The sequence below is a fragment of the Homo sapiens genome, chromosome 16 (genome assembly GCF_000001405.40).
Source record: "Homo sapiens chromosome 16, GRCh38.p14 Primary Assembly".
Taxonomy (NCBI): Eukaryota; Metazoa; Chordata; class Mammalia; order Primates; family Hominidae; genus Homo; species Homo sapiens.
The window spans coordinates 33,783,931-33,856,019 of record NC_000016.10 but is presented as its reverse complement, the minus strand read 5'-3'; the positions used below and the strand labels follow the sequence as shown (position 1 = coordinate 33,856,019).

The window sequence follows — 72,089 nt, the reverse complement described above, 5'->3', positions numbered from 1 at the left end:
TTTAAGGCAGAATATTTGCAGAATGTGAGATGGAGTCTGTTGACAGGATTCAGGATGATTCAGTAATAAATAGTAATGGCACAGAAAAATAGGGAGTTAGAGACATGCAGAGAAAGAAAGAGATAGAGAGAATATGAATCTTGTAAGAGGAAAATCTGCTGGATATCAGTGTTGGGTTTTCATTCACAGAGACATCAGTGTGAGTGAGAAACCAAGAAGTCAAGTGAGGAGTGGAGAACATGTTCAGTCTGAAAATCAGCATATACTCAGAGGCACCCATTGCCCCATGACACAGGTGGAGAATTTTGGAAACCAGTGAAGTGTGAGTTCACAATAAGTGATGAAGTTATCATTTTTCCAAACTTTCATTAATATGCAAAGTATTTCTATAGATCACTCATGCATATACACACAAAATGTGTTTTTGCATTTATGGATGTCTAGAGAAAAATAAGTGAGAAAATTTTTCCAGGTTGCAGAGATCTGTTTAAGTTGCAGATTCCATAGGAGAGTGTCTTTGAACGAATACTGGTCTATTGATTAAATAGTTCAAAATTCTCTCTGTTGGAGCAGCCTTCCAATTATGTAGATTTCTTTATTGCTTCTTGAGTTGTGAAACATAAACCCAAGGATTGACTTACTGTAATTCAACTGGTGTGTTCATAAAATTTCTGATAAGTTTTCTCCCAATGATTTGAGAATAGCTTTCCTGTTTTTTTACTCAAGGAAATGAATTTTCACAAGGTTTCAGGACATCACATTTCAGGTGTTTTACTTAAAGAGACTCTGCCTGGGTGCAGTCAGCTTTCTTCTAACCATGAACTCACTTCTTCAGCAAACCATTCAGTTTGTGCCTCTATTAAGAATGATGAAGCTTTTAAACTTCAATGCACTGAAAATCATGCCCCTTGAATTAAATGTGGATTGGCACTGACATGAATTGGCCACTCTTGGATATGTATCCTAAATTATGGGCTCAACATATTAGCGGACTGAGAATCCTCCATTAGCTGCCTCTGACTGTGGCACTGACCAGATTGAGAATCCTCAGAGTCATCCATGGAAAAGAGAATCCTTAGGTTCATGGGGTTTTTGGAGACATTCAGGTGAGTGGAGGGGAGAAAGAGGACAGGGGGTGGCCAGCCATTTCAACAATACTGGGAATGATTAACATCTAAGTATAAAGGTCTGCATCACTCAAAACACCCTGCATGACAGGCTGACAGAAAGAAATCCAACCCCACAGTGGCTCCATAGCAACTCTTTAGTATACTTGGTAGTGAAGCTCTTTCAGGGAAGAAACATCCACTCAAGGGACTCAGTGATGCTTCTCTGAGCTATAATAAACAGTGTATTGGACCCAGGTTTCTCTGAGTTCAATGTGATGATTACACTCAGCTGCTGCTCCGATGAGTTTAAATGAGCATGTGGCAATTTAGATGGGCCTGGCTGTGTGGTATGTTATATGTAAATCTGAACTATGTAAACATAAAGGGCATGTCTGAACTAGTGTGAGGGTGAGAGATCTTAGAGGGCCCACACCTCACACTCTTGTGCTTATTTGCTCCAGGAACCTCCAGGTTCTTCGAGTGAAAATCGACATAGATCCTTTCCTGGATAAATCATCCAAAGACCTAATCTCTGAGAAATACACACGTACATTTCTCCAGATAGACCATCCAGGGGAAAGACATATCTAGAACCTTATCTGTATTGGGTAAGGTAGTCCATCTCCATTACAGACCCTCCCAGCAGCCTTCCTTTATCATGAAAGTGGATAAAATTAGCCGATACTGAAATAATCCTATAATATTATAGCCAGAAAAGGGAAAGCATCAGTTTCATTTCTGGAGACTCTGCATATAGGTCACAGCCCAGAGAAAAAAAGGATGATTGAATTATTAAGAATCAATTGTAAGAACATATAATACTTCCAGGATGCACACTTTGTTTTCTCACCAGTATAATCTGGGTTAAAGATGAAAGTGTGGCAGTGCACAGACTCTATCTGAGGAGGAGAACATAGGGAAACTGAAAGACAATGGCAGAGAAAAAGACAAGGACAGTAGGAAAATCTGAAGCCTCTGACATAAATTTTTTGAAGACAAGGTCTTGGCAAATCCATTGACCTCAGATTCTTTTATCATGGGGCATTTTCAGGGTTCCTAGCTGAGAAAAAATATTCATGCACTTCCCAAGTCTCCACTTGTATTCTGTTTGCCTTAGATCGCTAAGAGAAAAAAGCCATAAACCTAGGCCTAGTGTCTGTGTAGGAGGCGCTTTTATAGGCTAGAAAATAGTAAGAAAGGAGAATATGTGTTATTGGAATAGCATATACAAAGGTGTCTTTATTCTGAATGTATCTGTACCTGCAGATATTCTCAGATGCAACATTCAACTGCAGGAGCCCAACGAAGAAACTAGGCATTCCCCAAATCCTACAAGTTTTTGTATTCATTATGTGTCCACTGATTCAGGAAATGTGAAGCTTCAGAAAAGGGACTCCCTTCTGAGTCATAGAATCTTTTCTGTGGGTATCCCTCAGTAGGTTTAGTGAGGCTAATCAATTGTTAAAAGACATGGTGTCGGCAGCATATGGTGTCACTGGCAGAGAATTCTAAATCAGGACACAGCCACTTCATGCTGGGCTAGAGACTCTGAAGGAAAATATCTGTGAGCCCCGACAGAAACCTCATTGCAAGGCAAGAGCCTGGGTGAAAGGGGGCACTTGGGAGCCACCAAGCACAGGTTCCAGCCCTGGAGCAGGTGCACAGCTGGGGTGGAAGTTTCCTCTCAGGGCCTGGGTTTTCCTTTGTCAGGAAAAAACATCTAAAATAACTGTTCAAAAAGTCGCTGACGTGCTTTAAATATTCTATCACATCAAAACCATTCATATAACTTAAGGCACTGAGAACTATTTTTTGAAGTGGGTTTCTAGAACTATAATATCTTAGTAGTGAGAATATGAAGGATGGGCATGTTTTTACTAATTCTATGGGTACAGATTAGTTGAAGAAACTTCATTCCTATGAATAAGAAATTCAGATTTCAGTGTTAAGTAATGTTGCTTACATTGTATGAGTGACAGGGCAGTAGTGGATCTGAGAGTGTGGCAGGTGCACAGACCAAGTGAGTCAGAAATCAATATGGAAAGGTGAGGGTCTGTGGATATGAACTGAAAGTATGTAAATACTTGACAAAATACTAATAAGTGGAGTTCAAAAATAACCCAAAATTGTTCTAAACACAAATTCCTTGACAATTACTTTGGGAGTAGAGAGTTCATAATGGACTCCAAACTCCTGCTTTATCTTCTTCTGATTCCCATTGTCTGTGAGATGAGAAAATCAGCTCTAATTATGCATCACAGGGCAAATCTGTAAACCAACAGTGTTCAATAGAATTGAAGATCCTGGGGGATCAGGACATGAGTCAGGTGCTGGAGACAGTGTCTCAGGAGCACCCAGTAGATCTCAGAGGTCCCTCCTGGACACTCATGTGGGACATAAGCGTCACTTTCTCAGAGTCACCAATGAGCTGTGCTGGTGCCTGATGGGTCCAGGAAAAGACCAAGGCACCTGCTCAGTGTGATGGAGAGTGATGGTTCCAAAAATGATCTAGGTGGTCTCTATGCTAATCAAATATAGGCTTACAGTGAGGAGCCTGTTCTATACGGGCTTATTCTTCAGTGAAAGGATGTCTGTCCACAAATGTTTGTAAATGGAGCAGGGCATGCATTTCCTCAAGCAGGATTAGGACTTCGACCATCTTCATCTCACTCTTGTAAGGCTGATGTGTCATTTATCTTCCCTTTCTTATCACGGATTGGGCTTTGAGTTAAGAAAGGCTTTGTCTTATGAATATGCAAATATACTGATATCCACTGAGGTAAATATGTTCTGTGCCCTGAGAGAATCACCTGAGAGAATCCCCTGAGAGTACATCTCACCATTGGCTGGACCTGCAAGATCCTCTTCTTGGTGGCAGCAGCCACAGGTAAGGGGTTCCCAGGTCCCAGTAATGAGGAGGGGATTGAGTCCAGTCAAGGGGGCTTTCATCCATCCTGTGTCCTCCCCACAGGTGCCCACTTCCTGGTGCAGCTGGTGCAGTCTGGGGCTGAGGTGAAGAAGCCTGGGGCCTCAGTGTTCTCCTGCCAGGCTTCTGGATACACCTTCACCTACTGCTACTTGCACTGGGTGCGATGGGCCCCTGGACAAGGGCTTGAGTGGACAGGATTTTAGTTATTTGAGATATTTTTCATACAACATTTATTCTGCAAGCAAATTTCAGGGATTGTAGAATGAATCACATTAACAAATCTGATACAGAACTTCCTCTGAATCAATCTTTGTAAACATCAATTTCTGAATCAACGTTGTAAATACTTCGGAACACAAGCACAAGTTCACATTTTAACTCTACTTTTATCTCTATTTAAATAATGCCAAAAAATCTCATTTTGTGCATGTAACGTTTTGAATCCCCACCATCAATGCATGACATTTCTTGTTTTTCCACATTCATGTTACCATTTATCATCATGAGTATTGTGAGTTTTAGCCATGCTGATAGGTGAGTAATGGCATCTAATATTTATTTAAATGCACATGTCCCAAATAAAAAAATTTATATTAAACAATTTTTATATAATTTTTGCTGAGATGCCTTTCCTGATATTTGGTTCATTTTTATCTCCATTGTTTTCTTTTCATTAGTTGTAAGTTTACTTGCATATTGATTATAAAAGTCATTTAACAAATTGAAAGAATTGATTTAACAAATATATGACTTGGAAGTATTTTCTCCCAGTCTGTGGTTGCCTTTTTCTCTCTTATCAGTGGGTATTTCAAAAAATATGTGTGTGTGTGTGTGTGTGTGTGTGTGTGTGCACAAATTTAGACAAAAAACATAAAAAATTATTCATTCATAGATCATGTATTTGGCATTATATCTGAAGTCTCATTATAAAATACACTAATAGTGATTATTTATTCCATGTCTCTAATCTCAGGACACAATCAACTCATGAATGTTTAGCCTTCACCTATTGATTGGAGGAATATCTGCCTGAGATATTTGGAATACTTCTACAAGAAGACGTGTTCTTCTTCCCATCGTTTCTTTGTTTAATCATCTATTAACATCCATATTGGTTTATGGATGTCTGTTTCATACTCTGAAGAAGATCCATGCTACATTATTCATTTTCTTGTTCAAATCTCCACAGCTTTATTAGGTGCTGGGAGCTCATTTAGTTTGGATCCTGCATCCTTACAGCAAAGCTGATCCTTTTGTTTTTGAACACTTCCCTGTTTCCTGATATTAAAATGGATTCTAAGCTTGTCTCTTTATCACCTTTTTCATACATAGAATTAGCCATGTATATAAAGATTGCTTGTTTCTGATTTTAAAGAATAGTGTTAAAATAAAATATTGTGATAATGGGTATGTGTGTTGCTAATGTGGTATAAGTACTTCTGGGACCTCTCAACCTTCTGTTCTAGTAAATGAGCATGTTTATATGAATCATGTTTATGGACCCATTGAAACTATGTACCTAATCTTCTGTAACTTGATTACATTAAAAATGAGCACACACTGGTCTCTCCACCCAACTATGCTGCCACATGGACCTTTATAACCTTCCTTTCTTGACTGTCCATAACCATCCACTACAAAGTGAGGAATCCCATCTAACCACATGCCATTTGATTACTTAGTTGCACGATTTCAGGACACATACATAGCGGTTTCAGAAATGAGAAGCTGTACCCTTGTAGGAAACATGTTTATCTACTAGATAGAGTACTTATGTGTGATTTCTTTACAATTTAAACTTAGAGAACCACCTCATTTTCAAAGTTGCTTACTTCAGGAACCTCATTTTCCACTTTCTTCAGTGAAGTCATTTCAATTGCACTGTATAGTTTCATTTATTTGAAATTCTGTAAAAGTCAAAACTATACTCAGGTAAACAGAGAGGATATTCCAGGAATTTAGAGAGTGGGTGTGAAATAAGTAAAACAGGCCTTGTTTAAGAAGAGTTAAGACTATTTTAGTGATATGCAATGGTTGAGACAAGACACAATTAATTTGTCCCAGCTCATAATTTTGTGATGGACAATATAAACCTAAATATACACAATTAAAAATATATTTAGGAATTCATTAACCCCTGGATAAAATGCAGACTGTACAAAATTATCTAATAACATATTTGGGAGTGTGGGGATATTATGAGATGCATGCAACAAAGAAGGAAGTAATTTTCCTCATTTACATATAAGATGTTTCCATTTACTAAAGATATTTTTTTGAAAAAAATCAATTTTCTACTTGACCCAGGTTTTCTCTTCCTGACAAGCAAGTAACCCAGAGGATTCCTTTTCTTTCCTAGATTGAGAAAGATTTTTCCCAAACGTCAGCTGAGTTCAGGCATACCCTGTCCCTGAATGCTCATTTACCCTCAAATGGGTACACACACCTGTCAACATGTGGGCTCTTCTGTCAGACAAACACACCTTTACTCATGTGGATTCTTCCATCAGACAAACACACATGTCCCCACATGGACTCTTTCCTCAGACTACCACATATGTCCTTACATTTACTCTTTCCTCAGAAAACAGACATTTCCTCACGTTTACTCTTGTCTCAGACAAGCAAACACGTCCCCATGTGAACTCTTCACTCAGATAAGTACACATATGTCCACATTGACTGTTTCCTGACACAAGTCCATATATCTGATGTTGAAATATGTTGTGAAAAGTGATCTCCAGATAATGATAATTATAAACCCCCTCCCTAACAAGGTGTAGATCTGCATTATTTTCATTGTAACTCAACTTTGCCACATGGTCAGGAACAGTGGTTTCCAGCTCTAAGTGTACTGATTACAGAGAGATGTCTGTTTTCTCTGGAAATGTATTTTTATGTTCTTACTGGATGTATTTGATGATAATGTTTTCTACTATGAAGATACCTGAATAGTGTCCACACTGGAGAATAAGAAAGAGTAATTGGCAGATTAACCCTGTGCCTCCAGACCCGGGAATCCTTTGACCCTGCCCTCCCTGAAATGGAGACACAGAGGACAGATGAGCAATGCCGGGCGGTGCACCCAGGACCACAAAAAGAAAGACATGGAAATATGTCCCCTCCCCTCCTCATGAAAGGCAGCTCATCCCCTGTTCCTTCAGGCCCCGGTGAGGAGCCATCCCATGTGTGTGCCCTTCCTCAGTGTCCACACCGTGGGATCTGCACTGATCTGGGCTTCCCTTCTCATCACCCTCAGTATTAGTGGCCCTTGTGAATCAGGTCCAGCTGGGGCTGCTCCACATGCGGCTGTTCTCAGTCCATTCTCTCTGTGTTTGCAGAAGTCCTATGTGAAGTTCACTGGTGGAGTCTGAGGGGGAAAAATTGTACAGCCCAGCGGTTCACTGAGCCCCTCCTGCAAAGACTCTGGATTCACCTTCACAGATTGCAGCATCAGCTTGGGCCAGCAGACTCCAGGCCTGGGGTTGGTGTGGGTGGCAACAGGGAGAAATTCAAGAGGAAGTTTTTACATGCACCCTTACGTGCACGGTCTCACTGACATCTTTACTTCTTTTATCATGTTTGTTTTGTAAATCACAAAGAATGGTGCATTCTTCATCTATTCTATACTTGTTAAGTATTTTTGGCATCTTTTAAAAAACTGGTAACTTTATCCTATGTAATATCCCTGTTAAGTCCTAAAAGTCTTTTTTGATGTCTATTTTTTCTTAACTTTACACAGCTACTATAGATTTATTTTGGTTAACATTTTCATAATCCATGTTTTCTCATCTTTAGTTTTTACATTTGTGAATATGTACTGTAATTTTCTAATACATAGCTTCTAGTTGGGGCTTGTTTTTTTAAATCAACTATAGTAAGTTCTATTTTTAAACTAATATTATTTTTCTGTTATCTTGTTTAAATTAGCACTTCACAATGACGTTTATTTCTCTATTAACATATAATCTAATTCACTTTTATAAATATTATATTGTTTACCATAAGGTTTACAATAAGAATTGTATATAATTAGATTGTATAAGAAGTGTATACAATTAGATTCTATAAGAATTGTATATAATTAGATTCTAATGCAGATACTGTGATGGCCTTGATATGAAGAACAGAGACAGTGTAACTGTGTGCTTTGAATTCCTCCTTCTCACCACTCTTTCTTGTTTATTCCCAGTTTGCACTTACATATGCTATAAAATATAATATGTAATTTTTTATTCCTTTTACAGTTATATAATATAGCAATTACAAAGATAAAAACTGTACTTCATCTTGATTTTCTCATTTTGTACAGTCTTAATTTCTTCGTATAGATTTATGTTTTGAATGTATATCACATGGCTACTAGCAGAGAAAGTTTGTTAAAATGTGCACTGAAGCATGAATGTGCTGACAATAAATTGTCTCAAGATCTTTTTTTAATGACAGAATTTTATTTGCCTTTCACTTTTAATGAAAATATAATGCATGTAGAATTCCAGTTTGCATTTCACTTGTAACTTATTTTCTTGTGTTTATTATTTTATTCATGGAGACGATCACACATTACATTCTGCTGGGCCTTTATTAACCACATTTCTATGAATCTAGTCAGGGTTGGATTTCAAGTGTATGGTTGCCACGGCTATCAGAGTTGAAGTCAGCTTCTCCTGTTCACAAAAAGTTCAGGTTCCTCCAGTGATACCCACTTTTGTGTCCCGGTTTGGCTCTTCCCATTTCTCTCCCCAGAGAGAGCCTGTCTCTTTCATCTGTGGCAGGTGCATCCTGCTGACACTTTTACTTGGTGATTGTTTGTGGGGTGAAGGGGCTTGGACACAGGGGGATGTTCTCCAACCTTCTGACCGAGCCTCCTTCTTAGCTATGGGTGGTGAGAGTGGCTCTGAAGCATGGTCTTCCAAGTGTTCCTGTTCCTTCCCTTCTCCAAGTCAGAGTGTCTCTTCCCAGCCACAGTGGTTTTTCATCAGTGTCCTCAGCTTCTGACCCACTGTCCTTACCCCACAGACTCAGGACTTCATTCCTCAGGAAAGAGATGGGAGGTGATTCTGGGTAGAGTTTCCTTGGTGTCCTCTGTTTCCTTGTGTTCTAGTTGATTCTACCAGTGCCTGAAGGACACAAGATTTAATAAATGTCTCCCACATATCATGAAGGGGGATTCAGCATTGAACACAGCTGCTATTCTTCCTCCCCAGTCAACACCACAGTACAGCAGGTGGGTGACTTGTCTGGGTATTTCCCCAATTCTGTAGGAAAAGCCTGCAAGTGCCGGGAGTTTCACACTCTCACACCCTTAGCACACACATCCTCAACAACTCATGAAACATTTCCAGGTTAGCTTTTTCCTATCTTCAATACTATACAACGAGTGGCACCTGCTCCAGGTACTCTAATAAATGGACCCTAGTTCTCTCTGCAGGCCCTTATTTCTCAGATTTCAGGGTTTTTTTCTCTGTGACATCAACTCAGATATGTTGAAGCGTTCATTTTTCGTAGTTGTTCAAGTTTCTTATTAATGAGGTCAGAAGAAGATCATTTTCTCATTTTTTTTACATTCCCATGCTTAGTATTTGCTTTCTAAATAAAATTCAGAAACGAAGACAAAATATCAAATATCCACTATTTGGTGCATTGTTAAACAATTTGAGAAATATTCATATACTGAAATACAATGAACAATTGAAATCAAGGCATGCCTCAGTCACATAAGAATGTGAGGACATTATCAAATAATTGTGCTGAGTGTAGGAAGCTAAAGAATTCACAGTAAATCTCCTGTGATTTCATTTGTATAAATTGTAGAAAATGCAACTATTCTAAATTAACATGGAGAAGATCTGAATTTTTCTGAGAAAAGTGTGGTGAGAGTAACAAGATGGTGAAATAAAATTACAGAGAAGTGAGAGAAAAAATTAGAGGTTAATTTAATTGCTAATAGCATGATTGAAGTGCTGATTCAAAGGCTGTACACATATACCAACATTTTCCAAATTGTACACTATAAATTTGAATTCACTATGGATTGAATTTTTGAATAAAGCAGTAACAAAAAATGAGTATATTGGCTGAGGAAGAGGAAGAAAGAGATGAATATTGACACTTGAATAATCACGGACTCCTGAAAATACACACATGTGAACACTGATTGCATATTTCAGGTAAACACTAGAAAAAGCAAAGTCACATAAAGTTGTTATGACAGGTGGGACATCCTGAAAACCTCACTAGGCATGTCCCACATCGCCCTGGAGCTGTCTCAGGGGAGCAGTCTCCTCCAGTGTTTAGAGGCACAGACACAGGTAATAGGGCTAACTCTGGCCAGATGTGTGATATTGGACACATTGCACAACTGCTCTGTTATGTATGTAATTCATCTTCTCTACAAATGTAACATTGACACTTGCACTGAATATATTCTGCAAATGTGTAAACATTAAATAAGATGATGACTGCTAATTGATCATCAAGGCACAATCACATAATCTGAAGTTATATTTTCCTGAGAGATAGGATTACCTCCAATGTTTTCTGGGATGCTCTCATCTTCTCTGGGCACTGCCCTCTCCTCAGCTGTCCCACCACAGAGCTTGCTATATAGTAGGAGACATGCAAATAGGGCCCTCCGTCTGCTGATAAAAACCAGCCCAGCCCTGACCCTGCAACTCTGGGAGAAGAGCCCCAGCCCCAGAATTCCCAGGAATTTCCATCTGGTGATCAGCACTGAACACAGAGGACTCACCATGGAGTTTGGGCTGAACTGGGTTTTCCTTGTTGCTATTATAAAAGGTGATTTATGGCGAACTAGAGACACTGAGAGGACGTGAGTGAGATAAGCAGTGAATATATGTGGCAGTTTCTGACCAGGTTGTCTCTGTGTTTGCAGGTGCCCAGTGTGAGGTGCAGCTGGTGGAGTCTGGGGGAGGCTTGGTACAGCCTGGGGGGTCCCTGAGACTGTCCTGTCCAGACTCTGGATTCACCTTCAGTAACCACTACATGAGCTGGGTCCGCCAGGCTCCAGGGAAGGGACTGGAGTGGATTTCATACATTAGTGGTGATAGTGGTTACACAAACTACGCAGACTCTGTGAAGGGCCGATTCACCATCTCCAGGGACAACGCCAATAACTCACCGTATCTGCAAATGAACAGCTTGAGAGCTGAGGACACGGCTGTGTATTACTGTGTGAAACACACAGCGAGGGGAAGTCAGTGAGAGCCCAGGCACAAACCTCCCTGAAAGGGTCCCAGAGACCACCAGGGGGCGCCAGGACACTGTGCACGGGGCTGTCTCCAGGGCAGGTGCAGGTGCTGCTGAGGGCTGGCTTTCTGTCATGGCCTGGGGCAGCCTCATCGTCAAATTTCCCCAGGGAACTTCTCCAGATTTACAATTCTATATTAACATTTGATGTCTCTAAATGTAAAACGTTTTTTTTTGTTCCTTTGTTTTTGTAACAAGAGGAAACACCCTCACCTCCACAGAAGCCAGGGTGTCACTTTGGGGGCAGAAATAATCCTTTCATGGTCAGGATGAGAGTCCTGAGGAATCTCAGGGAAACCTGGAGAGTGTTTTCCAATTAGACTCAGAGCAGAGACCTCCATGGGAATCTCTGATTAGAACAGGCCTTGAGCTCTGATGGGAGCCAAGAGAGAGGCTCACCCAGGGTCAGGGTCCTTAAAACCTGATGGTTTTCACAGCTGTCCCCTCTCAACTTGTAAAACTGTGCCCATCTGACTCAGACTGATTCAGCTGACCCTCTTTCTGCTGATCCATTTTCCATCTCTGTAGACTTGATTCTCACAGTTCCCTTTCTTCTTCTCTTCCCTGAAAACAGAAGATGTGTTTTCTGTAGTCAAAATTCCAGGGCTTGGGTCTGCAGGACCTGGGTAGGCTGAGGGGACTTTCTCACTCACCATTGTCTGGACACTCCTGTTGTCTTCTGTGCATGGAGGCATTTGGAAAATGTAGTGGACATTAGCCATGAAGAGAATAATACTAGTTTTCTCCAATGGGATATTGATGTAGAGCTGATCTTGTGCTTCTCACACTATCTGAGTTTGGACTCTCACCTGTGACTTTGAGAAGAGCTGAGGATGGGCACTCCATTGTGCTGTGAGCTCTGGGTAACAATAATTGTAGAATCTGGCTAGGCAGTTTAAGGTCAATACTACTGGCCTTCGGGAAAGACAGGCTGGAATTCCTGGGAAGATCTGCATCTGCCGTCCACCACGGAGCCCCATCGTCTTCTGTTATGCTGTCTTTGAATCAGTCCCAACTAGATTATCTAGAACACTCTTCGTGACTTAGGAAAAAATAATGGCAGGCTCCACTAACACCTGTATTATGCCATGGGAGCAACACCTAGGCTACTGTGTGATTGAATAGATGAGACTACGGTCTAGTCAAGGTGACAGGTAAAATTGATTGTTGCCATTATGATATTTTATTTTATATTTGGCAATATAATCATGCTCATATTATAAATATTTTTTGAGACGGAGTCTTGCTCTGTCGCCAGGCTGGAGAGTGCAGTGGCACGATCTCAGCTCACTGCAACGTCTTCCACCTCCCAGGTTCAAGCAATTCTCCTGCCTCAGCCTCCCGAGAAGCTGGGATTACAGGTGCGCGTCATCATGCCTGGCTAATTTTTGTATTTTTAGTATCGACGAGGTTTCACCATGTTGGCCAGTGTGGTCTCGATTTCCTGACTTCGTGATCTGCACACCTCGGCCTCCCAAAGTGCTGGGATTACAGGCATGAGCCACCACGCCCGGCCTAGTTTTATTAATGTCTGTCCATACCAGCAACTACATACCTATGGGGACATTAATTTACATCTGCAGACATATGTGTAAATACACAAGCCTATACATACATGTGTAGTCATTTATATTTAACATTATAACAAAATAATTCTAAAATATTTTCTAAAGAATTAAACTTAATGATGAGCTAAATATAAATTAGAGTAATCTATAATTGATTTCAACAGTTCTCTATAGTTTACATAAATGGATGTCTATTTCTAAGCTTTAACATAGTGTATTCGTCATTTTAAAATAGTCAAGAAAAAATTACAAATGTTCTTGTCACATAAAAGATAAGGATTTGACGATTTGAGGTAATATATATGTGAATTAACTCGATTCAATTATTCCATATTGCATTCACAAACCATAACATAGCTTTGTGCCCCATAAATATATACAACCAAACTTTCTCCATTTTCAATGAAATTTTAATTATATATTTTTAAATCTGATGCCTCTCCTTGGATTAAGCCACCTCCTCAGGGTTACAGGGCTCTTCCATTTTCTCAACATGCTGTTATACCAGATGAGCACAAAAACATTAATTTCATTATGCTTAGCTTTAATTTTTCAAAACAACATAAAGGTGATAATTTTAACAATAGACGTATTACAACCTACTATACATGAGACCCTTTCCGTGCTTCAAGGTTTCTTCTCAGGACTTTACATGTATTGCAAATTTTCATTTTTCTCTGATATGGAATGCTGATTTCTCTTTATTACAGATTATCAGTTTATTTTTTAAATTTATCTCTTAAAATTAATTTTTTGAAAGTCCCACTCAAACCAGGGTATTATTAGAACTTTGAAGTGTAATAGTTGGACCAACTTTGAGAATACATTCAATTTAGTTCACGTGCTCTCAAGCATCTTTTTTTTCTTTAAAAGTTGTTATCAGTTGTAATATCACACAAAATATTAGTAATTTATACTAATGACACAGGTTAAAATATTGTATAAATAATTTAATTACATTTGATTGGAAAAAAGGAATATATGTTCCTCATGTCTTGACTTTTTTTCTTCTCTATGAAATGCATGCATATTAATTATTAAGTTTAAGATGTTACCTTTGTCTTTTTGATTTCTGGGATTTAATTTTAGTACATATACTTGAATGCATTTTATTAATTCATATAATAATGTTCATATTTTGGATAGGGTTTTAATATTAATTTTATTATTTACTGAATTTTAAACTATTCTACAGTTTTTTATTTTTTGTTTTTATGAGATAAAATTTACATATAATAAAATATGCATAGATCTGAAATGTATCACTAGAGAGTTTCTGGCAAATGTGAATACCCTTGTTCTCAATACCTAAGGTAGCTGAAGAACAAGTCCATCCCCACATCGCGGGTTTTCCCTGTTCTTGCGGTCAACTCCTGCAAGGGGAAATGTTTTGATTTCTGACACTACAGATCCATTTTTTTTCTGTTTTGAACTTTATATAAATGGAATCAAACATTATAGACCTTTTTTTTGAAAGGGGCTTTGATATTTTTGAGATTAATTCATACTATTTAATGTATAAAATTAGATCAACATATTGTCATTTATTCAATTCGTAGACTGACTCTGATATGAAACCTCAAAGTTTTCACGTACGTATGGAGAGAGAGAGAGGAAGGAGAAAGATTTTATATCTGAGTCAGTCCATTAAGTAAATAAATGAGAATATTTTGATTTATTTTCCTGTTGATGTACTTTAAATTTGTTTCCATTTTATGAATATTATAGGCAAAGCTGTTTCAAATATATTAGTGTAGGTTTTCCTATATTGTTTCATTTTTGTTAAGAAAATATGAAGTATGTATTTCTTTTTTTATTTTTGATTACTATTTATTTCTATTTTAAATTTTACTTTAAGTTCTGGGATACATGTGCTGAACATGTAGGTTTCTTACATAAGTATACATGTGCCATAGTGGTTTGCTGCACCTATCAATCTGTCATCTAAGTTTGATGTACCTCGTGCATTAGTTATTTGTCCTAATGCTCTCCCTCCCCTTTCCTAATGCTTTTTCTCCCCGACATATCCCAGTGTGTCATGTTCCCCTCCTTGTGTCTATGTGTTCTCATTGTTCAACTCCCACCTATGAGTGAGAACATGTGGTGTTTGGTTTTCTGTTTCTGTGTTAGTTTGCTGAGGATGATGGCTTCCAGCTTCATCCATGTCCCTGCAAAGGACCTGAAATCATTCTTTTTTATGGCTGAATAGTAGTTCATGGTGTACATATGCCATATTTTTTCATCCAGTCTATCACTGATGGACATTTGAGTTGGTTCCACATCTTTGCTATTGTAAATAGTGCTGCAATAAACATACATGTGCATGTGTCTTTATAGTAGAATGATTTATAACCCTTTGGGTATATACCCGGTAATAGGACTGCTGGGTCAAATGGTATTTCTCGTTCTAGATCCTTGAGGAATTTCCACACTGTCTTCCACAATGGTTGAACTGATTTACACTCCCCCCAACAGTGTAAAAGTGTTCCTATTTCTCCACATTCTCACCAGCATCTGTTGTTTCCAGACTTTTTAATGATCAACATTCTAACTGGCATGAGATGGTGTCTCATTGTGATTTTGATTTGCATTTCCCTAATGACCAGTGATAATGAGCTTTTTTTTTCATATGTTTGTTAGCTGCATAAATGTCTTTTTCTGAGAAGTGTCTGTTCATGTCCTTCACCCACTTTTTGATGGGGTTGTTTGGTTTTATTTCTTGTAAATTTGTTCAAGTTCCTTGTAGATTCTGGATATTAGAACTTTGTCGATGGATAGATTGCAAAAATTTTCTCCCATTCTGTAGGTTGCCTGTTCATTCTGATGATAGTTTCTTTTGCTGTGCAGAAGCTCTTTAGTTTAATTAGATCCTGCTTGTCAATTTTGGCTTTTGTTGTAATTGCTTTTGGTGTTTTAGTCATGAAGCCTTTGCCCATGCCTATGTCCTGAATGATACTGCCTATGTTTTCTTCTAGGGTTTTTGTGGTTTTAGGTTTTACATTTAAGTCTTTAATGCATCTAGAGTTAATTTTTGTATAAGGTGTAAGGAAAGGATCCAGTTTCAGTTTTCTCCATATGGCTACCCAGTTTTCCCAGCACCATTTATTAAATAGGGATCATTTCCCCATCGCTTGTTTTTGTCAGGTTTGTTGAAGATCAGATGGTTGTAGATGTGTGGTGTTATTTCTGAGGCCTCTGTTCTGTTCCATTGGTCTATATAACTGTTTTGGTACCAGTACCATGCTGTTTTTGTTACTGTAGCCTTATAGTATAATTTGAAGTCAGGTAGCATAATGCCTTCAGCTTTGTTCTTTTTGCTTAGGACTGTCTTGGCTATACGGGCTGTTTTTAGTTTCACATGAAGTTTAAGGTAGTTTTTTCTAGCTCTGTGAAGAAAGTCAATGGTAGCTTGATGGGAATAGCATTGACTGTATAAATTGCTTTGGGCAGTATGGCCATTTTAACAATATTGATTCTTCCTATCCATGAGCATGGTATTTATTTATTATAAAAGTAACTTTAATTTTTTCAGTTTTACTGAGGTACAACTGAAATATTTTTAAATGTATATGTTTAAGGTGCACCACTTCATGTTTTGATATTGTGTTAGTCCAGTCTCACACTGCTATAAAGAAATGCCTGAGACTGAGTAATTTGAAACAAAAAAATAGATGCTTAATTGGCTCATTTTTCTGCAGACTGTACAGGAAGTGTAGTGGCTTCTCCTTCTGGTGATACTCAGGAAAGTTAGAACCATAGCAGAAGACAAATAGTAGTAGACACGTCACATGGCCAGAGCAGGGGCCACAGGAAGAGAGGGAGGTCTACACAGTTAGACAAACAGATCTTATGATAACTCACACAATATTATGAGAACAGCACCAAGAGTCGGTGCTAAACCATTCATGAAAGACCCACCCCCTGACCCAAGCCTCTCCCACTGGGTCCCAGCTTCAGGATTGAGGATTATAATACAACACGAGATTCAGGCCAGGACAAGTTGCAAACCATATCAGATACACATTGTAAAATGCTCATCATGATCAAGGTAATTTGTGTATCTATCATCTCACATACATTTTTTTTTAAATGGAGTGTGTGTGTGTGTGAGATGAGAATATCTAAGATCTACCCTTTCAGCAAAAATCACTTTTATAACACAGTATTAAATACAGGAACATTGCTGTACATTAGATCTCCAGAACTCATTCAACCTGCACACCTGAAATTCTGTACACTTTAAACATCACCCAATTTCCCTCTCCTCCCGCATCCTGGGACCCATTATTTTACTCTCTGCTTTCAAGAGCTTGGGTATTTTAGATCCCACATGTAAATGAGATCATGCAGCATTTGTCTTTCTGCATCTGGCTTATCCCACTTAGCATCATGTCCTCCAGGCCCATCCATGTTGTTGCAAATGTCAGAATTTCCTTCTTTTCAAAGCTGAATAAAATTCAGTTTTATGTATACACATTTTCTTTATACATTCATCAATCTATGGTCATTAAATTCTTTTACAAATCTACACTATTATAAATAATCTTACAATCAGCATGTGTTTAACATAGTAATTTTACTTCTTTGAATAAATAACAAGAAGTGGGATCACCAGATGATATGATAGCTTTATTTTTCAATTTATTGAGTAACCAATCCTACCACACCCTAAAAGGATTCCCTTTTCAGCACATTCTTGCCAATATGTGTTATATGTCTTGCTGATAACAGCCATTTTAAGTGGTGGGAGGTGATATCTCATCATGATTTTGATTTGAATTCCTCTGATAATTAGTAATGTTGAGAACCCTTTTAGGCTCTGTTTTCCATGTGTGTGTTTTCTGAAGAAAAACCTATCCAGTTTTTGCCCTTTTTATCAGATCATTTGTTATTTGCTATTGAGTTGCATGAGTTATTTATACTTTTGGATAGAACTTATGTCAGATATATAATTGCACATAGTTTTTTTCCTGTGCTTTTTTCTATTAAATTCAAAGAAATCATTTCTGAATCAATGACAGGAAGTTTTTTTCCATGTGGTCTATGAGTTTGTGGCTTCAGGTTATGTTCATTTTTAGTTTATTTTTGAATATGGTGTTAGAGAAGGTCTAATTTTATTTCTTTTGCATATGGATGTCCAGTTTTTACATCATATATTGAGGAGACTGTCCATCCTTCACTGTGTGTTCTTGGGATACAAAATCAGGAAGATGCATAATTAAAAAAGAAAACATCAGATGAATATTCCTGGTGAATATGGACCTAAAAGTTCTCAACAAAATACTAGCAAATAGAATCCAGAAGCACTTTAAAATATAATACATCATGATCAAGTAGGCTTTACCCCTGGAAGGCGAGGTTCATTCAACATCGACAATTCAGTAACTGTGATTCACCATGTAAGCAGAATAATAGCAAAAACTGTATGATTATCTCAATAGATGCTGAGAAAGCTTTTGATAGGATCCAACATCCACTCATAATAAAAACCCTTAACAGACTAGGCATCAAAAAAATATACCTCGAAATAATAAGAGCCATCTATGACCAACCCACAGTCAACATTATACTGAGTGAGCAAAAGCTCAAAACCCTTTAGAAGTGAAAGAAGACCAAGATGCCCTCTCACCACTGCTATTGAACATAGTACTAGAAATCCTAGTCAGAGCAACCGAGCAATATCAAAATAAAAGGCAGCTGATATGGTTTGAATTTGTGTCCCCACTCAAATTAAATGTCAAATTGTAATTCCCAGTGTTGAGGGTGGGGCCTGGTGAAAGGCGATTAGATCATGGGGATGAGTCTCTCTCTCTCTTGTGCTGATCCCATGATAGAGTCCTCAGGAGATCTGGTTTCAAAGTATGTGGCACCTCCCTTGTCTCTCTTCCTCCTGCTCCAGCCATGTAGGACATGATGCTTCCCTTTCTGTACTGATTGTCAGGATCCTGAGGCCTCCCCAGCCATGCTTCCTGTACAGCCTGAAGAACCATGAAACAATTAAAAATCTTTATAAATTACACAGTCTCAGGTGTTTCTTTATAGTGTGTGAATGGACTAATACAGAATCCAAATAGGAAAAGAAGAAGTCAATGTATCTCTCCAAACTGATGATATAATTCTATACCTACAAAATTCTAAAGACCCTGCCAAAATAATTATAGAATAGATAAACAACTTTGGTAAAGTGTTGGGATACAAAATCAATGTACAAAAATCTAGCATTTCTATACCCCAACTACGTCCAAGCTGAGACTGAAATCAAGAACACAATCCTATCCCACTTACAATATTCACACACACAAAATATGAAATGCCTGGAAATACAGGTAACAAACAAGGTGAAAGATCTCTACAAGGAGAACTACAAAACACAGCAGAAAGAAATCACAAATGACACAAACAAATGGGAAAATATTTCATGCTCATTGTTGGAAGAATCAGTATTGTAAAAATTGTCATACTGCCCAAAGCAATTTACAGATTCAATACAATTTACATAAAACTATCACCATCATTCTTCACAGAATTAGAAAAATTTTATATATTCTAAATTTGTATGGAACCAAAAACAGCCTGAATAGCCAAAGCAATCCTAAGCAGAAAGAGCAATGCCAGAGGCATCATGATACCCGACTTTAAACTACACCATAAAGTCACAGTAACAAAAACAGCTTGGTACTGGTACATGAGAAGACATGCAGGAAAAATGGGACAAAATAGAAAACAGAAATAAAGAAATAAAGCTGCACATATACAACCATCTTATATTTGATAAGGCTGACAAAAACAAGCAATGAGGAAAAATCTCTGTATTCAGTAAATGGTGTTGGGACAACTGGATTATGGCAGATATACAGAATGGAAGAGTGAAGGAGGCTGGGCAGCTTCTACTTAGATATCAGAAGATGTATATAGAGAACTATGTGCCCAGGAAGAAGCCTGATGCAGGAGTGGAGCCACCACGGACAGCCTCTACTAAGGCAGTGCCAAAGATGTGGAGAATCACTTGAACACAGGAGGCAGAGGTTGCAGTGAGCCGAGATCGTGCCATTACTCTGCAGGCTGGACAATGACAGAAAAATCCTATCTAAAAAAAAATTAATGTAAGAGAATAGAGAGCCCAGAAATAAAGCCAAATATCTACAACCAACTTTTCTTTGACAACACTGACAAAAATATTCACTGGAGAAACAACCCTCTATTCAATAAGTGGTGCTGGGAGAATTAGACAGCCTTACGTAGAAGAATAAAACCAGACTTCTATCTCACCAGAGGCAAACATTAACTGAATATAGATTCAATATTTATAAGTATAAACTGAAACTATAAAAATACTTGAAGAAAATGTAAGGAAAATTCTCGGGGCATTGCCCTAGGCAAATAAAATATGACTAAGACTGCAAAAGCAAATGCAATGAAAACAAAAATAGACAAATGGGATTTAGCTGAACTAAAGATCTTCTGCACAGAAAAAAGAAATAATCAACATGGTTCACAAACAGCCTACAGAATGGTAGAAGGTACCATCTCACCTCAGTTAAGATGACTTTTATCAAAAAATAAAAAAAAAAAAGGCCGGGTGCAGTGGCTCACACCTGTAATCCCAGCACTTTGGGAGGCCGAGCTGGGTGGATTGCTTGAGGTTAGGACTTCGAGACGGGCTTGGCCAACATGACGAAACCCTGTCTCTACTAAAAATACAAAAATTAGCCGGGCATGATGGCAGGTGGCTGTATTCCCAGCTACTCGCAAAGCTGAGGCAGGAGAATCACTTGAACCCAGGAGGTGGAGGTTGCAGTGAGCTGAGATTGTGCCTCTGCACTCCAGCCTGGGTGACAAGACTGAAACTCTGTCAAAAAAGAAAGAAGGAAAGAAGGAAGGAAGGAAGGAAAGAAGGAAGGAAGGAAGTAAAGAAGGAGGGAAGGAAGGAAGGAAAGAAGGAAGAAAGGAAAGAAGGAAGGAAGGAAAGAACGACATGGAAACTGAACAACCTGCTCCTGAATGACTGACTACTGGGTACATAATGAAATGAAGCCAGAAATAAAGATGTTCTTTGAAACCAATGAGGACAAAGACACAACATACCAGAATCTCTGGGACACATTTAAGCAGTGTGTAGAGGGAAATTTATAGCACTAAATGCCCACAAGAGAAAGCAGGAAAGATCTAAAATTGACACCCTAACATCACAATTAAAAGAACTAGAGAAGCAAGAGCAAACATATTCAAAAGCTAGCAGAAGGCAAGAAATAACTAAGATCAGAGCAGAACTGAAAGAGACAGAGACACAAAAAACCCTTCAAAAAATCAATGAATCCAGGAGCTGGTTTTTTGAAAAGATCTACAAAATTGATAGACCACTAGCAAGACTAATAAAGAAGAAAAGAGAGAAAAATCAAATAGATGCAATAAAAAATGGTAAAGGGGATATCACCACCGATCCCACAGAAATACAAACTACCCTCAGAGAATACTATAAACACCTCTATGCAAATAAACTAGAAAATCTAGAAGGAATGGATAAATTCCTGGACGCATACACCCTCCCAAGACTAAACCAGGAAGAAGTTGAATCCCTGAATAGACCAATAACAGGCCCTGAAATTGAGGCAATAATTAATAGACTCCAACCAAAAAAAGTCCAGGACCAGACAGATTCACAGCGGAATTCTACCAGAGGTATAAGGAGGAGCTGGTACCATTCCTTTTGAAACTATTCCAATCCATAGAAAAAGAGGGAATCCTCCCTAACTCATTTTATGAGGCCAGCATCATCCTGATACCAAAGCCTGACAGAGACAGAACAAAAAAAGAGAATTTTAGACCAATATCTCTGATGAACATAGATGCAACAATCCTCAATAAAATACTGGTAAACCGAATCCAGCAGCACATCAAAAAGCTTATCCACCATGATCAAGTGGGCTTCATCCCTGGGATGCAAGGCTGATTCAACATACACAAATCAATAAACGTAATCCAGCATATAAACAGAACCAAAGACAAAAACCACATGATTATCTCAACAGATGCAGAAAAGGCCATTGACAAAATTCAACAACCTTTCATGCTAAAAACTCTCAATAAATTAGGTATAGATGGTATGTATCTCAAAATGATAAAAGCTATTTAGGACAAACCCACAGCCAATATCATACTGAATGGGCAAAAACTGGAAGCATTCCCTTTGAAAACTGGCACAAGACAGGGATGACTTCTCTCACCACTCCTATTCAACATAGTGTCGGATGTTCTGGCCAGGGCAATCAGGCAGAAGAAAGAAATAAAGTGTATTCAATTAGGAAAAGAGGAAGTCAAATTGTCCCTCTTTGCAGATGACATGATTGTATATTTAGAAATCCCCATCATCTCAGCCCAAAATCTCCTTAAGCTAATAAGCAACTTCAGCAAAGTCTCAGGATACAAAATCAGTGTGCAAAAATCACAAGCATTCTTATACACCAATAACAGACAAACAGAGAGCCAAATCATGAGTGAACTCCCATTCACAATTGCTTCAAAGAGAATAAAATACCTAGGAATCCAACTTACAAGGGATGTGAAGGATCTCTTCAAGGATAACTGCAAACCACTGCTCAACGAAATAAAAGAGGATACAAACAAATGGAAGAACATTCCATGCTCATGAATAGGAAGAATCAATATCGTGAAAATGGCCATACTGCCCAAGGTAATTTACAGATTCAATGCCATCCCCATCAAGCTACCAATGACTTTCTTCACAGAATTGGAAAAAACTACTTTAAAGTTCATATGGAACCAAAAAAGGGCCCACATTGCCAAGTCAATCCTAAGCCAAAAGTACAAAGATGGAGGCATCACAATACCTGACTTCAAACTATACTACAAGCCTATAGTAACCAAAACAGGATGGTACTGGCACCAAAACAGAGGTATAGGCCAATGGAACAGAACAGAGCCCTCAGAAAATACCACACATCTACTACCATCTGATCTTTGACAAACCTGAGAAAAACAAGAAATGGGGAAAGGATTACCTATTTATAAATGGTACTGGGAAGACTGGCTAGCCATTTGTGGAAAGCTGAAACTGGAGCCCTTCCTTACACCTTACACAAAACTTAATTCAAGATGGATTAAAGACTTAAATGTTAGACCTAAAACCGTAAAAACCCTAGAAGAAAACCTAGGCAATACCATTCAGAACATAGGCATGGGCAGGGACTTCATGTCTAAAACACCAAAAGCAATGGCAACAAAAGCCAAAATTGACCAATGGGATCTAATTAAACTACAGAGCTTCTGCACAGCAAAAGAAACTACCATCAGCGTGAACAGGCAACCAACAGAATGGGAGAAAATTTTTGCAATCTACTCATCTGACAAAGGGCTAATACCCAGAATCTACAATGAACTCAAACAAATTTACAAGAAAAAAACAAACAACCCCATCACAAATTGGGCGAAGGATATGAACAGACACTTCTCAAAAGAAGACATTTATGCAGCCAACAGACACATGAAAAAAGGCTCATCATCACTGGCCATCAGAGAAATGCAAATCAAAACCACAACGAGATACCATCTCACACCAGTTGGAACGGCAATCATTAAAAAGTCAGGGAACAACAGGCGCTGGTGAGGATGTGGAGAAATAGGAACACTTTTACACTGTTGGTGGGACTGTAAACTAGTTCAACCATTGTGGAAGACAGTTTGGTGATCCTCAAGGATCTAGAACTAGAAATACCATTTGACCCAGCAATCCCATTACTTGGTATATACTCAAAGGATTATAAATCATGCTGCTATAAAGACACATGCACACTTATGTTTATTGTGTCACTATTGACAATAGCAAAGACTTGGAGCCAACCCAAATGTCCATCAGTGATAGACTGGATTAAGAAAATGTGGCACATATACACCATGGAATACTATGCAGCCATTAAAAAGGATGAGTTCATGTCCTTTGTAGGGACATGGATGAAAATGGAAACCATCATTCTGAGCAAACTATCACAAGGACAGAAAACCAAACACCGCATGTTCTCACTCATAGGTGGGAATTGAACAATGAGAACATTTGGACTAAGGGTGGGGAACATCACACACACACCGGGGCCTGTCATGGGGTCGTGGGAGCTGGGAGGGATAGCATTAGGTGATACACCTAATGTAATGTTAATGGGTGCAGCACACCAACATAGCACATGTATACATATGTAACAAACCTACACGTTGTGCACATGGACCCTAGAACTTAAATTATTATAAAAAAAGAAAGAAAAAAATAACTATTAATTTTTCTGAACCATGAACATGGAATATTTCAGATATATTTTCAATTTGTGTGTGTTTGCTTTATATTTTATTATCAATCATTTTTGGTTTTCTTTTAGAAATCTTTCACTTATTTGGTAATATGAAATATAATTTTTAGCTATTATAAACAAAATGCTTTATTGATTTTTTGCTGTTTGCATTTAGCAATGCCACCAATTTTTGTATGTAGGTGTTGTATTCTGCAAATTTACAGAATTTTTTATCAATTATAATAGTTTTTCCAGCACCATTTATTAAATACGGAATCATTTCCCCATTTCTTGTATTTGTCAGATTTGTCAAAGATCAGATGGTTGTAGATATGCGGCATTATTTCTGAGGGCTCTGTTCTGTTCCATTGGTCTATATCTCTGTTTTGGTACCAGTACCATGCTGTTTTGGTTACTGTAGTCTTGTAGCACAGCTTGAAGTCAGGTAGCGTGATGCCTCCAGCTTTGTTCTTTTGGCTTAGGAGTGACTTGGCAATGCGGGCCCTTTTTTGTTCCATATGAACTTTAAAATAGTTTTTTCCAATTCTGTGAAGAAAGTCATTGGTAGCTTGATGGGGTTGGCATTGGAATCTATAAATTACCTTGGGCAGTATGGCCATTTTCACGATATTGATTCTTCCTCCCCATGAGCATGGAATGTTCTTCCATTTGTTTGTGTCCTCTTTTATTTCATTGAGCAGTGGTTTGTAGTTCTCTTTGAAGAGGTCCTTCACGTCCCTTGTAAGTTGGATTCCTAGGTATTTTATTCTCTTTGAAGCAATTGTGAATGGGAGTTCACTCATGATTTGGCTCTCTGTTCGTCTGTTATTGGTGTATAAGAATGCTTGTGATTTTTGCACATTGATTTTGTTCCTTTCCTCCGTATTTTAAATTAAGGTATATTTTCAGGAGTTTAAATTTCCAAGTTATAAAATAAAATGTATTGACTATCTTTCATCTTTTAAAATTCATCTTATGAATTTTATTTATGTAAGTGTTTTGTCTTAGTCTTTGTGACTGGCTTGGAAGATTATATGAACAGATTTTCTTTTGACCTCTCTACATATGGGAAGAGCACAAATGTTGTTTCTATTATAGTATATACATGCAAAACTTGAGTTATAGTGCAATGGTTTAACCAAGATTACTCATTAGGGTTTTCAGGACCTTCCTCATGCATCCCTCTGATCATGTTTCTCTGCTGCTCAAAAGCTTTGTCCCTTTTCCTGCACAGAAAGTGTACACATCTTACCCAGTCACTAGTGGCCATCAGGCTCTCATAAATCCTTTTTGCTGTTTATCCTAGTCACAACTCTTGTCCAACCTGTTATTTCCAGCACACTAAACCATACACTACTTAATGCTCTGCACTTTTCATCTTTGTGCCTTTTGCTAAACTGTCATCTTTGAAGACCTATTGCTACTTATTGCATGAAGCTTTATTTGATGGCCTCAGTCTAACACAGCTATTTATTTTTCAATTGGATTTAAAATTGTCTCTCTCTCTACATTGGATTAGAGTTGCTATGTTCCTGTTCTACATTCCTTGCTAGACTGAAAGCTCACTGGCCAGGTCCTATTCATGCTTATTCATTGTAAATTTCTCCACATTGGAGGCATCCTGTTCATGAATGAACACATGAATAAAACTTGGTGTTGAAACTCCAAGTTATCTTGACCTGCAACTTCACACACTCAACTATATAAAATTGGGATCAAATAAATATTCTCGCATAACTATTAGTAAGTCAATATTTACCTTATATTGTAAGTTTCATCTATAAATATGCATCTTCCATTGCCTGATCCCTAACAAAACATAAAAACTAAAAAATCTTAAGATTATTAAAAATATAGGCAATGTTAAGATCACCAGCTTTTCAAATGCAGCAAAATAAATGAAAAAAAAAAAAAACTTTCAACAGGGATAACTAAAACCTTACTTTTCCCATTGAGTAGATCTTCTAGCCCAATATGTTTATTAGTCTATAAGAAAATATTAACGTTCATTAATTCCCCAAAGTTTGCTGTCAGTCAAGTCTCCACTCTTTCCCTTGGGGCATGAGAGATAGTGTAGATGAGGTCCAGACATGCTCTACTCAAGGTCTCTGCACATGGCTAAAAGTGCAGGTGTGAAATTCATGTTCTCAATCCATGAAACAATACTCATGAAAAATGCAACTCTGTTCCCGGACATCGTGCAGAATGAAGAAATAATGCAATTGTGGTAAATCTGGAAATTACAATTGTTTGTGGACTGCCCATTTTTTCATATGCCTTCCAATAAATCAGGTGAAAACATGTATTCTGTATAAAAATCCACAGTGTGTTAGCTCTGGGAATGCACCTTCCTCCCTCCACCTACAGGCAGAACCGTACACTTGGATCATGCACCCAGCTGCTGCTCTCTGACGTCCATGACGTGGCTCATGCTAAATCCCATATCCTGTGCTCCATTCTCAGGAATAGAGTGAGCCTTGCACTCATCTGGGTCAGAGTCATTGCTGGGAGTGATGGGGGTTTCCTGAGGGGCAACTTTGTCTTGCAGGAGACTCAATGATAATCTGGACTTTCTTTGCACAGCACAGAAATGTAAGAAAGTTCCAACCAATCCTGTCTCCCTCTCTCCTTCACTCAGGGACAGGCTTGCATCATATGCCATCAGCTTCCCCAGGCTCATTTACCCTCCATGCATTTTCCCTCAAAAGAGTGGATGCCCTCCTTCGACCAATGCATGCACACTTAATCGGCTACTGGAGATTTCTGCTCAGAAGACCAATAATAATACTCATATTTTTGCAAAATTATTTATAACAAAGTCTGATTCTATTGTCAAATATAAAATATTAATTAATATTAAATCAATATTGCATTGATTAATATTAGTGTTAAAATATTAATCAATGTAAAATGTTAATCATGGTAATAATTGATTTTGTGTGTCATCTTGACTGGGACATAGTCTCAGTTATTCAATCAAACACTAATCTAGGTGTTGCTCTGATGTATAATACAGGTATTATTAAAGCCTGTCATCACTTCTCTAGGTCAGGAAGATTGTCCTAGATGAACTTGGTCGGTCTGATTTAATCCTAGCAGAGGAGAAGACAATGGAACTCTATGGTGGACAGCAGCTGTAGGACTTCCCAGGAATTCCATCCTGTCTTTCCGGATGGCCAGCTCCATTGGCTCTGGCTGTGCCTAGCCAGATCTCACAATTGCCATCGTTCAGAGCTCACAGCCCAATCAAGTGTCCATCCTCAGCTCTCCCAAAAGTCCACAAGAGACGGTGGTGGCTCTGTGACAGGGTGAGAAGCAGAAGATCAGCTCTACATCAGTATCCCATTTGAGGAAACGACTATGAGTGTCCACTTGCATTTCCCAAATGCATCTGTGCATAGAAGACAGCAGGGGCATCCAGGCACCAGGAAATGAGAAAGATCCCTCAGCCTGCCAGGTCCTTAGGAGCCACAGCCACAGCAACACCTGAGTTCCAGGTAATGCATCTGAGACCTGTGGTTTAGACCACAGGAAGCACACCCTCCATTTTCAGAATAAAGGTGAAAAGGGAAGTGTAAGACTGAAGCCTAGAGAAAAGGAAAATGGATTAGCAGAGAAAGGACCAAATGGATCAGTTCTGAGTCAGATGTTCAGTTTTAAAGGACGATGGGGTTACTGTGAAAACTGTCAGGATTCTAAGGACCCAGGCCCTGGGCGAGCCTCCCTCTTGGTCCCAATCTGAATCCCAAAGCCTGTTCCAATCAGAGATTCCCACAGAGACTCCTGCCCTGAGTCTGACTGAAAAACACTTCCCAGGTTCCCCTGGGCTTCCTCAGGACTCTGATTCTGGTGACCAGGGCAGGGACACTTCTGTCCCCAAAGTGACACTCAGGCTTCTGTGGAGGTGAGAATGTGTCCTCCTGTCACAAAAACAAAGACACACCAGGGAAGGAAAGTGTCACATTCAGAGACATTAAATGTAAGTACAGAATTGTAAATCTGAAAGGTTCTCTGAGGAAACTTGATGAATCAGCCCCAGATGCTGAGAGAAAATCAGCCTTTAGCACCACCAGCCCCTGCCACGGAGAGCAGCCCAGTTCATAGGGCCCAGGACACCCCCTCGTGGTCTCAGATGCCCCTGCAGCGAGGTTTTTGTCTGGGCTCACATTGACTTCCCCTCACTGTGTCTCTAGTACAGTAATACACAGCCATGTCCTCAGCTCTCAGACTGTTCATTTGCAGATACAGCGTGTTCTTAGCATTGTCTCTGGAGATGGTGAATTGGCCCTTCATGGAGTCTGCGTAGCTTGTGCTACTCCCATCACTATTAATACGTGAGACCCACACCAGCCCCTTCCCTGGAGCTTGGCGGACCCAGTGCATCCAGTAGCTACTGAAGGTGAATCCAGAGGCTGCACAGGAGAGTCTCAGGGACCCTCCAGGCTGTACTAAGCCTCCCCCAGACTCCACCAGCTGCACCTCACACTGGACACCTGCAAACACGGAGACACCCTGGTCAGAAACTGCCAGAGTGCTTATCTCACTCATGTCCATTCACACTCCATGTCTCTAGTTTTCCATCAGTCACCTTTTAAAATAGCAACAAGGAAAACCCAGCTCAGCCCAAACTCCATGGTGAGTTCTCTGTGTGCAGTCCTGATCAGCAAGTAGAAACACATGGGAATCCCAGGGCTGGGGCTCTTCTCCCAGAGGTGCAGGGTCAGGGCTGGGCTGGTTTTCTTCAGCAGAGTGAGGGCCCTATTTGCATATCTCCTACTATATAGCAAGCTCTGTGGTGAGACACCTGAAGAGAGAGCAGGACCCAGGGCAGATGAAAGTGTCCTGAGGAAGATGGGTGACAACAATGGGATTTGAGTAATTGTGCTTATTATGAAACTGTGCTGTGATAAAATCTTTGCACTGATCACCTTATTTCAGATTTACCTATGTGTGTAAATTATGTTCTGTAGGAGTCAATGTTATCTATTTACAGATGTAAAAGTAAACCCACACATGGATGGGCTCTCTGTGTATCTAAGAGCTCATGTCTGGGATGGGTGAGTGCTGGTGTCTGGGCCTGCACTTCTCACCACTGGCCCTGACTCCTCCCTTAGCCAACTCCAGGACAGAGCTGGCCATGCCTAGTGTGGTTTGCAGAAGTCACTGCCTAATCAGAATATGGGTGATTTTGCTGCACTCTCCTGTTTACCTTAAACTATGGAGAGAACTAGGGTTCAGGTAGGTAACTTTCAGGTATTTCTGACATTTAACATACTTGTATCTATCTTTCTGTCACTCCTACATTGTCTAATTTTCAACTTGTTTCCTGATAATAAATTTTATAAGATTTGATTGACAGATTATAAACTTTACATATTTAAAGTGTAAAATTGACAATCGTGACATAACTATTACCATTATAAAGAAGGTGGACAAGTGAAATTCCCTCAACTTCTTTTCTGTCCTTCTACTTCCTATTTCTATTTCCTTATCCTTTCTCCTTCCCTTCTGCCAACACATTCCCAGGCAACTACTAATCTTCTTTATATTACTTTAGATCAGTTTTCATTTTCCAGAATTTTTAAAAATAGAATCATATATACTCTTATCTGTTTGGCTTATTTTACTCTATTTAAATACTTGATAATTTAATCTTCTTATTGTGTATATCAGTAATTCCTTTATTATGAATGATGGGTAGCATTCCAGTAAACAAAGTTACCATAATTTGTTTTTCTATTAGGCAGCTGAAAAATATTTGGATTCTTTTATTATTTTTGGTGTTAATAAAAATTTTGTTATTCAGATTTGAAATGTATATAGATGAGAATTTCTTTTTTTACAACAAGAATAAAATCAACAATAACAATTAATCAGAGAAAATGGACTTTTGCAAATTGTCTTTAATACTTCAGATCATTGAAATTTTAAGACAATCAACAAACCTGAAATCTAGAGAGAGACAAGTTCTTGTAGGGAGAATCAAAGTTAGGGTGTGAGCTGAACTGAGGCAGAGTTCACCAAATGCAATATAGGCTAGTACAAGATAAAATACACTGATATACATTGAACTGTTTTGAGTCGAGTGTGATAAGCATGTTTTTAGTGAGAAATTCTCAGGAACCACATACTGAAGAGTTTTTCTATTCTTTTGAATGTCTTTCCCTTATAACGAGAATAGTCACAAAAATCTTCCCTTCCCAAAGTGTCTGTCTGGGGTGTATCAGAGCCCACGCCTGAAATGCTTCCAGAGCCAAGTCTCTTACACCCACTACAGAACTAAGAAATTACTCAACAGGGGCAAACCACCAAAACCAGTATCCTAAATGCACTGGTTTAACCCCTCAGGAATTGAGATGGGAACAGAGCTCCCCACCAAGGTTCTACTGGGAAGCAGCTCCCCTCTCTTATGGAATCACAGCCTTAGTCTGCAGAGCAGGGCAGCAGATCTGGAAGGTGATGACACCGATGAAGAACACTGCAGCTGTGGAAGGGATCACCCGGGGAAACGGGGGGCTCTACTCCGGGGGAAGGGGAGCTGAAGAGCAAGGCAGAAAGGAGCCCCCATGTCAAACTTCGGGGTTCCAGGGAGGGAAGTGGAAGTGGCACCGCCTTGAAAACCCGGGCAGTGGAGCAGCCGCTGTACCCACCCCGCCAAGGGTGCGGGGTTCCTGGGCCTTGGGAGGTTCTGTGCAGGCTGCTCAGGCCGCGTCTCGAGGGTTCGGCCGCATGTCAGGGTGACCACGGAGGCCGCCATTCCCGACTACCGGCCGGGGTCGTGATCAGCTCTGCCCGGACCTCCCTGAGCACCAGGGCAATGCGGGGAGCTTGTGGAGATGTCGCCCCTGCCCTGGACACCGGTCAGGGCCCAGAGAGGATCAGGCTGCGAAGGGCAGCACAAGGAGGGGCAGCGAGGGCTGATGCTCCACGGAGCCGGTGGGAGCCAGGAGCAGGCAGCAGCTCTGATCTCTCAGGCGGCTCCAGCTGCTCTAATCAGGGCAGTGGGCTCGGACTCTGTGCTCTTGGAGGTCAAGGAACAGGAAGGAGCCCTGCCTTCCCCGGGCGTGGCTGCAGCCACCCAAACCGCGGCTGAAGACACGGGCCTCTCGCTCCATGAAGCCGGCAGAAGCCCTGCCCCGCAAACCGCGGGCTGCAGCCTCAGGCGTCCCTGCACTCTTGGGGTCCCCAGGAAAAGCCCTCTGCTCTTGCATGCTCCGAAATGCCTGCTCCCACTTCTTGGCTTCTTCCTGCTTTTGGCGCCTGCTCTGATCTTGGAGCAAAGTCTGGGCAGAGCCCCAGGGACCATGAACTGCAAAAGGAGGCAGGAAGATTCCTGTGTAGAGGGGGAGGGTCCCCAGGAAGGGCCTGAAGGCTGGGCCCGGGCTCCCAGATACTCAGACCACAGTGGGGACTTGTGGTGCTGTCTACGGCCCACCCATGACCACCCATGGACCAATGGGCACGCACTTCCTTCCCTCGGAGGTCCATAAAAACCCCTGGGCTCAGCCAGAGCAGGACAGAAGATGGAGAGACGACAGGAAGACCAGCTGCAGGGAGGAGCTACCCTCTCTCCTGAGAACTGGGAAGACGACAGGATGACCAGCTGCAGAGAGGAGCTACCATTTCTCCTGAGAACTGGGAAGACGACAGGATGACCAGCTGCAGAGAGGAGCTACCCTCTCTGCTGAGAACTGGGAAGACAACAGGACGACTAGCTGCAGGGAGGAGCTACCTTCTCTGCTTAGAGCTGAACACTCAACCAGTCAACCTGCCTACAGAGAGGAGCTACTCACTGGGGGTCTCCTCTGAGATGCTCGAATGCTTCATGAAGCTAGTCTTTGCCTTGCTCACCCACCACATGGCTGCATACCTCATTCTTTCCAGATGTAGGACACGAACTTGGGCAAAGTCGCCGCTGGCCACAGAGGGTTCTGGCCAGAAAAAGCAACACCCCAGTGATCCCGAAACAACTATGGTAAATACTGTAGGCCATGGTAACACAGTAGTATTTGTGTATCTAAACATAAAAAGGTATAGATAAATAGGGAAGCATATTATTGTGGAACCACCATTGTTTGTGTCATCTGTTAGTGGCAGAAACTTTGTTATGCAGAGCATAACTGTATTTAAATTTGTGGGGGAAAAATACAGCCACCCAAGAACATAAAATTGATAAAACACTTCTTATGAAATGGAAGATAGAGAAATACTTTCCCAGGCAAAGAAAAACTGAAGAAATTCATCACTACTAGAATTACCTCACAAGAAATGTCAAAGGGTCTCCACTAGGTACCCAATAGAATGAGCTCCTGTTTCAGCCCCACTCTGGCATCTGTCCTGTGATTGTTCTGTGTAGATCTGCTTTCTGCTCTCTTAGGGTTTTTCCTCTCTTGAGTCATGTCTCCCTTCCCCTCCTTATTTTCAGTCTATCACCACAATTCATATTTAGCTGGGAACACTGGAGGCTTTGGAAGAGATTTTTATCTATTCTTCACCAGGTCTAATGAGTTCTCTCCATGGGTGTCCATGTCTGTTTTGTTTTCTTGCATTCCCGTGGGAGGATGTCCTTGTTCCTTGCGTACTTTCAGTACTGTGTTGAATAAGTGCTAAGAGTTCTCATCCTTGTCTTTTCCAGTTTTCAAAAGAAAAGAATTACTTTCTCTTAAGTATGATGTTAGCTGTGGACTTGTCATGTGGCCCTTATTGTGTTGTACTTTATTTCTGTACACAATTGAGAGTTGTTTTCCATGAAGAGATGTTGAATTTTCATCTTCTGCATCTATTAATATAGAAATATAGTTTTTATCCTTCATTCTATAGATGTGATATAACATGTTTTTTGACTTGTGTATGTTGAAGGGTAATTGAATCCCTGGGTTGAATCCCACTTGGTCATGGTGTATTATGATTATTATTATTTGAAATGCTGTTTGATTTGGTGTGCTAGTATTTTTAGATTTTTAAATTTATGTTCAACAGGATATAGATCTTTTACCGGAGTCCATCTGATTGCTTTTTATGGGTTTGTTCAGGCTTTCTACTCCTTCTTTTTTAATCTTGTTAGGTAGTATGTGTCCATGAATTTATCTAATTCCTCTAGGTTTTCAAATTTTTCACATAGACATGTTTATTATAGTGCTTCATAATTTATTTTAGTTCTGGTATATCAGTTGAGGCATCTTCTGCTTCTATTTTATTTATTTGGGTCATGGCTCTCTCTCTCTTTCTCTCTCTCTCTCTCTCTCTCTCTCTCTCTATATATATATATATATATATATATATATATATTCTTTTTTTGTTAGCCAGCTACTAATGGCTTTCAACTTTGCTTATCTTTTTTTGTTATTTTAATATTTTCTGGTATTTTTAGTCTTAATTCTGTTTATGTCTAATCTGTTCTTTGTTGTTTTTTAAAATAATTTTGAGTTTAGCCTTTTCTTGTTCTTAAAGTTCTCTGAGATGCGTTGTTATGTTGGTTATTTAAAATATTTCTGCTTCTTTGATGTGGGCATTTATTGCTATAAATTTGCCTCATAATACTGGTTTGGATAAGTGCCATAAGATTTGGTATGTTTCGCTTCTATTGTATTTGTTTCATATATTTTTATATTTTCTTCTTAATGTCTTCTTTCACCCATTGGCCATGTAAGAGTGTTTTGTTTAATTTTTGTGTTTATATAGTATTGAAATTTTCTCTAGGCTGGGCAGTGGCTCATGCCTGTAATCCCAGCACTTTTGGAGGCCAAGGCTGGTGGATGACTTTAGGTCCGGAGGTCAAGACCAGCCTGGCCAACTTGGTGAAACCCTGTCGCTACTAAGAGCACAAAAATCAGCTGGGCATGCTGGCAAGCACCTGTAATTTCAGCTACTTGGGAGGCTGAGGCACGAAAATCATTTGAACTTGGAAGGCAGAAGTTGCAGTGAGCTGAGTTTGTGCCACTGCACTCCAGCCTGGGCAATAGAGCAAGAGTTCATCTCAAAAAAAAAAAAAAAGAGAATTTCCTCCAATTACTGATGTTTAGTTTCATTTCATCTTTAATCAGATAAACAGTTGGCATCATTTTATATAAAAATTTTGACACATGTACTGTATTAACATATGGTCAATCCTGAAGAATATTGCATGTGCTGAAGAAAAGAATATGTGCTCTGAAGTTGTTTGGCTCAATGTTCTGTAAATGTCAGGTCCATTTGGAATATAGTGCAGTTTAAATCCAATGCTTCTCTGTTAATTATTGGCTAGATAATCTATCCAATGCTGAGTAATGTGTTAAATTATCCAAGTATAATTGTATAAAGTTAGAATCTGTCCCTTACTATGTAACATATTTGCCTTATATATTTGAGTTCTCAGGTGTGGGTACATATATATATATATATATATTTACAATTGTTATCTATTCTTGCTCCATTGATCATTTTTTTGTTATATAATGTCCATTTTGGTCTCTCTTTATAGCATTTGACTTGAAATTTCTTTTGTCTGATGTAAGTGCTCATTATTGGTTTCTATTTTTGTAGCATATCTTTTTTCCCCCATTCACTTTTAGTCCTTGTGTAGATTTTCAGATGATGTCACTCTTTTGTAAACAGCAGAGAGTTGGGACTTAAAAAAATCTATGTGAACAGTATATTTTTAATTGAGGAGTTTTATTTATTTACATATAAGGTTATTTTGAATCTCTGTTTCTATGCCTTCCATGTAGAACTGTGAGTCAGTTAAACCTCTTTTCTTTGTAAGTTACCCAGTCTTGAGTATTTCTTCATAGCAGTATGAGAAGAAAAAAATGCACTCTTTTGGTACCACCGAGAGTAAGGCACTGCTATAAAGATACCTGAAAATATGGAAGCAACATTGGAACTAGGTAAGAGATAGAGGCTGGAACAGTTGGCAGGGCTCAGAAGAAGACAGGAAGATATTGAAAAGTTTGTAATTTCCTAGAGACTTGTTGAATGACCTTGAACAAAATGCTGATAGTAATATGGACAATAAAATCCAGGATGAGGGGGTCCCAGATGGAGATTAGGAACTTTTGGGGAATTGGAGCAAAGGTGACTTCTGCTATGCTTTAGCATGAAGACTGGGAGCATTTTGTCTCTGCCCTAGAGATCTGTGGAACTTTGAACTTGAGAGAGGTGGTTTAGAGTATCTGGCAGAAGAAATTTCTAACCAGCAAAGCGTTCAGGACAAACAAGAGCATAAAAGTATGGAACATTTTCAGCTGACGATGCCATAGAAAAGAAAAACCAATTTTCTGGGTAAAAACTCAAGCATGCTGCAAAAATTTGCATAAGTAACAAGAAACCAAGTGCCAATCACCAAGAAAGTGGGGAAAAATGTCTTCAGAACATGTCAGAGGTCTTCACGACAGTACCTCCAATCACAGGCCAAGAGCCCCAAAAGGAAAATAATGGTTTCATGTGCCTGGTCCAGGGCTTTCCTGCTCTGTGCAGTTTTGGGAAATGGTGCCTTGAGTCCCAGCTACTTCAGCTCCAGCTGTAGCTTAAGGGGGCCAAGGCACAGCTCAGGCCACTGCTTCAGATGGTGCAAATCCCAAACCTTGGCAGCTTCCCTGTCATGTTTGCACAGAAGTTAAGAATAGAGATTTGGGAACCTCCACCTAGATTTCAGAAAAATGTATGGAAATGTCTTCATGTCCAGGCAGAAGTTTGCTGGTTGGGGGGTGATGTAGCCATCATATAAAACCTCTGTTAGGGTAGTGCTGAAGAGAAATGTGGGGTTGAAGCCACCATACAGAGTCCTCACTGGGCCTCTGCCTAGTGGAGCTGAGAGAAGAGGGCCACTGTCCTCCAGAAACCAGAATGGGAGATCAACTCACAGCTTCCACTCTGAGCCTGGAAAAGCTGAAAACACTCAACACCAGTCCATGAAAGCAGCTGGGAATGGGGCTGTACTTTGCAAAGCCATGGTGGCAGAACTGTCAGAAACCATTAGAGTCCACCTCTTCCATCAGCCTGACCTGGAAGTGAGACGTGGAGTCAAATGAGATTATTTTGGAACTTTAAGGTTTAATGACTGCCCTATTGGATTTTGATCTTGCATGGGCCTGTAGCTCCTCATTTCAGCCAATTTCTCCCATTTGGAATGGGTGTTTTTCCTCAATATCTATACTTATATTGTATCTAGGAAGTAACTAACTTGCTTTTGATTTTACAGGCTCATAGGTGGAAGGGACTTACCTTGTCTCTGATGAGATTTTGGACTTGGACTTTTGAGTCAGTGCTGGATTGAGTTAAGACTTTAGGGGACTGCTCCACTCCAGATTGTTGACAGAACAAGACTCCGTCTCAACAACAAAAAACAAAAAAAAGAAAAAAAAAGACTTTAAGGGACTGTTGAAAAGGCATGATTGTGTTTTGAGATGTGAGGACATGAGATTTGGAAGGGGCCAGGAGAAGAATGATATGGTTTCTCTGTGTCCCCACCCAAAATCTCATCTTGAATTATCATCCCCATAATCTCACATACGAATAGTGGGACCCGATGGAGGTAATTTAATTGCAGGAGTAGGTTCCCCCAGGCTGTTCGTGTGATAATGAGTGTGTCTCACAACATGTGATGGTTGTATAAGCATTTGGCATTTCCCCAGCTTGCAATTTTCCATCCTGCTGCCTTGTGAAGAAGATGCCTCGCTTCCCTTTTCCCTTCTGCCATAATTAAAAGTTTCCAGAGGCCTCCCCAGCAATGCATAATTTTGAATCGATTAAGCCTCTTTTCTAAATAACTTACTCAGTCTTGGATATTACTTCATAACAGTGTGAAAACTGACTAATACAGAGTTTTCTTCTAATATTTTAACATGATACATTTAGATTAATGTAACTATGTATTTATTTCTAAGATGGAGTGTGACTCTGTCACCCAAGCTGGAGTGCAGTGGCATAATCTCAGCTCACTTCACCTCTGCCTCCCAGGATCAAGCGATTCTCCTGCCTTAACTGCTGAGTACCTGGGAATAAAGACACGTGCCACAACACCCAGCTACTTTTTGTATTTTTAGTAGAGATGGGGTTTTACCATGTTGGCCATGCCAGTCTTGAACTCTTGACCTCAGGTGATCTGCCTGCCTCCACCTCCCAAAGTGCCAGGATTACAGGCCTCAGCCACCATGCCTGGCCAAGATTAATATAAATATGTAATTTAATGATGTATTTGAAAAGTTCATGGTCATACAAACACACATACATACACAACAGCCCAGCAAAGACACATACATGTGCCCATGCAAAAATGCATGTATATTTAAACATCACACCAACACACCCATTTGTTTCATATTATTTAATTATTTAATTGCATTTAAATTGTGTTTGCAGTTTGAGGTTGTAGTACAAAATAATATTTTTCTATGTGTCTGTCTGCCTATTCCAATATTAAAATACAAACATATTTCAATTCGTGTTTTGGCAAAACTGAATGTAAATGCAATTATTGGCATATATGTTATTTAAATGTATAATGGTATTTAATTTTAAATATCAGTCTGTTATTAATGAATAGAATAATAAGACAAACTTCACTTTTTAAATTGTATTACATTATTTGTTGAATTAACATTATGGTTTTAAACTAGGCAGGATAAATTTTTTTTATTTGAAAAGTTGTGAAAAAACATTTTATGGCATGAATATTTAATACAAACTCTAGTCCTTATTTGCCAATATCCTTTATAATAGAGAACATCCAGTAATATGAAACTGAACCCAGCTCATGCTTTCCAGGAGTCACTCACATTGGCAGCTTCCTAGAGGGTGGTCAGAGAGTGTGCAAACACATGGGGATTTGGGCTTCATCATCAAAGCACTAGTGAGCCCCAGGACTGAGCACACAGAGGGCAGCAGTAGCTGTGGAGCCCACTCTGTGGTACTTAGGGAAAGGAGGGGATTGGATGGGGGTGATGTCTGCAGGACCCTAGAAAAGGGTGAGGAGGGCAGATAATCTGCAGGTAGATGAGTATATTCTAAGAATGGTCATCCTCCTAAACTTGGTTGGCTTCAATGATTATGAAGAGAAGAGAAGTGATTCACCACACATGGAAGACAGAAAGTAAAGGGACTTTCTGTTTCCTCCCTGGAGACTTAGGAAGATAAAAGGCTTTCAAAGAAGAAAGGAAGGTGAAGAAACAGTCTGCAAAACAGGACATTAGAAGCCAACCAAAGTGGAGAACAAGAGTCTTTAAAGTGCTGTTTAATTTCCACGAACAGTAGATAAAACAAAAAGAAACAAAACACCATGCATATGCTGAGTTAAAGTAAGAAAACCTATGCGATTGTTTGACTCTTACAGCACATGAACACAAAACTCTTTTATTCGGGGAAACAGAGTTTGTATTGAGGATTCGCATTTTTTAAGACTGGGTCTCACTTTGTCACCCAGGCTGGAGTGCAGTGGCACAATCACAGCTCACTGCAGCCTCAACCTCCCAGGCTCAGGAGACCCTCAAGCCTCAACCTTCCAAGTAGTTGGGACCACAGGTAGCACTACACCCAGCTATTTTTTTTTTAATAGAAAGGATCTCACTATGTTGCCAGGCTGTTGTAAAATTCCTGAGCTCAAGTGATCTGCCTGCCTCAGCCTCCCAAAGTGCTGGGATTACAGGTGTGGTTTTTTAAATTTTACTCTTTTAATGATAGTATTATTTCAAATGAATATAATATATAAAGAATCTATTTTAAAAATTGTACTGAGAGATCATTGCTAGTGTTATTCAGAAAATATGCAACATTAGAAGTTGAATTAAATCCCTGTTCTAAGTTAATGTTTTGCAGGTAAAAGAATCCATGGAGTTAAAAGGAAGAAATGGTGAGAGATCCTGGGAAAGCCTTTTGCTTGACCAGGTCAAGAATCACCAAAGTTTAAAAGGAAACCACAGCCTCCCAGCCTCCTGATGTGGAGCTGCTTCCTAAGAGAACCCTCGTGAACTGAGCACCCCCAGTGTCCTGAGCGTCCCCTGGTGGTTCTGAGTGCCCCTTTGTGTCCTCAGGGCCACCTGGTGTTTCTGAGCACCGTTTGGTGTCCTGAGCGCCCCCTAATGGTCCTGGGCATTCCTTGGTGATCCTGAATGCCCCCTGGTGTCCTCAGCGCCCCCTGGTGGTTCTGAGGGACCCTGGTGTCCGGAGCGCCTCCTTGTTTCCTGAGCGCATCCTGGTGTCCTGAACACCCCCTGGTGTCTGGAGCACCCCCTGGTGTCCTGAGCACCTCCTGCTGGTTCTCAATGCTCCCGGCTGTTCTGAGCATCTCCTGCGCTCCCGAGTTTGCCTTTGTTGTCCTGAGCCCGCCCTTGTTGTCCTGACCGCCCCCTCGTGTCCTGAGCGCCCCCTGGTGGTTGTGAGCAGCATCTACCATGCAGTTCACTCCTCTCTCCCTGCAGAGATTTTTGTGTCTGGGCTCACACGGATGTTCCCTCTCCTGTGTCCCTCACTGTAATATACAGCCTTGTCCTTGGCTTTCAGATTGGTCATTTTAAGGTAGACTGCACTTGAAAGGGTGTTGTTTGGGACTGTTAATTTACTTATACTCATGGAGAGTAACCCTGAGAACTCCCACTTGTTCACTCACTGTTGCCACCCACACCAATCCCTGTCATGAAATCTGCTGGACCAAGCTCATGCTTTAGTCAGTAAAGGTGAATCCAGAGGCTTTGCAGGAGAGTCTCAGAGAAACCCTGGGCAAACCATTTTCCCTCTGACTCCACCAGTGAACTTCACTCAGGACTTCTGCAAACACAGAGGAAGCCAACTGAGAAGAGCCCATGAGGAGCAGCCACAGCTGGACCTGATTCACAAGGGACCATAATATTGAGGGTGATGAGAAGGGAATCCCAGATCCAGACCTCATGGTGTGGACACTGAGGAAGGGAACATACATGGGGTGGCTCCTCACCAGGCCTGAAAGAACGGGGATGAGCTGCCTTTCATGAGGAGGGGAGGAGACACATTTCCACGTCTTTTTGTGGTCATGTGTGCACAACTCAGCATTGCTCATCCATCCTCTGGTCTGCATTTTAGGGAGGCCAAGGTCAAAGTATGCCCGGGTCTGGATGCACAGGGTTAATCTGCCCATTACTCTTTCTTATTCTCTAATGTGGGCACTGCTGAGGAATCTTCATAGTTGCAAACATTATCAACAAATAAGTCCAGTAAGAACATGAGGAATACATTTCCAGAGAAAATGGACATCTGTCAGTAATCAGTGCTTTTGGAGCTGCAAACCACTGTTCTTGACAATAAGGCAAAGTTAAATTACAATGCAAAATTATAATTACAATGCAAAAAATGCATTTCAGGGTTGGGGTTTATAATTTTCATTATCTTGAGATCATTTTGCAGCAAACAGTTCAACATTAGATATATGTACTTGTGTAAGGAAAAAATGTGGAAATGCATGTACGTATCTGAGTGAAGAGTTCTCATGGAGACATATCTGATTGTTTGAGACAGGAGTCCACATTAGAAAATGTCTTTTTTCTGAGGAAAGAGTAAATGTAAGGACATATGTGGTAGTCTGAGGAAAGAGTTCATGTGAGGACATGTGTGTTTGTCTGAGGGAAGAATCCACATGAGTAAAGGTGTGTTTGTCTGACAGAAGGGTCCATATGTTGACAGATGTGTGTACCCATCTGAGGGTAAATGCTCATTCAGGGACAGCATATGCCTGAACTGAGCTGAAGTTTGGGGAAAATCTTTCTCAACCAAGGAAAGAAAATAATCTTCTGGGTTATTTGCTTGTCATTAATAAAAAACCTGGCTAATGTAGAAAATTGATTTTTTAAAATAAAAGATCTTTAGTGAATGGAAGCATCTTATATGAAAATGAGGAAAATTATTTCATTCTTAGTTTCATGCATCTCCTGACATCCCCACACTCACAAATATGTTGTTAGATAATTTTATACAGTCTGCATTTAATCCAAGGTTTAATGAACTGCTAAATATTTTTTTTAAATTGTATATATTTGGTTTTGTATTTTTATCACAAAATTATGATCTTAGACAAATTAATTGTGTCATATCTCAACCATGGCATATGACTAAATACAGTTTTACTCTTCTTAAACAGTATATTTTTTGCTTATTTTATACCCACTTCTCTAAATTCCTGGAATATCCTCTATCTGTTTACTTGGCTATAGTTTGGGCTTTTACTGAATTTCAAATAAATGAAATTATACAGTGTAATTGAAATGACTTTACTGAAGAAAGTTGAAAATGAAATTGCTGACCTAAGTAACTTTGCAAATGAGGAAATTATGTATTGCGGGATCTGGCCAGCAGCCCACAATGCAATGGGGCTCTCTCTTTGTTCCCAGGCGGATTGGCAGGTTGAGAAATAATAGACACACACAAGACAATGAAAGCTGGGTCCAGGGGGGTCACCACCTACTGGTCCCACAGTGCCAACAATGCACTGGATGTACCAGCATTTATTATTAAGTTTTAGTGAGGGTGGGGGTAGGTTAGTGAGGGATTTAGGGTCATTTGATTATGAGGTGAGATGGTGACATGGGGATGAAGTAATTCTTTAACATAACATTTGTATGTAGAAGTACAGTGCACAGAGATAAGAATTTACAATATAGTGTGTGCGCCAGTAATTTCTAACAGAGCCTTAAAACAGAAACGCAATCTTTCCATAACCTACGATTAGCAAGGTATTAATATATTATATAATACATATATAATATTATAATATAATGTATATAATACATATATAATATAATATAATGTATATAATACATAAATAATATATTATATATAGTATATATACTATTATATATAGTATATATTATCTATATTATATATATATTTTATATATTATATATATATATATATATATATATATATATATACTGTTGTAGTTTCCCATTGATCTTAATGACAGGGCATGTTATATATATTATATATACATATTAGGGTTCTCTAGAGGGACAGCACTATATATATATATATATATATATATATATATATATATATATAGTTTCCATAGTCTGTGGTATAGACTAGGTGAAATGGACTTTACAACCTCCTGAAGGGTAACACCCAGACTGTCACCTGAACTTCCTGAAATCCTGTGCCCTGGGGATTGGACAAACCTTAAAACCAAAGCCACTGTTAAGTTAGCTCAGCCTTTGATTGAGCATGGCAATCTGCCTATACTTGACTTCCGGGGTGGGTGAGGGAGAATTCCTGCCTGGAACAATGTCACATTACAAAGAATTTTCACAATGCTCATGAGACATCTCGGACCTTCCATCAGAAGCGTTCAGGATGGCAGGAGACTGGACATGATGAGCAAACATGGGGATAGGAGGAAGGAAACAGAGAATGGAAGGAGGTGACAGCTGACAAGGCCTTGTGTTCTCAGATGCTGAGCATGAAATGAAGCATTTATGATGAAGGAAACAGAACAGATGTATGCTACAATATTAAATATAAAACAGTAAATTACAGCAGGTGGCTTCACAGCAGCTTAGACACAGCAGAGGAGAAGAGGATGGAATTGGAAGATCGATGCTCAGGACGGATGCAGAGTGAAGCCGAGGACCCATCAAAGAGGATTTGGGAGTTGCAGGCTCTGGGAGTGGACCCACCCCAGAAAGAGAGAAGGAGAGGGATGGGAGGAAGAAGGAATGTTTGAAATTACTCCTTAGAGAACCAGGACAGCCCCTTGGGCCAAGCAGCCCATGACCCTTGCAGCCTCAGAGGTCCAGACTCCAGCCTGGCCTCACGTGCTGGTTGGTCTTGTCCCTGCCAGGCCAGAACCCTCCTCAGAACCCAGAGCCCCCACAGCTCTCCCTCACCCTATGCCCAGGACATGTCTCCTGTGCTCTCTTCTCTGGCCCACAGGTGGGAGTTTACACCTGCTCGGGTGGCCTCGGCATCCACACAAACAACCTGGTAACAGTTGTCCTGCTCCCTCCACCTGGCACAGCTTGGATCTCCCACAGTGCAGGCCCCATGTTTAGGAGTGATTAGAACACACAGAAGGACAGTTCAAGACAACAGGTGCTGAGGCAGGCAGATTTGGAGGATTTAAGTGCTGATGTTCTTGAAAGACCATTTCCATGGGGTTAATGGTGGTTTCTCTTGGTGAACTGTTGGCTTGTGTTTTTGATATTGTTGTTGCTCTAAATAGTGTTTACCTGACTTCAATATGAACTCTATTGGTCGCAATCTTTGTTAAAATATGTATCATTCTAAAAGTTCACATGGCATTAGATTTTTTGCTCAAACTACCTATAATATTTCTCCAACAGAGTGCACATTTGCCTTCCTTCTGCACATACCTCCGCCCCCTGCCCTGAGCAGTGTCTCAGCGGTTCCCATCTGTTTAGGGGGTGGGGCAGGAGACACAGGCCCTGACACAAGGTGGGGCTGTGCCAAGCACGGTGGTCTTGCATGGGCACTGAGTGGGTGGGCCCTGGAGAGAGGGGAGGTCATTCCCCCAGGGAACCCCCCATGCCACAGGGGAGAGGTCAGCTGGAGCACGAGGTGGGGGGCAGAGATGCATAAAGGGTGGGACGGGGCCTGCTGCTCTATCAGCAAAACCCCTCACACCCGAAGGACACACAGGTGGAGGGCTGTATTCACTGACCTCACACTCACTGTCCATTAGCGTTCACCCACAAAATAATAGAATACACTGAGAGAGGCACAGGAATGGATTGCTCACATCTTTATGACAGCTGAATGGAGGAAATTTCTAAGCAGGTTCAGAGAAAGGATATCAAGCTGTGTTTGGAGAAAGGGGTGGGAATTCTAAACAATATCTATGGAAGCAGAACATCTAGAACCACAGATGTATTCAGAAAAATGCTAGATCTCAGTACTACCCTAGAATATGAGCGGTTTTCTGTGGATGGTATGAGAAGGGTGATTTCTTCCGTTGGTGGGCTTTGCCTTTGAAATTCTCTGTGACATACCTACACTGCATTTTAAAAGTCAATATTATTGTGAATTTTAATTTAAAATAAAATGTTATCTCATTCGGTTATTTATACATTTAACTTCCATTTTCCTTTACAATAACTCAGCGACACACCTAGCCCTGTTTTACACCTGGACCAGCCTGTGCTGCTACAAGCCTGGTTTCTCTTCCTCATCACGACTTACTCAGCTTTCCTTCCCATTTCAGTTCAAGGAATTGTGGGGGCAGGAAGGAAGGGGGCAGCTGCCACTCACGGAGCTCACACTAAATGCCAGAGAGCTTGCCCCGCACATCTACCTATTTTTCTAGTTGAATTTCATTGCATGCAGCAATCAACTTCAGGGATTCATTTTCCCACATACGGGAAGCTTGGCCCCAGGTAGGGGGATTTGCTTGGTGGGGTATTTGAACCCAAGTTCCTCTCACTGCAAAGCCCACAGCACCCCCGTGAGGAACAGACAGGGAACAGGGAGTAGCCCTGGATCACCCTAAACTGACTTCGGGTTTAGAGAAGGACAGACTACCTGGGGAATGAGGAAGCTCATTGCTCTGGAGTTCTCTTCTAGAGAAATGTCATGAATGTGCCCTGTAAGGAGCTGGTGGCAACTTCCATTAATTCTGGGACCAGCAACCTCAGATCAAGAGCCAGATGCTCACTCAGGTCTCTCCAGGCCAGAGGTTCTGGCCAAGTTTGGGATCCCAGGGGAGTCTAAGAAAATGTGGAAGGCACCAAAATGTGTTTTTGAAGATTTATTTCAGAGCGAGCATCAGTGACCTACAAGAACCTGGACAGAAGCCAGTACCTCCCGTTTCCCCCATGATGTGAGACAGGACCCTGTGCCTCCTGTGGACTTCAAGAAATGTGGACTTGAGCTTTGCCATCCCTTCCTTTGATGCTGTTCCATAGATTTTGCTGTTATAGTCTCTGTATCTTTACAGGGATCAGGAGGCTGAATTAGTCTTATTCAGGGTTAGTAACTGTCCATCCCTTAACAGTGGTGGTCCTGATAGTTCACACATTTGTGGCCATCCCAAAGAGCAGTGCAATTATGAAGGTGTAAATACGACCAAAGACCACTCTCAGATACATCACTGATTGTTGGCTTTGTTTGACCGAACGTGTTATTTTTGGAGGTGGCCCGCTGTCGACACTCCCACCAGCACCTCTTCTTAGGCACAGTGGAGGATCCCAGCCTATATGGCAATGGCAGTTCCTTCTGTTGTTGCACACCCCTCTATGACTGCACTTCTCAGGGCGACAGTCATAGCCCAGTGAAGTGATAGTCGCATTGCACCTGGTGTTATTACAGAAGTTTCCATGAACACAAGGAGTGCCATCTATCACACACCCAACATCAGTTGTGTCTGTTGCACGGTGGTCATCCAGTCCAAAACACTGAAATCCTCCTGTCACTGAGTGATGGAATGAAACATGTTCCTGCAGCCGGGGAAGATGGGTCACACTGGTACACTGCAGTCTTCCACAAAACTTATCTATTCCTGCACAAGCCTGGTTGTTGAGAGCTGTTTGTCGTCGAGTACAATGTCCAAATCGGTAACTTTCAAGATTTATGTCATAGCAGACCTCAGGAGCCTCCTCAGCACTGACACCAAAGATTACCTTGCAGAGCACATTGCGGTCAGTGCAGTTCCCATGATAGCAGTAGCCTTCTTCAGTGCACGGGGTTCCATCTTGCATATAAAAGTTTGCGGGGCATGTCACGGTGGTCCCGTGACAGTACTCTGGAAGGTCACATATATTTTGGATAGGTCTGCAGAGAGTCCCTGGTGGGGAGTAGCTGCAGTTTGTACAGCACTCTCCTATATGACAGATGCTCCCCGGTGTTAAGCGACAGTCACTTCGGCAGCAATAACTGGCATAACACTACTTGAAGGAGCCACAGTCACATTCCTCCCTCCCATCCGCTATGAGGTTTCCACAGCGAACCATTGTCATGGTTTCATTATACACAGGAGCAAGTGTTTTGAAAACACACCGGGCTGAATGTACAAAACAATTTTGTGCATGTCCATAAGAACAGTTACTGAACGCATCTGTCATCCCAGGATATTGCTGCATAATGCAGAAGGCCCTTTTCTGACATGTGCAGTAGTTATCATCACCAGTACTTCTCACCAGTACTTCTCATCAGTGTCTGGGTTGTTATGACGGCTACTAATAAATAATGTCTGCCTAGAGTACCAATGTGTAATAGGCCTAAATGTGTACAGAAGCTATACCTTTGTGGTTCATAGTTACATTCATGTGGTGCCTCTTTAATAAGTAGTGTGGGTGAATGAACACGAAAAGTATCAAAAAAGGTTGTTCTAAAATAGGTAAACATTGCACTCTGAACTCGATAGTCATTCACAGGGGCTGGGTCACAATTATTATATATGGTCAAAAGATAAATATAGTACCGCAGATCAATATTTTGAACAATGCTGTCACTGAGACTGAACATCTGGACCACCTCCTTGGAACAAGTTGTAATATTGTCATCTACACGACAATATGAATTGGAACATTGAACGTGGCCTTTTATATTGCCTCTATGAGAACTATACAGCCAATTAGATATCCTGGGATTCATGCTGTCATTTGCTTCAGAGAACAGGGGGTTTGTCTCCTCATTGTCACCATCTCTAAATGTGGGCCCCATTGCGTTGGGCTCGGCCACTATCTGAGAAACATGTTCAAGCCTGCGGGAATCCTGGAGGGGTTTGATTTCATAGGCAAGGTCGTCCAGCTTCATGATGCCTCTGAGGCCCCCACAGCACATGTCCACGGTGACCATGGACAGAGGAACCTCCTCCAGGTAGCTGAGATAGTAGCAGTCTGGAGGGATGTAGGGGTCATCCATCTGCAAGGCTCCTTGGTCATCCTGAGTTGTCACCAGCAGATGTCTGGGCCAAAGAAGGTGTTTCCTCCGCATGTGAATGATGTGTCTTTGACCCCCAAAATGCAGGCTGTAGGACAGCCAGCCCAGAAACTGAAGGTCTTTGCCGTGGTGCGTCTCCTTCCTGGGAATCACCACCTTGGAGGATGCGTAGTGCCACGAGGGATGGCCTTGAGAACACCGGACTGGAGTCAGGAGCACCCAGAGCCCCAGCAGCAAGAGGGGGGCCCTAAGGGTGACCCGCGCCTCTGCCTGCCTCATGTCCCAGCCCAGGGATAGTCATCCAAAGACAATGGGAAAGGAAAGGACTGTCCTCGGCAAAGCCAGGCCCCAACCAGCTGCGGTGGCTGCGTCCCTCCCAGGGAGACCCTGACAGAGAACAAAGGGCCTCCCCAGGCTCCCACACCACACGCTGGGGCACCTGGACTCCGGGAGAGAATAAGGTAACAGTCCCAGGGCGGGGCAGGGGGCGGGCCTGGACAGGATGGCAGCTGCTGCACTGCAGGATGAGGCTGAGGGTCATGGCTGTGAGGGCTCATCGGGAAGGGAAAAGGGAGAGGGAAGCAGGGCTCTGTCTCTTTTACCACTGTCAATCTTTTCTGTTGCTTTCTGAATCTACAAAATACAATGATGTGTGTTCAATGCCCTCGCATCACCCATGTTATTCTCGGTCACTCTGTGGGTTAATAGTGCTCCTTTCTGTGGCTCACATTGCTTACTCCTTCGTCACGTGGAGGTAGATACTGCCAATATTTTCCTTGGGGATTGAATATTTTTCTACTCTTAATAAGTACCCATGTCTTATTCTTTTTGTTGTTGTTTCATTTTGTTGTGGCTTTGAAGTTTTGTTTGAAGTTACCAGATTGTGAAAGGAAAATATCTTGGGCCCCGTCAAGCTGGGAACCACTCAGGGCAAATCTGCCTTCCAGTCTATTAAAAGTTGTCCCTCTGGTCACAGAGATAGATGCATATTCTCATGGCCTCCTTTGCAAACACTTATCAGAAACTGAAAAGAATGCAACCATCTGTCTGTCACCTACCTGTGACCTGGAAGCCCTGAGTGGGGAGGACTTGTTTTGAGTTGTCTCAGCCTTTCTGGATGGAACTAATGTCCTTCTTACTTATATTGATTGATGTCTCATGTCTCCCTGAAATGTGCAAATCCAGCTGTGCCCAACCACCTGGGGCACATGTCATCAGGACTTCCTGAGGCTGTGTCACAGGTGTGTCCTCAACCCTGGCAAAGAAAACTTTCTAAATTAACTGAGATCTGTCTCAGAGTTCCTGGGTTCACAAGATCAACAGTTGGTATAGGGTAACTTTTTCTTCTGTGCTATGTTAAACCCTTGAGAATTATGATACTTTTTACTTAGTCCATCTATTGGGAACAGACGCTATTCCTGACCCCATGAGAGCCCCAGGTGCTGTCCCTCCGATGCTTCTGTATGGTTCTCTCCTGGTCTTTGGTCATTTCTTCAGATGCAAGAGCTGATCAGTTCTCAGGGAAGGACACAGGGGGCCCTCTGTGGGTGTCTCATGTCTGAGAACAAATATTTCGTGTATTTCTCCCATACTGAGTCTTCTGTGTTCAGTCCTGATTACCAGATGGAAACCCCTGGGAATCCCAGGGCTGTGGGTCTTCTCTCAGAGCTGCAGGGTCAGGTCTGTGCTTATTTTCACTCGGAGAGAGAGGGCCCTGTTTTCCTGCCTTCTCTTCTGTAGCAAGCTGTGATGTGGGATGCCTGAGGAGAGGGCAGAGCCCAGAGCAGATGTGAGACACCTGGAGGAGTTCATTGGCAACAGTAGCACTTGGAAAATATGATTACTTATAATGTGACTGTACCATGAAACTCACTTAGCAATTATTATTTTTCACACATGTGTACAAATTCAAATACAACTGCATTAAGCAAACTTTAAGAGATATAAAGAGAGAAATAGAAAACAATATAAACATAAGAGAAGACCTTAATACCTCACTTACAATAATGTTTAGCAAATCCAGAAAGAAAATTCTTAAGCCTCTGAATTTGAACAACACTATTGGACAAATTCACCTGAAAGACAGTTATAGAACCTTCGAACCAAGAGCCATGTAATACACGTTCTTCTCGAGCACAGATTGAACATTCTCCATGATAGGTTATATGTTACATCATAAAATGAGCATTAACATTTAAAGAAGTAATGCTAACCATTCTCTCTTTCAAAAATTTGTGAAAAGTCAACCTTCCAAACTATTTCTGAGGCTACCATTACACTATTACCAGTAATATTACCATTAATAGACAAAGGCACCACAATAAAATAAAATTATAGATCAATATCATTGGTAGACAAAAATTAACCACTCCAAATTTAGTAAACTAAGTTCTAAAGTTTTTTTAAAAACCATACACCATGATCAACTCAAATTTATTCTGAGTTGCACAGATGATTCAGTCTCCTCAAATCAATCAATTTGGTACACCACATTAAAAAACTAAAGAAAAAATATCTCAATAGCATTTCAACAGACATAGAAAAAACATTTGAAAAAATTCAGGGTTTCATTATAAAAACTCTGAACAAAGTAGGAAGACAGCAAAACAACTTGTACATAATAAAAGCCATTAAGAAAAGTCACAGCTATTGTTATACTCAATAGTAAAAGGTTAGAATATTTTGGTCTAATATCTGAAACAAGGCAAGAATAAAGCTTGAGGTATTACACTTCCAGGCCTGAAAATTTATTATAAACATAGAGTAATAAATCAGAATGGTATTGGCATAAATGCATACAGAGAGCTTAGATATAAACCCACATATTGATGGCCAGCTGATTTTCAGCATGAGAACCAGTGATATACAATGTCTAAATTATAGTGTCTTCCAAAGAGCATGTTATGAAAACTGGATTTTCACATGCAAAGAATTAAGAATTTTAGGATAGAATAAACACAAAAATTAACTCTAAATGCATTAAATATTTAAATGTAATATGTGTAATTATAAAACTCCCACCCCTGAAAAAATTAGCAATCTTTTTCTGGATTTTACATTCAAAGCACGTACAAAAAAAGCAGAATTGAACAAGTGGGACCAGAATTTACAAAAGATTCTGCAAAGCAACGAAATAATTCCAACTTACAGAATTGGATAATATACCATGTATCTGAAAAAGTGTTTATATCCAATATATAAATAAAACTTCCATAACTCAATAGCAAAAATAAAAATAGCCTGATTTTAAAATAATTGGTTTTACACCTTTAACAGTATAAGAACCTAGAACTCAGGTTAAATGTTTTCCTCCATGGCTAATGATCTGTCATATGGTGTACTTGGCTGGACAATAATTTGTATTGATTTGACAAAACACTAATCCGGGTGGTGGTGTGAATTTTTCAATAGACATTATTAAAACTGTAACCAGTTGACTCTATGTTAGGTAGATTATCATGGATAACCAGCTTAGCCCTGAATCCAACAGAGCAGATCTGGAGAAGGTAAAACTCCAGGGTGATTAAGCAGCTTCAGCTCTTTCTGAGACTTCCAGCCTGCACTTACTGATGGCCAGCCCTGAGGATATTGGAGGTTTCCAGCCATCCCCCAAAATTGTCATCCCCTACATCTCACAGGAAAGTGGCATGTCCCTCTGCACCTTGTCACACCTGAATATCAGAGAGAAAGAGATTCTCCAAAATCAAATAATATTTAGTTGAAAATGAGCATTGTAATGGGAATATGCATGGGCACATTTAGGTAGATAGAGGAAGACAAGTGTTTTAAAGGATAAATGAGGAGGCTTACATGAGCTGTTTTGAGACAACTATCCGGGGGTAGAAGAATCAATAACAAGGGTAGAATAAGTTTAAGGTTGGACAGGGAGTGGCAGGGCAGATATCCCCACAGTATTAATTCTCTTATTGTTGTGGTAGCCTTAGCCTTTGTTCAAGGTTGTAGTTGTGCAGATAATTTGTGTGTGTGTGTGTGCGTGCATGTGTGTGAGAGTGTCACTCTGTCACTCAGGCTGGACTGCAGTGGCACAATCTTGGCTCACTGCAACCTCTGCCTCCGGGGTTCAAGCGACTCTCCTGCCTCAGCCTCCCAAGTAGCTGGGACTACAGGCATACACCACCATGCCAGGCTATTTTTTGTTTTTTGTATTTTTTAGTAGAGACGGGGTTTCACCGTCTTGGCCAGACTGGTCTCCAACTCCTGACCTCAGGTGATCTGCCCACCTTGGCCTCCCAAAGTGCTGGGATTACAGGTGTGAGCCACCACACCCGGCTGTGCAGAGTATTTTTATGGTACTTCTTGTTATCAAGGATGTGTGCATGAGAACCCTCTGTTCATGACCTTCTCCAGCTTCACCTGTAAAGTTTATAACTCAAGTTGTTCTATTTTGATTCTGACAACTTTCACACCCTCTTCCTCACACCGCTAGTGAAGAAAGTTACTCTGTGAAGGTTTCTGAGAACAGGATTAGCTCCACATCCACATCCCACATTAACCAAACAAGCTTGGCCCCTTCAGTTCCCACCGGCAACTTGCATTTCCAGATAAGTCTCCATGCAACACAGTGGAGGGTCCTGAGTGACGAGGAGTGAAGAAAGTCCCACCAGCCTCTCCCGCGTGACTGCAGCAGCCACAGCCTGAGACCCACCTGAGCGCCAGGAAAGGGCTTGAGGCCTGGAATTTTGACCACAGGGAAACATCTTCCTTTTCCAGAAAGCAGGAAAAGCAAACGGAAAAATGAGAACAACGACTGAAAAAGGAAGTAAATGGATTAGGAACAAAAGAAGCACCAGATCAGTGTTGATGCTGATTTGCATATTTAGTGTCAGAAGAAGGATCAGACGTGAAACCTGTGAGGTTCTACATGACACTGACCCTGGCCCAGCCTCTATCGTCTGTGATCAGGATCTGTAAAGACTGTTCCAGTCATGGAGGCTCACTGAGGTCCCTGTCCTGGGTCTGATTGGAGAAGACTCATCAGGAAACCCTGAGCTTACTCAGGGCTCTGATCGTGGTGACCATGTTTGAGGACTTTATATATATATATATATATATATATATATATATATAATATATATATATTTTATTATACTTTAAGTTCTAGTGTACATGTGCACAATGTGCAGGTTTGTTACATATGTATACATGTGCCATGTTGGTGTGCTGCACCCATTAACTCATCATTTACATTAGGTATATCTCCTAACGCTATCCCTCCCCTCTCCCCACACCCCACAACAGGCCCTGGTGTGTTCCCCTTCCTGTGTCCATGTGTTCTCATTGTTCAATTCCTACCTGTGAGTGAGAACATGCGGTGTTTGGTTTTTTGTCCTTGTGATAGTTTGCTGAGAATGATGGTTTCCAGCTTTATCCATGTCCCTACAAAGGACACGAACTCATCAATTTTTATGACTGCATAGTATTCCATGGTGTATATGTGCCACATTTTCTTAATCCAGTCTATCATTGATGGACTTTTCATCCCTGTAAGCATCAATCTGCATTTTGTGCATGTGAAAATAGCTCTTCATATTAAAATAATCTCCTTCAAATACTTAGCGAAGACATTGTTAGGCAAAGAATTCTAAACTTAGAGAGGTTCCCTGGCGAAACTAAGAAGTAGAGAAAGTCCCACATCCTGACAGGAAATCAGCCTCCATCTGCACCTGCCTCCGGGGCTGACTCTGATTAGTGGCTCCTGAGCGCCCCCTGCAGCTGATTCCACCCTGTGTTCCTGCAGGGAGATTTGTGTCTGGGCGCACAATGACCTCCCCTCACTGTGTCTCTTGCACAGTAATACACGGCCGTGTCCTCCACTCTCAGGCTGTTCATTTGCAGGTAGAGCGTGTTCTTTGAGTTGTCTGTGGAGATGGTGAATCTGCCCTTCACAGAGTCTGCGTAGTTTGTGCTACAACCACTACTACTAATGTATGAGACCCACTCCAGACCCTTCCCTGGAGCCTGGTGGATCCAGCTCATGTACCAGCTACCGACGGTGAATCCAGAGGCTGCACCGGAGAGTTTTAGGTACCCCCCAGGCTGGGCCAAGCCTCTCCCAGACTCTACCAGCTGCACCTCACAGTGGACACCTGCAAACACAGAGACACTGGTCAGAAACTCCCACACATATCCAGTGTTTCTCTCACTCATGTTCACTCACACTCAATCTCTTTAGTTCTCCATGAATCACCTTGTAAAATAGCAACAAGGAAAACCCAGCTGAGCTCAAACTCCATGGTGAGTCCTCTGTGTTCAGTGCTGATCACCGAATAGAAAGCCTCGGAATCCCAGTGCTGGGGCTCCTCTCCCAGAGCTGCAGGGTCAGGGCTGGGCTGGTTTTCATCAGCAGAGGGAGGCCCCTATTTCCATGTCCCCCACTATATAGCAAGCTCTGGGGTGGGACATCTGAAGAGAGGGCCAGGCTCCGTGCAGATGAAGTGTCCTGGGGGAGATTGGTAGTAATTCCATCATTCAGGAAAATATAATTTTATATTATGTGATTGTGCCTTGATTAACATTTAGCTCTCATAATCTGATTTTATTTTTACATATTTACACAATATATTTAATGCAGCTTTCAATGTTATATTTTACAGAATATAATTTACATAGAGAATACAGCAGTTGTGCAGTGCATCTAAGTTTATACATCTAAACAAATTTAGTCCTATTATCTGGGCCTGTGCTCTAAACACTGGAGGAGGCAGCTCCCCTGAGACAACTCCAGGGCAGTGTGGCCCATGCCTAGTGAAGTCTGCAGGATTCCCTATCTGTTATGACAACTTTCTGTAATTTACCCAAATATGCAGAGAGAACCAAGGTTCATGTGTGTGTATTTTCAGAAGTCAGTCATGTTTCTTCTGCCAATATCAGTCTTTTTATTGCTCCATTTTAACAAAAATATTCATTTATTTATGTTATTGATTTATTCAAGTATAATAAATAAATAGTTAATTCAAATTTATAGTGAATGATTTGAAAAATGTAGACCTATGTTTGCAACCATTCACTCAGCACTTCAATCGTCTTGAATAATCCCTAAATCTTTTCTTATTCCTCTCAAATTTAACTCACATCCTCATTATTCACAAAACCATATTCTCAGAAAAATTTAAATGTTATTCATGTTAATTTTTAATAGTGGCATCTTCTAAAGTTTCTACATATGAATTATATAAAATTTACTCTTAATTCCTTAGCTTCTTTCACTCTGCACAATAACTTGAGAATTTAGCCACGCTTTTTTATGAGTGAGGCATGCCTTGATTTCAAGCTGCATTATATTCCAGTACATAAATATATGCCAAACTAATTGTTCACCAGTAACAAAAGGTGATTTGTTATCTCAGTTAATGGATTTTATAGAGAAAAGCAGCTACTCGGCAAGGGAATGCAAAAAATGAGTAAACTGTGATACTATCCTGACCTCGAGATCGAGACCATCCTGTGAATGGTGAAACCCCATCTCCACTAAAAATACAAAAAATTCGCCGGACGTGGTGGCAGTCGCCTGTAGTCCCAGCTACTCAGGAGACTGAGGCGGGAGAATGGCGTGAACCCAGGAGGCGGGGCTTGCAGTGAGCCGAGATTGCGCCACTGCACTCCAGCCTGGGTGACAGAGTGAGACTCCGTCTCAAAAAAAAAAAGATACTATCCTGACCCCATTAACAACAAACGTACAAAACTGAAAATAAAGAAAAAACATTCAACATATCTGAGTTGATATCATAGAGGAAAAAAACCCCTGAAATCTGAGGAGAGAGGAGCCTGCAGAGAGAACCATATATTAGTGTACCTGAGGCAGATATTACTGGATGGTATTCAAGATAGGAGCAGGCTGACTTGGAAATATTGAGTAAGTTGCTGGAGGATGCATGTGCTCATACTGTTAGACTGTGAAGCTCCTAGTGCTTGCAGGCTTTTCCTACAGAATTATTATTAATTATTCTTTCTGAACTTTATGCTAATTATCAGGCCAACCATGAGAGCAAAGTTTATTTTGCAAACAATTCAGACGTATAATGATTACATTCTGACAAAAATCAGAACTGGAGAGAGAAAAATTATGTTTCAAAACATATCATACACTTGTCTTTAAATTCTAATCTCTTCAATTGTTTTAAGTATTTGCCTCCATTTTAGACTAACTCTGCTTATTCCTGTGAACCAACCAATGATCTCTGGCTGCAGCTCAGAAGAAACAAAGGGAGGGGGAATATAGACATCTGCATCAACATTTTAGTTCTGAGCAATTATCCTGCAAATCATGCCAGGTGACTGGAATAAATAGGGTGCCCCTAATCCAGAGGTTTCTTTGTTTGAGAAAATAAGTCCATGGGAGCTACAAAAGCCAAGCCCCATGCACCCAAATCTTAGCAGGCATAACTACAGCCACAGTTATCTGGGCATGTCAGCAGCCTTGGAATTTGTTTTCAAGCTGTCCTCGCCACCTTGTTTGGTTTTGATACATGTCTTCTAATAACCCGGTTTGTCTCTTCTCACCCTCAGGCCATCAAACTCCAAATGGTCATGCTATGCAGGAAGCATGATGCCAGCATCTGCTCTTGGTGAGGACCTCAGAAAGCTTACAATCATGGAAGAAGGCAAAGGGGCAGCAGATATATTACATAGTTAGAGCAGGTACAAGAGAAGAGATGAGGAAAGTCCTAAAGTATTTTAAAGAACTAGATTTAACTTGAAGTAAGTTAGCACAAACTCAATTGTCACCAAGTGTGTTGCATAAAGTCATTCATGACTTCACGTACCCAATACCTCTCACCAGACACCACTTTCCGCATTGGCAATTACATTTGTAATGATTCATAAGCAGAGCCATTTCTGGGAGTCATGGGTTTCCTCTGAGAGGTAGCACTGACTTGCACAAGACTCAATTATATTTTGCAGATTCCTTGCACAGCACAGAAATATAGGAACCTTCCACCCAATCCACCCTCCCTCTCTCTTTCACTTAGGGACATGCTTCCATCATATACGATCAGCTTCCCAGCCTCATTCTACTCTCTGTGCATTTTCTCTCAAAGGGGTGGATGTACTTCTTATAAAAATTCAGGGAAACTTCATACCGTCTTGGAGTTTTCTGCTTAGAAAATGAATAATAACACAAATGTTACTGGAAAGGGATCCCAATTTGGGACAAATCCACAGAGTAAAATGAAAGCGAGTTTATTAGGAAAGTAAAAGAATAAAGAATGGCTACTCCACAGGCACAGCAGCAATATGGGCTGCTGGTTGTCCATTTTCATGGTTATTTCTTGATTATATGTTAAACAAGGGATGGATTATTCATGAATCCCCCAGAAGTTACCAAAGCTGAGTATTTCTCCCTTTTAGACCAACTAGGGAAACTTCCTGATGTTGCCATGGCATTTGTAAACTGTCATGGCGCTGGGGGGAGTGTCTTTTAGCATATTATTATAATTAGCATAAAATTAGCAGTGAGGACAAACAGCGGTCACTTTTGTCACTGTCTTGGTTTTGGTGGGCTTTGGCCGCATCTTTACTGTAAACTTCATCAGCAAGGTCTTTATGACCTGGATGTTGTGCAGACCTCCTTTCTCATCCTGTGACTAAGAACGCCTTAGCTTACTGGTAATGTAGCCCAGCAGGTCTCAGTCTTATTTTTCTTAGCCTTTATTCAAGATGAAGTTGTTCTGGTTCCAAAGCCTCTGACACAAATAATGTAGTGAAATATTTATAATATGAACATCATTATATTGCCAAATATCATAATATTGCCAAAATAAAATATCATAATGGCAACAATCAATTTTATTTGTCACCTTGACTAGACCACTGTCTCATCTACTAAATCACACACTAACCTAGGTGTTGCTCCCATGGCATAATACAGGCGTTAGTAGAGCCTGCCATTATCTTTTCCTAAGTCACGAAGATTGTTCTAAATAATCGAGGTGGGGCTGATTCAATCAGAGCATAACAGAAGACGATGGGACTCCAAGCTGTACGGCAGATGCAGGTCTTCCCAGGAATTCCAGCCTGTCTTTCCTGAAGGCCAGCAGTATTGATCTTAGGCTGCCTAGCCAGACCCTACAATTACTACTATCCAGAGCTCACAGCACGATGGAGTGTCCATCATCAGCTCTCCTCAAAGTCACAGGTGACAGTCCAAACTCTGTGACAGTGTGAAAAGCATAAGATCAGCTCTACATCAATATCCCATTGGAGAAAACTAGGATTATTCCCTTTGTGATTAAGGTCCGTTTCGTTTTCCAAACATCTCCGTTGACAGAGGACAGCAGGAGAGTCCAGGCAAGGGTGAGTGAGAAAGTCCCCTCAGACTACCCAGGTCCTGCAGACCTGAGCCCTGGGATTTTGACTACAGATAACACATACTCAGTTTTCAGGGCAGAGAAGAAGAAAGGGAATTGTGAGAATCAAGTCTACAGGGAAGGAAAATGGATTAGCAGAAAGAGGGTCAACTGAATCAGTCTGAGTCAGACGTGCCCAGTTTTACAAGACGAGGGGGGATAGCTGTGAAAACCATGTGGTTTTAAGGACCCTGACCCTGGGTGAGCCTCTCTCTTAGCTCCTATCAGAACTCAAAGCCTGTTCTAATCAGAGATTCCCATGGAGGTCTCTGCCCTGAGTCTAACTGGAAAACACTCTCCAGGTTCCCCTGAGCATCCTCAGGACTTTCATCCTGTTGACCACGAAATAATTATTTCTGCCCCCAAAGTGACACTGCGGGTTCTGTGGAGGTGAGGATGTGTCCTACTGTAAACAAACAAACAAACAAAAAAACCGAAACAAAAAGGAAGAAAAGGTTTGCATTTAGAGACATCAGATGTTAGTACAGAATTGAAAACCCTTAGCAGCACCTGCACCTGCCCTGGAGGGCCCTATTTGCATGTCTCCTACTATATAACAAGATCTAGGGTGGGACCCTTGAGGAGTAGGCTGTACCCAGATAAGGCAATGGTGCCCTGCAGAAGTTTGCTGAGAATGATGGTATTTGGAAAATACGCTGTCTTATGAAATTGTGCTGTGATAAACACTTTGCCAGGATCACCCTATTTCATTTTTAAATATTCGTGTAAGCTATGTTCTGTAGAGTCAATATTTTCTCATTTATGGATGCAGAAGTAAACCCACATGTGAAGGGGGCTCTGCGTACATCTAGGAGCTCATGTCTGGGATGAGTGAACCCCAGTAACTCGCCCTGTGTTCCTCATCACAGGTCCTGATTGCTCCCTAAACCAACTCCAGGACAAAGCTGGATGTGTCTAGTGTTTTTATTAGAACCCGCTTTCCGTAATAAGAGCACATGTGGTTTTGCTGCACTCCAGCACTCGCCTGAAAATATGGAGAGAACTAGGGTCCAGACACATTAATTTTCAGGTACTTCTGACATTTAACTTATTTTTTCTATCTTTCTTGTCAAAGTTTTACTCCTTCCTTGTCTAAGTTTCTGTTTGTTTGCTTGTAATACATTTTATGAGGCTTAATTGAAAGGTAATATACTTCACACATTTAAAATGTACAATTAATAAACATGATGTAACTCTCATCATTATCAAGAAAGTGGACTAGTGAATTTTTCTCAACATTTCCTCCTGTTCTGCTATATTCCTCCTCCTCTCCCCTTCCCTTCTTCTACCATTTCCCCAGGCAAGTACTGATCTTCATTATATTACTTTAGATGCATTTTTATCAAAATTTATAAAAATGAAATAACAGAGTATATATTTTTATTTGGCTTATTTTACTCAACATAAATACTTAGATTTTTTACCTTGTTGTTCTGTGTATCAGGCATTAATTTATTATAAATGATGGATAGTATTCCACCGAACACATAATTTGTTTTTCTGTTGAACAGCTTAACAATATTTGCTTTCTTTTATTACTCTGGGTCTTACTAAAAAATCTTCTGCACAGCTTGGAAATGGACATAGATGAGTAATATATTTTACTTATTTTTTTCAACAACAATATCAACAATAACACATAAAGAAGCTGGAATTTTGCAATTTTTTTTGAGACTGAGTCTCACTCTGTCACCCAGGCTGGAGTACAATGGCACGACTTGCAAACTCTGCCTCCTGGGTTCAAGTGATTCTCCAGTCTCAGCCTCCTTAGTAGCTGGGATTACAGGTTCCTGCCACCATGCTTGGCTAATATTTTTGTATTTTTAGTAGAGAAAGGTTTTACCATGTTGGCCAGGCTGGTCTCAAACTCATAACCTCAGGTGATCCACTCACCTCGGCCTCCCAAAGCTTTGGGATTACAGGTGTGAACCACTGCAACCGGCCAATTTATTCTTATAAAACTTTAGATACTTGAAGTTTTAAGGTAAACATCAAATGTGAAATCTAGGGACAGGCAAGTTTTTGTTGAGAATAACAAAGCTGGGGTATGAGTTGAACTGAGGCAGCATATGTCATAAAATGTAGGCTGTTATAAGATAAAAACACACTTATATATTGGATTGCTTTGAAGTCAAGTGTGGTAAATGTGTTGTAGTGTGAATTTCCAAGAGACCACATACTGAAGAGCTTTCCTATCCTGTTGAATGCCTTTTCCCCAGAATGGGGACAGTCACAAAAATCTTTCAGTCCCAATGTGTCTGTCTAGGAGAGAAAAAGTGCCCACACTTCTGAAAAGCATTCAGATCCACCTTCTGTATCCCCATTGGAGAATTAAGAAATTACTCTGCAGGGAAAGCCACTAAAACCAGTATCATAGAGGCACCAGGGCAACCTCTTAGGAACTGAGATGGGAAAAGAGGTCTTCTTCTAAGTTCCATTGAGAACTACCTCCCCTCTCTTTCTTATTTAATCACAGCCTTAATCTGCAGTTCAAGTCAGCAAATCTGGAAGGTGATAACACCAAAAGAGAACATTGGAGCTGTGGGAGGGAACAACTGGGGAAAACAAGAGGACTCCACAGCAGGGAAAAGAGCAAGAACACACAGACCAACATCTCATTTGGAGGAAGTTCAGAAACATTGGAAAGGTCACACCCAGACTCATGTTCACAATATGAACCCAGGGAAGGTCAGATAATCTCCCTTTATTCTATTGCTTTCCACCAATTTCAGAATTTTCAGTTAAATAACATTTTAATCCACCTGAGGGAGCTGAACATGATTCTCTGGAGGAGGGAACAGGTGAAGAGACAAAGCCAAGCAGGAAAGAAAAACAAGGTATCACTGGAGGATCTGAAGTCTCTGGTGGACACAGAAGAACAGACTTCAACTATGAAGTCCACTGCAAAAGTAAATGTCAAATGTAGCTTTGAGAAGATTCACAGACACTTCCACAATAAAGGCCTGGCAAAGGTAAAGTATGATCAAATACAGGCAGAAAATGCATAAAATGAAATAATAGGCCGGGCGCAGTGGCTCACGTCTGTAATCCCAGCACACTGGGAGGCCGAGGCGGGTGGATCACGAGGTCAGGAGATTGAGACCATCTTGGCTAACATGGTGAAACCCCGTCTCTACGAAAAATACAACAACTTAGCTGGGCATGGTGGCAGGCACCTGTAGTCCCAGCTACTCCGGAGGCTGCGGCAGGAGAATGGCGTGAACCTGGGATGCGGAGCTTGCAGTGAGCTGAGATCGCACCACTGCACTCCAGCCTCGGCGACAGAGCAAGACTCCGTTTCAAAAAAAAAAAAAAGAAAGAAATAATAAACCAATACCAACTGTCCCTCCCAACATGTGTGACTATCCACAATTATTACATAAATTAATGAGAAATATCAAAGTCATAATAAAAGAGATCAGCATGAGATTTGTAAATGATACAGATATTATAACTAATTAAACAAGATATGTAAAGTAACTCTAATTCATATGCAACAATCTCTTGAAGCAACTGTGGACATAATGCAGGACTAAATAGGTAACTGAAATATGAAAATACTAAGAAGAAATCAAATGGAAATGCATAAGAAATCAAAAGCACTGCAGTATAAACATTGATCAAGCTTTGGGCACACCCCTCAGTAGAGCTGGCTCAGCTTTTAAATGAAACCATGTGCTTAAAATGTCACTAGAAATTTCACAAAGTAAATTGCAAAGAAAAGGAAGTGAAGAAAGAAATTAAACATTAATATCAAAATTATAGTATATTTATATTTTAAATCTGAGGAGAAATTATAAATACAGGGAAAGTAATTGAAAAAATAATGGCTAAGAATTTTCCCCATTTTGTGAAAGACACTGAAGTCCAGATCCTAGAATCACAGAGAACCCCAAGCAGAGTAAACACAAACAGACACAGACACACACCACACATCCACCCTGGACACAGTGGTGCACAAGAAAAAGCTCACACATCATACACCACACACACATTTCCTCAACTTTATTATTTTTACTTAGCTGTTTTAAAATTATTTACATTTATAGTAATAAGTACTAGTCTAAAATTAAAACATATTATTCTATGCATAATTCTGTCTATGCTTACCATGATCAAATACACAGTTTGGTGCAAATGAATGTAACTGCATTGTTAGTTAATTCACTATTTCAAAGAAAAATGGTATTTATTCCTGTCTCTGTGTTGAATCATTTGTAATGTACACCAATATAATTCTTTTTAATTAAAGGATTTTTTAAAGTTGGCACATAATAACTGTTTATACTTATGGAGTACATTGTGACATTTCAATACATGTGTGCCGTGAGGTATGACCAAAATCAGAACAGTGAGCAAATTAATCAGCTCAGACACTAACATTAACTTGTTAGTAGCATACAAACTTCTGTCTTCTGGTTACTTGTAAACAGAAAATGTACAATATATTGTTAACTGTAGTCACCCTACTGCACTGTAGGACACTACAGCACATCCCTCCTGTCTACTTGTAATTGTGCATTGTTAACAAACCTCTTCTTATCTCTCAGTCTCCACCCATTCCCAGCCTCTCATAACCACTACTCTACTATTTACTTCTGGAAGATCAACTTTTTAAAAATTTCCATAGAACACTGAGAAATGCCGTATTTATTTGTCTGTGTCTGGCTTGTTTCACTCAACAAAATGGTGTCCAGTTCCATGCATGTTGCTTCAAGTGACAGAATTTCATTGATAAATCTGAATAATATTCCATTGTGTAAATATACCACATTTTATTTATCCATTCAACTGTTGATGGACGCATACGTTGATTTCATATCTTAGCTATTGTGATTAGTGCTGCAGTAAACATGGGTGTATATGTATCTCTTCAATATTAGTTTTTTCTTTTAATTATTTAAATAGATATATACTCAGCAGTTGGATTGCTGGATTATATGGTAGTTCCATTTTTTTTCCCTTGATGGCTGTACTAATTCACATTTCCTCCAGTGGTCTATAGGAGTTTTCCTTTCTAGGCATCCTGGCCAGCTTTTGATATTTATTTATTTATTTACTTGTCTTTCAGACAACAGCCTTTCTAGCAGAGATGAAGGGTGAAAAGACACCTCATTGTGAATTCGCATTTTCCTGAATATTAGTGATTTCTAGCAATATGTGTATGTATATACTCATATAGCTATCTATCTATCTATGTATGATCTATTGCCCTTTGCATGTCTCTTTTTTTTTTTTTTTGACGGGAGTCTTGCTCTGTCACCCGGGCTGCAGTGCAAAGACGCGATCTCGGCTCACTTCTACCACCGCCTCCCGGGTTCAAGCGATTCTCCTGCCTCAGCCTCCCAAGTAGCTGGGAACACAGTCGCCCACCACCACGTCCAGCTAATTTTTTGTAATTTCTTTTTTTTTCTCTTTCTTTCTTTCTTTTTTTTTTTTTTTTTTTTGAGAGGGAGTTTCGCTCTGTCGCCCAGGCTGGAGTGCAGTGGCGCCATCTCCACTCACTGCAAACTCCGCCTCCTGGGTTCGCGCCATTTTCCTGCCTCAGCCTCCCGAGTAGCTGGGACTACAGGCGCTGCCACCACGCCTGGGTAATTTTTGTATTTTTAGTAGAGACGGGGTTTCTCTATGTTGGTCAGGCTGGTGTCAAACTCCTGTCCTCAGGTGATCCGCCCCCCTCGGCCTCCCAAAGTGCTGGGACGACAGGCGTGAACCACCACGCCCAGGTCTGTCCAGGCTGTTTTGGTCCTTCAGAGGAGAATTGCAGAGTCGTCTCATCCCCTGCTCCCACCAATTTTCATATCTGTGTGTGACCCTTGAGAATGTCCTTGCCATGTCTCTACATAATTGGAGTCAAATGAGGCATGAAGCTGACATGCTGGGTGTGTCAGTGCAGAACTGGGTGAAGAAACTGCCTGCATACTGTTGCATTATCGGCCTGGAGCCTCTGACGTCCAGGCTTTGCATTTTATCAGTGATTTTCTGTGTTGGTTAGTCAGTTCAAATGTTATTTTTAACTTTCTACTGAAATAGCCTCACATAATCATCTAGAGGCATAAAGATTAAAAAATAACTTATTTGGAAATTAACCCAGGTTGCAGGTGAGGTCATAGTTAGTTTGTGGTGATAGGGAGACAGGGAGAAGCATGGCTGGAAACTATGACCGTGCTCATAAATGCTTCATGTTAGTAGGGAAGACCCTGTACACCCAAGAGGTTTAGACACCGCCACTGAGAACCTCAGCCTAATATAATTTTATGAATCATGCCTCAATAATAAAACTCTAGGTTTTTGACTAAAATTGCTGTTACTAATGTGTTTCCTTAGAATACAGTCTTCTACCTGATGTAAAATCAGCCCAGATGGCAGAAGTGATTGCATTTATTAGAAATTCCAATTTGTCAAACCAGGAAATAAACATGTTTTAGAGCAGTGCATGGCTCTGGGATGCTTTGTAAACAATAGAGCATCTCACATATTCTGGAACAGCCCCCAACATGGGCAAGGTAGGGAGTTCTTAGAAGCACTCCTTTATCCCAGATTCCTGGCAAATATAAAGGTGGAATTCAATGCAAAAAGAGGTAAGTAACACTGAAGCTAAGAAAACTGCCACACCAGGTTATATCCTCAGAAGAGAAAACTGCTGAGAGAGTCACAGATGTTATTTAAAAATATCAATGGTTAGCCCCTGGTTTTAAATAAAAATGAATGAAAAATATCTAGTTATCGACTTTGCTTAGATAATTTGTGCCAGATTATTACAAATGAATTTTTTTATTTCAACTCTACAATTTATAGACAAATTGGTTATCCAATTAAATAAACACCTTGAGGAATCAGCAGAGGTTAATTATTGATGAGGTGTGACAAGCTAGCCACAAAATCCTGGGAGAATCCTTACATTGGGACCTAGACAGAATTGAGCCACAGGGCCCTTTGGACATATTTAGGTAAACTTTCCTCAGTTCCCACCCTTAAGGGGATGTGAATATATTTTATTTATCATCTATCTGTGATCTCTGTGTCTTGAAATAATTCTTTGACAAAAGGCTACAGCCCTTTCAGTTGATTAAAAGCTTCTGCATTTTGTGTTTTTAGCCTGTGACCTGCCAGGTTTTGCATGAACTGAGTGAAGCACACCCATGAAAGGAACTATTATAAAATGACTCTGTAAGACACGGCTGATACTAAAGTACGACACTGTTATAACCTCCTACAATCTTCCACATAAGTTTATGGGTATGCACATGCAGAAGAAAATAAATGGACCAGCTGGACATGGTGTCTCATGCCTGTAATCTCAGCACTTTGGGAGGCTGAGGCAGGCGGTTCATGTGGTCAGGAGTTTGAGACCAGCCTGACCAACATGTTGAAACCCTGTCTCTACTAATGTATACTTATATCAAAATTGTCACAATATTAAGGAACCCTTGAACTCCCTTGGCCACATGTACTCCTACTAGCACTGTGGCATTATGGTCCTCTGCCTTAAGGATGAATCTGTTATTGCCTCATGACTTGATTGCTGGAAAAAATACATTTAGAGATTTTACCCCCAATACTCCTTTGCCATACTGTATTTGGATGAGGCAGAACCCTCAAAGAGATTCATGTATTATGCTCACTCCTATCACCAACAGATTAAAGTTGCCATTCCAGTATGTCTTTTTAACAACAGCCTCTTATAACCTTTAGCCAGGAAAATTTATATATTGGAAAAAAATTAGAGAAAAACTTTCCTTGAAACACTGGAAGGAATCTTATTAAATATTTTTATCATCACAGAAGTAAAACTCCATGGAGTCAATCCTTGGGATTTTTTTTTTTACAACTCAATAAGGAATTAAAAATTCCACACAATTGGAACACTACTCCCATAGAGGGGATTTGTACCTACTTAATAAATAGACCAGCCTTTACTAAAAGGTGCTCTCCTATGGGAACCCCAAACTTAACAGATCTCTGAAACCTGCTGAAGTCTCAATGCACTTTGTCTCTAGATAACCATAAATGCAAAGGCAAATTTTGTGTTTTTGCATGAATGATCTGGACACACCCTTGGCATTTTAACTGAATTTCATGGAAACATGATTACTTCCTGGGAGCTCATGTTTAATGGCATCCAAATATTCATCACCCTTGTGATGTGGTGGCAATTAGGTGCCTCGGAGAAATATGCTGATGCTTCAGGTGAACAAGTTCTAGACTCCTCCCTTGACTTCATGGTTCCTCACTCAGTACAGATGTGTCTGTGACCAAAACCCAACACTGATATCCAGCAGTTTCTCCTCTTGTGAAATTTATTTTTTTTCTTTGTTTGCCTGACTTTCCCTCATTCTCTCTCTTGCCCTCTCATTATGATTTCTGCTGTACCATTCTGAAACCTGCCAAGAGTATGCAACTTGAATCATGCCAATTTCCAGCCTCAAAAAGAAAAAAGGTGCAAACTCATAATTTTCTTAACGAGGTTAGAAAACTTCCTACATTTCCACCAGATTCATTAGAGACTCCCAATGAGAATCATGAGGAAACATTATTTGGTTTTGGATCATACCTCAAAACTGAAACTGCTTTTTATAATGGTTATTCCATTTGTATTTCCACTATTGTGCAAAGTAGTATGAAGACTCCGAAATAAAAGAAAAATAGAAATACCTGATGACGTGGCAAATCCTATTCTGGGTATGTTCTAAAGAAGATAAAATCACCACCTCATAAAGGCATGTGCACTCCATGTTCTTTGCAGCTCTATTCACAATAGCCCAGATATGAAAGCACCTCAGGGTCTGCAGGTGGACAAATGGATAAAAAAATATGATCTAGGTATGCAATAGAATATTATTCAGCCATCAATGTTGATATCTTGTCATTTGCAACAATATGAATGGAAGTGGAAGCCCTAATGTTAAGTTAAATAAACCAAGCACAGAAAGACAAATACTGCATCTTCTTACTTTTATGTCAAAACTAAAAAATTGGATTTCCTGAAGACAGAGAGTAGATTGGTTTTTACCAGAAGCCTGGATAGATACAAGGGAGAAGAGAATAAAGAGAGGTTGATTACTGAATACAGATATATAGTTATATAGAAGAAATAAAATCTAAATATTTCATAGATGAGTAAGGTGACTATAGTTAACTATAATCTAATGTACACATTAAAATAGCTAGAAGAGTCGTTCAAATGTGCCTAGCATAAAGAGAATATACATGTTTAATGTGATAGATATACCAATCAGATATACCAATCCTGATCTGCTCTTTACACATTTATAAATGTATCAATATATTACATGTTCCCATAAAATATGTATATCTATTATATGCCAATAAAATAAATAATCTCCATGGCATGTTTTTACAAAAATATTAAAATTTTCTCCAGTTATATCAAATACAAAGGCCTTTAAATAGCCAAAGTAATTTTGGGCACAATTTAACAAAGCTGAATATATCATATTCTATAATTTCAAAATCAAATCAATATAAATCAAAACAGTATAATGCTGACATGTAAACAGACATAGAGTCCAATGGAACATTATAGACAACCTGGAAATCAACCCATTCCTTCCCAATAAACTGATCTTTGACAAATTGCCAAGGACAGACAATAGAGAGAGGACAGTCTCTTCAAGAAGTGGTGTGAAAACTGGGCATCCATATGCAGAAGAAAAAAAATGAACCTTACCTCACATGATACACAGAAATCAGCTAAAAATGGATTCAAGACTTAAACAAATACCTGAATATGTGGTACAAAGTTATCCATGTATGGTTTGGAAAAAAATGTAAATTAGTACAGCCATTATGAAAAACGACATGGAGATTACTCAGTGAATTGAACATAGAGTATACCCACTTCTGAGCATACATCTAGAGAAAATAAAGTGAGTGTGTCAACTATATGTTCATTGTGAGATTATTCCTAATAGCCTAGACTTGGGAAAGAAGTCCATATCCATCTATGAATGAACAGATAAAATGTGGCTTATACCTACATAAAAGTGAAATTATTCAGCCTTTAAAAACAAGGAAATTCTTACATTTGCAACAACACATAGAGAACATTATTCTAAGTGGAATAAGCCAGACGAAGAAAGACAAATGTTGTGTGATCTCATTTATGTGTAGAATCATCAATCTATATATTTTTCCTTCATCGGTATTGTGTTGTCTTGATTACTGATGCTTTGCAGTAAAGTTTGGAGAATGGGGGTGTGAATTATCCTAACATGTTTTCTTTTTTCAAGATTATTTTGGCTATTTTGAGTCCCTTACAATTCCATGTGTATTTTAGAATCAGCTTGTCAGTTTCTAGACAGAAGTCTGTTGGGATACTTGCAGGGATTTCATCAGATCTGTAGTTCAAATTGTAAAGTACTACAATATTAAGTCTTCCAATTCATGGCTGTAAGATATTTGCTAATTATTTAGATCTTCTTTAGACAATAATTTTTAAATTTCAGAGTAAAATATTGTATCACACTTTCCAAATTAATTATTATTTCTTTTTTTGATGCTATTGTAAATTGAAGTGTTTTCTTAATTTCATTTTGGGGTTTTCATTGTAGATGTGTGCAATTGATTTTTGTATATTTATCTTGTATGCTGTAATATTGCTGAAATAATTTACTAGTTCTATCATTCAGTGGATTCCTTAAAATTTTCTATATACAAGAATGTTATTTGCAAATAAAGTTTTATTTCCTCCTGTTCAATATGGGTGACTCTTATTTCTTTACTGGCCGATTTGCCGTGCATAAAATCTTTAGCACAGTGTCGACTAGAAGAGGTCAAAGTATATATCTTATTCTTATCTCCGACCATAGCGGGAAATTATCCTTTCTTTCACCACTAAGTTGAATGTTTGCTGTTGGCTTTTCACAGGTGCCATGTATCTGGTGTAGAAAGTTCTCTATTCCTGGTTCATTGAGTTTTTATTTTTATTTTTAATCATTAAAGCATTTAGATTTTGTTAAATGTCTTTTCTGAATCTATCGAGATGATCATGCAATTCTTGTTTCTTATTCTATGGATAAGATGTATTACCTTCATGGATTTTGGGCTGTTAAACTAACCTGGGATTACTAGTATAAATTTCACTTTGTCATAGTGTATAATTCTTTTATATGTTGCTAGATTTTATTTGTTAGTATTTTTTTAAGGGATTTTGCATTTATACTTATAGTAGTTTTATTTTTCTATGCTATTTGGACTAACTTTTGTATCAAGGTAACACTGGCCCCACAGAATAAATTGGGAAGTGAATATTTCTCTTTTTAAAAAAAGTCAAGAATTAATATCAATTATACTAACAAATATTATTATAAATTATTAATTTCTCTAATTTTTATTTTCTTCCTTCTGCTTGCTTTAGGTTTAGTTTGCTATTTTTTCCAGTGCCTTAATGTGGAAGGTCATCTTATCTCATCCTTTCATTTGCCTTTTCATTAACTAAATAGTATCTTTTTAGCATCAGGTGAGCTCCCCAGGTTGGTAGTACGCCATGTTTATTGCTGTACAACAATGACAGGTAATATGTCCTGAAGACAATGGAAACTTAACATTCAAAATCCTCCTAGATTCCACCTTATATGATATGTCTCTTCCATTGATTGGTCCTAATTTCTACCCTTTCTCTATTATAAACCATGAGTACAATAGCATTCAATGAGTTCCGTGAGTCTTTCTAGTAAATTCTTGAAACTGAGGGTGTTCTGGGGAAACCCCTGAACTGGCAGTTGGTGTCAGAAGTGAGAATAGTCTTACGTGGCCTCTTCTTTTGAACTTTGCAGCTGGACCCAAACTCTGCACAATTTGGGCCAGAAGTCTTGTGTTGACTTTGCAGCCTAAAGTATCTTGTAGTTTGTCTAACCCTCAATAAATTTGCTTTCATCAAATATTGTATTTGTCACCCCAAAATTACTATCATGTTTTTTTTCTCTGAATAACTAACATTGGGAGAAAGAGTCAGCTGAATCTGTAACTCAACAGAAACAAGTGATCCATATACCATATAAGTGGCCATTTCATTTTGCCTCCTTCCACCAAATCTTAGCAACCTCAACCATTGCCATGAGCCAGTGTAGGCCTACCTGCTACAAACAAACAAGTATCTTTTAAGAACCCTTCATACTGCCATTTGATAAATTTCCCAGCAAAGAGATGCCTACTTTAACTCTATGCAAGTGGCTCATATTCGCAAAGTCTGGAGATATTATTCATGTAGTGTGAGAAAAATCATCCCAGCGATGCCAGCACATTCTCCTTCCCATGATCTGCTTAGTTTGTAAACATATTCAGGCCATGGGTGAGAGATTTGTATTTCACAGTACAACAATTTTATGGAGGGCATTGAAACTTACATTGAGCATTTTAGTAGAGTCACACATCACTGAATGATAGGGATACGTTCTAAGAGATGCATCCATAGGCAATTTCATCATTTTGCAAACATCACAGAGAGTATTACAAACACCTAGATTGTACAGCCTACCACGTCTAGGTTAAATGGTATAGCCTCTCTCTCCTAGGCTACAAACCTGTGTACTACATTACTGTACAGAATACTGCAGGCAATAAGAACGCAGTGGTAAGAGTTTATGTATCTAAACATACTTAAACATAGAAAAGTATGTAAAAATATATATTATAATCTCATGGGACCACTTTTGTATATGTAATCCATCTTTGACTGAAATGTTATTATGCATGACATGACTCTATGACAAAAATAAAATAATACATTGTAAAAAATGTACACATGTATCCAACATATTAATAGTATAAAAATAATTTATTCAGTGTAAGAATTTGTAATGATCACAAAATGTTCACAGCTTATATTTTAGTAGAGTTTCAAATGCCTAGTTTAATTACTATTTATTTCTTTGTGTATTTTAAACATGTATATAATAAATATTTTTCAGGTTCAACAATATATATCAATCCTACTGGCTCTTATAATAATTAGTTAAAACCAATTAGTAAATTCATGTATATATATACACACGTGTATCAGTGAGTGTGTGCATGTGTGTGAAAATGTAATTGTATGTGTTGTAAATGTAATTGGTAACATTTAGGTTACCAATTGCATCCTAACATTTACCCTTACCTACAAGATTTCCAAGATTCATTTATTATCTTTAGATGATGTGCATTTAAAGATTTACCAAATAAAACTGTAATCATGGAAAATATCAGATGTTATTAAATTCACCTTGTGGACATAATTGTTTCTTTAAATTTATGTTTCTTGCAAAACTTGCAGTAATGCTCATGCACAAAATAATTTTCTAAATAAAATCATTTTCTCAGTCATTAATTCTTAATAATTTCTCCCCAATAATTAATGTGAATTCTTAATTATAGAATAATGTTGCCCTTCAGAGTTCTGAAACTTTTGCATGTTGTATACATTTCACTAACTAGAACAACTTCTGAAATACTGGCATTAATTAATGTCACTCAGCAATTATTGATTTCAAAGAAATTAAATACCATTCATATTGTGAATCACAAGGGTACTTTGACATCTAATTTAATCAAGCTCTTTGTATCATCATCTACACTTTAATTACTTAACAAACATTTCTCTGTGTGAAAAAGAATGAGGAGGTTATTGTGCTTTTTTAAGATGCAACTCCCTATAAGGGACAAAGAGAAAATGAATGAGCAATAGAGACGTGACAGGCATGGAAAAAGACAATACATTTATAAAACAAATAGGGCCACAGATGATGATAATGGGGATCAAATCTTGAGATACTGACTCAGTTTATAAACGCAATGTATAATAGAGCAAATCATTTGTTAATTTTTTTACAAAATGGAATTTAATTTAATTAAGATTGTTTTAAACAAGGCAGGTCATCTTAAAATAAAATAGTGGAATAAAGTGATAAAACCAATGTAAAAATCATAAACATTTTATAAAAAACTTTGTCACGTAATTTAATATTTTTATTTAAAATCACCCAAATCAAAATAATTATATCTTCATTAACAAATAATCATCAGAAGTTAACTAATTTTTACTTTATAAAACTAGGTTTAAAAATTATTAACTATATTTTTAATCATATATGCTTATATATAAAATAGACATAGGATATATATTTACATGTTCACTATATTGTAATTGTTGCTATGGATGTGGTTTTTCAATAGAATTAATAAGTACTTTTAAAAATTTTCGATTTCAATGATATATATGTTTGACTTTTCTTTGACAAAGCATACATATATTGATAGGTAATAATATGAAAATCTTCTAAAGACATTACAGGAACATGAAAATGTAATTAAATCCTCACTAATTTGTAATGTTTTATGTAAGCGGAACACATTTAACTGAAAATTGCTTTTATATAATACTCAAACGAGACTAAAAACATTTTAACTAGCGGAGTAAGTCTCCAAATTGATAATCTGAACTATATAAGAGGAGAAACTTCAGGCACTAAAATATTTGAAATGCTACAAAATATTTATATAAACTATTATTTAACAATTTCTGTTTGTAGAGTGCTATACAGTAATCAATATAAATGACATCTCAAGTCTTTCTATAGCTTTGACCACATTTACCTCCTAATTTTAATTATTAATATGTTGGAGCAGTGCATACAACTAGATTCCGATCTTCCTTTTTAATGAGTAAAAATGTGTCCTTTGAGACAGCATTAAAGAAAGAGCACCTTGTATAAATTCAA

General features: G+C 39.7%; 4 pseudogenes and 1 gene segment (V, D, J or C); 1 reads left to right on the top strand and 4 right to left on the bottom strand.

Annotated features, from left to right (window-relative positions):
- Positions 1–10,711: 10,711 nt before the first annotated feature.
- Positions 10,712–11,262, top strand: IGHV3OR16-17 (immunoglobulin heavy variable 3/OR16-17 (non-functional)). The segment is given in 2 exon segments: positions 10,712–10,836; positions 10,934–11,262. Coding segments are annotated over 2 exon segments (375 nt in total).
- On the bottom strand, positions 28,361–28,654 carry IGHV3OR16-13 (immunoglobulin heavy variable 3/OR16-13 (non-functional); annotated as a pseudogene).
- On the bottom strand, positions 45,256–47,260 carry LOC342443 (ADAM metallopeptidase domain 21 pseudogene; annotated as a pseudogene).
- IGHV3OR16-12 (immunoglobulin heavy variable 3/OR16-12 (non-functional)) lies at positions 52,805–53,098 on the bottom strand (annotated as a pseudogene).
- ENPP7P13 (ectonucleotide pyrophosphatase/phosphodiesterase 7 pseudogene 13) overlaps positions 71,745–72,089 on the bottom strand; it is a 14,899-nt pseudogene continuing 14,554 nt past the window's right edge. For both annotated transcript variants that reach the window (NR_130771.1, NR_130772.1), the window contains one exon: positions 71,745–72,089. This exon is cut by the window's right edge and continues 4,705 nt beyond it. The product of NR_130771.1 is annotated as an ectonucleotide pyrophosphatase/phosphodiesterase 7 pseudogene 13, transcript variant 1 (transcript).